Source organism: Schistocerca gregaria, chromosome 2 (assembly GCF_023897955.1).
Source record: "Schistocerca gregaria isolate iqSchGreg1 chromosome 2, iqSchGreg1.2, whole genome shotgun sequence".
NCBI classification, from domain to species: domain Eukaryota; kingdom Metazoa; phylum Arthropoda; class Insecta; order Orthoptera; family Acrididae; genus Schistocerca; species Schistocerca gregaria.
In genome coordinates this window covers 565,472,465-565,544,553 of record NC_064921.1, presented here as the reverse complement: position 1 = coordinate 565,544,553, position 72,089 = coordinate 565,472,465, and positions in this window count along the sequence as shown.

The window sequence follows — 72,089 nt, the reverse complement described above, 5'->3', positions numbered from 1 at the left end:
GAGAGAATGTTGTTTTGCTATTGGCTGTTGAGTAAACTGACCAATGGTCAGCCTTTCTCTGCTGGTAGAGAAGGCTTGGAGTATTCTAGAAAAGAGGGGGAGCCTAGTCATAAAACAGTTCGGACGTGTGTAGTAGTAGTTCCAATGGAAACGATAAGTTGCCCGATTTAGCAGTGTTTCATACATCAAAATTGTGGTAAAGTGACGGCATAATCATTCAGATGGGCGTGTAGAAATTTCGGAATTTTTAAGTGATTTTTGTGACGAGAAAAGACATATATTCGGCGTGACGTATTGAACAGGTCAGTGGCTAAAAACTGTGACTGCGTTTGGTACCGACAGACTTAATATTTGGCGAGCATTGTCAATCAAAAACAATCAGTATTTTTGTAGCTATTACGTGTTCAGGAAATGATAAACCATAAACTTGCTAAAGTGAGTGAAAGGGATTGTGAGTGACTGTGTTACGACTAGCACGGGCTTGGCAGTCATACTTGTTCACCTAAGCTACAGAATATATTAACTGAGGACAAAATTTCCAACCTTTCATTTCGTGCGAAAACTTTCTCCCGAAACATAGAGTAGTGGCTTTAATTGCAGCCTGGTTCACGTCGAAGTACAGTAGGTTTCGCTCGGTTTCCCTACTGATGATAGGCTGAGACAATGTTCACAGGTAAGTGCAGGTTCGTCGTAAAGGGACGGTAGGAACCGCGCCGTCGCACACTTTGCGTAAAAGACGCATATCCCTTCATAAGAATTACCAGTCCCAGTTTGCTCACATGTCCAACCATTTGTTATTCGGGTGTTTTGAGCCATCTCATGAAGTATTTAATTTTTTTGGCATAAAGTCAATGTCAGTTAGCAACCTTCATGGTAAGGCTGCTTAATAAACTTTTTATTTGTCCGACCGAATCTATTTTCCCATACCGTCATACATACAGCCCTTTTCCTTCACAAACTGATACTGATTCCTTTGCACGATTATGTCTTTGTACCTCAGTTAGTTGTTTGTGATTAATTTTGCATCATTAACAGCTTTTCTTCTCATCCAGGTGCCATCTGAAACAGTTTTCTCATTTCAGCTTATTCATGAATAAATGATTTCTCTGGCAGACTTTTCTTTGCACCTAGCCGGATGACTCGACCTTAGACACAGATACAAGTTCTTGGTATAGACCCAATGACTGACGTTGCAGCCCTTCAGCCTCCGCCTCCAGGCTGATATGCTCAGTTCTAATCGCAACAGCAAAGCAAACTGTAGGGAAAGTTGAGTCATTAATTTCTTTCAGTCTTCTTACGGAGACTCGTTTGTAATTAAGTGTTCAACATCCTTTCAACTCCAGTAGTTAATGGAAACACAAACCATTCCGTAGTGTTTTCTTTCTTCACACACTAACCCTTTGACAGTTACGGTACGACTTACGCGAAGAAATTTTTTTGTCGAGATATGTGTTCATTGATTCACATTCCAGTTCTCTTGTGCAAGCTTGCAAAGGCATTATCGTATCATTTCAATGATTGTCAAACAACTTCTTCTTTTACAATTTTATGTAATCAGCTGAGTTAATAGTGATTCCTGTTTAATTTCATAGACCAAAATGCCTTGATCAATATTTTGGAGAACAACGATTTTAATTACATCAGGTACAGAGCGCTATTTTTAGATATTCAATTACATTGCCATTATTATCAGGCACCTCCTATCATGGCCACTTACAATTAGGTGGCTCTGTATTCGTTCATTTGAGAACTTGCCACAGTTAGATCAACAAAATTCTCCGGTTTAATGTATTATTTTAAGAAGGATTTGTGTTTTCCATCTCGAAATCATTGAATGAACGACCATAAACTACTTCAAGTTGCTACTGTGTAACTATTTTCTACGTTTATATCGGTAATGTAAGCTTGGTATACAAGATGTTGGGAAATTCCCGTTACAAATTTCTAAGACTTGTAGAGATGAGTGAGTACATAATATTTAGAATAGGAAATCATGGTCGGAAATGTACCATTTCCGTTATATGACGGTTTTAGTTATGATTAACTCATCCACTTCTGCTTGAGGAATTGAATTAGGCATGATGCACTACCTTTAGTAGGTAACAATTCGGAATGAAACACAACGAAATATCCATTCATCAACTAAGCACATTTGCTTGTATTAACATTTAAACATTGTGTGTTTACCTTTTTTTCAAAAGAAAAAAGAACCCAGCATGCTGTACATACAGAACAGTGCCGAGGGATTACAGCAGCGCCTCGATGTGGCGAGCGTAACGTTGTTACAGACATTGTACCTGCAAAGCATCTCCATTCCACATGGTATCACTTCAGTTTCTAGTGCAGAATCCAGAATTCGTCACAGCAAATCTTCCTCTGTCTCTGCAGCAGTCTCGTTGCAAGGTATGAAGTATGCGACTGATGTGGTAATCGTAATCCTGTCTATGCTATTGCACACCTGGACAAGCAAATCAAAGGCTTTTCTTCTTCCCTCAGCACACTGGGATGCATTACCGATGTGTATTGAAACCGTTGTAGAACGGAAAAGGTCCATTTACGAACATGACTTCTTGTTCAGTCTTTCACTTACTCCTTTCCCTCTACAAGTCCTAGAAGTTTTTAACGGGAATTTCCGAACACTCACTACGTCGAATGTGGTCCATATGGAGAACGCCATTGAAATTTTAGACTGCATTTTAATTCTTTTTTGTGTACTTCGTGCTTTTCGTGTTGAGAGGGGGTGGAAGTATTGTGTGTACATGAAATTTGAGCATTTTATTATAGGTCTCACTTTTTATTCCAACAGACGTTAGTGATTCCATTATGGTATGCCAAACATCACAATGGCAGGACTTAAAAATTTAGCAAAAATGACCAAGGCAGAAAGACAGCTTTCAGCTAATTTACAGTCGGTAGACAGCAGATCACACATGGAAATGCAGCAAGAGAATATTCAGTAGGTAGATTTTAGCTAGCTATGGGCACAAAATCGCAATATGATAGGAGCTGGTTAACGATAAGACGTCCGAAGAAAATGCATATGTAGCGGAGAGTTAAGGGCACGGAAACACTGCAGACATAGCTGCCTCTGGCGAGCCCACACTTCTACAAAAGCAAATATTCGATCTGCAGAGCTTTTTAATTGAGCAGTTTAAGGAAAGAGAAGAAATATTAACGAAAATCTTAGAGAAAAATGACCCAAGATTCCAGAAAAGCCACGAGAAAAGATCCGCAGTTTAGAAAAATTGACAAACATTTCGAGGCAATAGAAAATTTATTGAAAAAAAGTGAGGAAACATTTAAGGAAAACGAGAGAAAAGGGGTCCATAGTCTGAAAATTGGAAGATTGATTCAATAACAATGAAAATCTGAAGGAAAAAAGTGGAAGAATAGGAATCAGCGCTAAATAAGAAACTACATGACCGTCTGCAAAAACACAAGGAGTAGGTTAAGTATTAGACATGAAGAGTAATAGCCATGTTACGAAATCAGGGAAACATTTCATAAAGAGAATAGATGAGCAGGAATGGGACTTCAATACGAAACTAAAGATGTTGACCCAGCTAATACACAGAACACTGATTCACAGAAGAATTTGCTAAGAAAAGTAATAGACCACCATCGATCAGTTGTCAACATGAACAAATGCGCATCCCACAGAACAGTACCAGCCAGCAAATGTGGTCTCGAAGAGATCAGAGATTTGGCGCAATTTAAAGAGACGCAGGCTCACATTCACTGAAGGAACAGGGAAACGACAGACGCATAGGTGAAACAAATGGAGTAGAGTAGAAATTCAAGTAATAATGAAACAGAGAATGTGACGAGCCTAAGATAATAAGAAAGGAGCTGGTAGGAAGAATAAGTCATGGAGCTTACAGACAGGTTGTTGTGGTGGGCAGGAGGGCCAACCGTATGGTTAAAGGAGGCCGATATGCACGCGTTTTAGTTCACGCAGGCTGGCATTATGTCTGGAATATGACAAGGGAATTAGAAGTGAGAAAAACGGACGTAGCTGGTGGAATACTTAACTTTAATCTATTTATGGAGAACGTCGCTCTTTATGGTACATGATTCACTATATTAATAGTACGTATACTGGCGCCTTGCTAGGTCGTAGCAAATAACGTAGCTGAAGGCTATGCTAACTATCGTCTCGGCAAATGAGAGCGTAATTTGTCAGTGAACCATCGCTAGCAAAGTCGGCTGTACAACTGGGGCGAGTGCTAGGAAGTCTCTCTAGACCTGCCGTGTGGTGGCGCTCGGTCTGCAGTCATTGATAGTGTCGACACGCGGGTCCGACGTATACTACCGGACTGCGGCCGATTAAAAGGCTACCACCTAGCAAGTGTGGTGTCTGGCGGTGACACCACATTCCTCCTCCGCAAATCGGCGTATTGTTGTGGTATAAGGCTTCCGCCCGCCGTGGGGAGGACCGCATGTTGACGTATGCGACGAGGTGGGGAGCCTAACAAGAGGCGTGGATGTGCCACCCGCACCCTGCCATTCGGACCGCGGGGAGCGAGGAAACGTCTGAAAACCTGCTCCAGGGTGCACGCCAACATGCGGTGTATGCGCCCTTAGAGAGACAGGAGGGGCCGAAGGGTCGACCTCCATCGGGCCGGGACACCCGACGGGCGAAGACGACATATTGTCCGGAGCGGGCTAGAGTTCCATGTCGGAGGATAGCTGGTCACGGGAAGTGATCGGCGGCGCGTGATCCAGGGAGCCGCTCGGCGGGTGCAGCGACGCGTCCACTGCGGGCGTCGCCGGCGGGAGAACAGGCGGCGGCGGTGGCGGCGACGGCTGCAGCGGCAGCGGCAGCGGCGTGTCGCCATGGGGCAAAATGGAAGGCAGCGTCGGTAACACCTGGGGCTGAGGCAAACCAGTAGATGGGTCCCCGGGGCGCTGACCGGACGGCACCGTCGCTGAAAGCAGACGGCGAGCGGCAGATCCCGTGCGACGACACAGGCGCAGCTGATTGAGATGCCGACGCACCTCACCAGAGGCCCCCAAAACCAGATACATAGCGCGTCCGAGGCAGCGAAGAATGCGCCCTTCGAGCCAACGCCGTGAACCTCGATAGTGGCGATAGTAGACAATGTCGCCGGGAGCAAAAGCAGATGTCTGCCGCTGCACAGGAACCTGATGCGGCGGATGTAGAAAAGACATCAAGATTCGATGACGACGACCGTGAGCAACTCAGTCGGCGAGCGACCATCTCGGGGCTGAGAGTGATACGAGGACAAAAAGAGCAATAACGCGTCCTCCCGAGAATGCGACTCTTTCAACTTCAACATCTGTGACTTGAAAGTCCTGACCAATCGTTCAGCGGCACCGTTTGACTGTGGCGAAAACGGCGCGGACGTCAGATGTTGAATACCATTGGTCTTGCAGAAATTCTACGGACATGAATTGTGGGCCATTGTCGGAAACAATAGTCTGTGGAAGACCTGCAATGCAAAAGATAGCAGAAGACGCTTGGATGGTGGCAGATGATGTCGTGGAAGACATCAGGACAACATAAGGAAAATTACTGAATTAATCTACCACAACCAACTATCGAGCATTCCAAAATGGACCAGCAAAATCGATGTGTAAGCGTTGCCAAGGGGAAGTGGCTTTGGCCATGCAAAGAATTTCCGCGGTGGTGCTGATAGTTGTTCGGCACACACCATGCAAAAAGAGCACATATTCGTAATTGCGGCATCGATTCCGAACCATGTACAGTACTGACGAGCAAGTTGTTTCGTTCTCACTATACCCCAATGTCCTTGGTGGAGAAGCTGTAAGACGGGACTGTAACGAACGTGGTACCACGACCCTGGACTGATCATTATCAGAACGCAACAGCAAAACACCACGTCGTACAAAAAGTCTCTCCTTGTGAGCAAAAAATCGGCGAACCAACGGGTCCCCGATCCGTGACTTTGAAAAGGGCCATTGCGTAGTAACAAAATGCAGAACGGGAGCAAGGACAGGGTCGGCAGCTGTGGCTGTAGCTGCACGACGAAAACCAATCGGAAACGATTCGACCATGTCATCGGTTTCCGCATCAATGAACAAGCAAGCAAGTTCGGAGGAATCGAATGCCCTATCCTGAGCAAGAGGCAAGCGGGACAACGCATCGGCGTTTCCGTGCTTAGCAGTGGACCGATACAAGATATCGTAGCGGCACTGCTGGAGGAAAATAGACCAGCGAATGAATTTCTGCGCTGTACTTGGAGGTACAGGCTTGGTCGGATGAAACAGTGATGTCAAAGGTTTGTGGTCTGTGATTATGGTAAAGGGACGACCATGCAAGGAAACATGAAACTTTGTAACACCAAATACGAGAGCCAATGCTTCTTTCTCGATCTGTGAATAATTTCTTTGAGCAGACGAGAGCAATTTGGACGCAAAGGCAGTAGGGCGATCGTGCGATCAATCTTTGTGCGCAAGCACAGCACCGATCCCGAAATCCGATGCATCCACCATCAACAAGAGTGGCTTCTGGGGATCGAACGGCGTAAGGCAAGTATTGGAAAGCAACGCCGATTTCAACTGGCGAAAGGTGCGTTCGCATTCCGTCGTCCAGACGCACGGAACACCTTTACGGCGTAAGCGATAAAGCGGAGCTGAAATGCTGAAATGGGAGACGCATGCGGCACATATTTATTGTAATACGTAATTTTTCCCAGCACACTCTGTAGCTGCTTCAAATTCTGCGCCGAAGGCAAGTCTTCTATGGCACGAAGGTGCGTGAGACTGGGATGTATGCCTTGGGCATCGAATATATGTCAAAAGTAGGGCAAGTCCCGAGCAAAAAACACACATTTGTCCTTACGCAATCGAAGACCATTTTGTCGCATGACCTGAAATAATGTCCTGAGATTGGCCAAATGGTCTACTTCCGTCTTTCCGGAGATCACAATATTGTCCAGATAATTTGCTGCAGTTGGGACCGACGCCCCAACCGTTTGTAGATATTGCTGAAACAATGCAAGGGCGGGTGCACACCCGAATGGCAGTCGTTTGAATCGATACAAACCAAGATGCGTGTTAACCACCAAAACGCGCTGGGATTCTTCGTCCACCGGTAGTAGCAAGTAAGCGTGTGCTAGGTCCAACTTCGAAAAATATTTACCCGGGCACAGTTTGTCAAAAAGATCTTCCGGGCGGAGTAAAGGAAAAGTTGCCATCACTAGTTGTGGATTCACTGTTGCCTTGAAGTCAACACAGTCTCAATTTGCCGGAAAGTTTTGGCAAAATATCTAAGGGTGATGCCCAGAGAGAAGCCTGCACACGTTCAATTACACCTGGTGATTCCAAATCGTGTAATGTTTTTGCGACCTCATCATGCAATGCGTGGGGAGCATTGCGCGCTCTGAAAAATTTCGGTTGCGCTTTTACTTTCAGTTCCAAATGTGCTTCATAGTTCTTAGCGCAACCGAGGCCCGGTGCAAAAATGTCTGCAAATTCTTCACATAGACGAGAAACACTGTCTGAAGGCACCGTCTGGTCCACTGATAGAACATGATTTACTACAGACAAGTTAAATAACTGAAATAAATCGAAACCAAACAAGTTCACTGCAGAAGAAGAATGAAGGACGTAAAATGACACAAGTTTTGTTTGCCCTTTGTATGTTGCAAGAAGGCTGCACTGTCCTAACACAGGGATGTTTTGACCGGAATAGCTAGATAATTTAACATTTGCGGTACGCAACGGAGGTGTGCCCAGCAGTTTGTAAGTGTCTTGATTGATCAGTGAAACTGCAGCACCCGAATCGAGCTGGAATGGTATCACTTTGCCGTTAATGTCCAAGTCTACAAAAAGTTTATTGTCCTGCTGACGGCAAGAGCGACTGTCTCGTGCAACGTGAACTGACACTGGTACAGAATCACGTGCGACTTGACGGGAATTCCGGCGATGTCGATGCACACTATTTTTGGGACGAACACAGTCACTGTTAGAGAGAGTGGCACTGGGCGGAGTGGAATAAACTACATGAATTTCCATGGGCGAAGTTTCGCGAGCCTGAGCGTCCTTCCGTCGATTCCGATTCCGGCTCGAAGCACAAAGCCTGGAACAGTTTTGAGCTTCCGATCTGAGCTTTCTCTGGCAAACACTCTGAACAGGTGCTTTTTATTACAATAAAAGCAAATAGCTTGTCGTGACGGGCAATTCTCACGCGAATGTTAAGTAGCACACCGCGAGCATGATTTGATCACTGTATTTGCGTGCCGGCGCGGTACACGTGGCTTTGAGCCTGGCGGCAGCGGCGCAGCCGGGCGCGAGGGCTGCTTACTGCTCCGTGCAGCTCGCCCGGCGGGCCGGTTAACCTGACACACTGCTGGCGAAGTTTCTAATGATTCCTGAGCAAAGTCAAGCGTGTCCTGCTGATCCAATATGTCCATCACTTGTTGAAGGGAGGGATTGAATAGTTTCAAAACCTGTTCCCTTATACGAACATCAGAAACGTTCTGTGCAATTGCATCACGCACCATTGTATCTGAATCAGGGAGTCCACATTGACACTCAAAAGCACAATCCCTAGTAAGGCCTTGCAAGGTTGCAACCCACTCCCGATTAGTCTGACCTGCCGTACGTTTTGTACGAAAGAAGGTATACCTTTTCGCAACCACATTGACTGATTCTTTGAAATATGCATCACAAGCGGACAAAATTTCTTCGTAGGACAGAGTTGCTACGTCGCTTCGGGGAAATAATTTGACTATCACACGGTACGTGGTAACCCCGACGGAGGACAACAAAAAAGGCTGCCGCTCGTTACCTTGAATTCTGTAGGCGGCGAAATGGAATCCAAATTGGCGTGACCACTCCGTCCATCTTTCCAGTGCAGCATCAAAAGGTCTAAAAGTGGGTGCAACAGCGTGTTGGGGCTGCGTCAGCGGTGGAGCGGCTGCTGCCGCATCGTTTTGCATCGTACGTTGACCCTGGACGAGCTGTCCAAGGGCATCCAGTAATACCTGCGTCTGCTGATTCTGTAAGCGATAAAATTCGGACAGTACATCTGAAGATTGTGGCGAAGCCATTAGACAAGTAAATGAGGGCAATTTAGAAAAGAAAGCGGTATTGCCTCGTCGCCAATGTTGTGGTTGGCAGGAGAGCCAACCCTATGGTTAAAGGAGGCCGATGTGCACGCGTTTTAGCTCACGCACGCTGGCGTGAGGTCTGGAACATGACAAGGGAATTAGAAGTGAGAAAAACGGACGTAGCTGGTGGAATACTTAACTTTAATCCGTTTATGGAGAACATCGCTCTTTATGGTACATGATTCACAATATCAATAGAACGTATACTGGCGCCTTGCTAGGTCGTAGCAAATAACGTAGCTGAAGGTTATGCCAACTATCGTCTCGGCAAATGAGAGCGTAGAAGTCAGTGAACCATCGCTAGCAAAGTCGGCTGTACAACTGGGGCGATTGCTAGGAAGTCTCTGTAGACCTGCCGTGTGGCGGCTCTCGGTCTGCAATCATTGATAGTGTCGACACGCGGGTCCGACGTATACTACCGGACCGCGGCCGATTTAAAGGCTACCACCTAGCAAGTGTGGTGTCTGGCGGGGACACCACACAGGTTATGCCATATTAGCGAAGTACCGCCACATTCAGATCCACTGGTAATCACCAGTAGAACCAACGTAACCCTATCGTGCAGGAGAGGTGAATAAGAAATCAGGAAAAGGTTTATCTTTGCGAAAGTACTCATTATTTATGGATGCATCAAACCATCTACATCCGAACACTTGAAATGAGTAGTTCTGAGAGTGATAACCGAGATCATATTCAGATGTTCCGAAAATTAATCTTCCTAAATGAATATTGGTCGAAAGTTATACAATATAGAGTTAAGCGGGTGATATTGATGATAGAAAAGTACGGAGATTTAGGGTGTCAGGTCCTTCTACAGTATTTTTATTTGATAGTAAACAGGAACCAATTTCTAGACATGTCTTATGACTCAGCAGAACTCATTACGAATTTGTTTGACATAGCTTCCACGTCAAATCCGGATGGTAAGTAGGTAACACCAGTAGAAACATGAATCATGTACATGGATTCCAGGAGTTACTGAGACAAGTATATTGCAGTAGACGTAACAAATTGATGGAACCTATGCACTTTATTCAGACTCGTTTCCGAACAGAAAATCAGCAATAAAATAACAAAACTCAAGAGCAAGATACCCGCCATGAAGACATGGATCGGACAGAACAAATGCAAACAGTTGATGTGTAAATCAGTAACAGTTATACGACAGAAGATATCACTGGAGTCGTGACAAAGTAACTGTAGATGTGGCGATAGCCAAGATTGAAGAGTTGAAATTGTAGAAGCTCATGTATCAGAGTCAAGACGCAACCAGAGAAATGAAGAATGAGGGAAGGCACAAAGAATTTGATTAGCAATGGATGTTCCGGCGGCACGGTTACTTACGGTCAGTTTGCCAGCAGGTAGGACGAAGCACGTTCATTTCTGTTCGTAAGTGTGAATATGGCATAAGACGACGTTTAGTTCATAATCGATTAGAATAGCCAAGTGTCGGTGTTGGATAAGGAACTCTGTTAATTATGTGACAGCCAGAAGGAGTGGCTATTATTTAAGATTCAGGGCACGAAGATACGAGTTGCAGTGACAGGCAACTATGCAGAGTCTGCGAAGCAAGTAAGAGCAGATTTTGAGTGTCAGTCACATATATTTAGTGCAAACATTTAACTGTAAGGAATTTGATGGTGAAAACCATATAGATTCGATTTATTAAAACATTACAGCGTTGTAATACATTTCGCACTTGTGAATTTTAATGATGAGAAGATTAAATCAAAATCCGTGGAGATGGAATTGCTCTACAGAACAAGGAGAAACGAGTGGAGGAAGCAGTAGGCGAAGTTGGCCACGAACCAACAATAGATTGTGGAGAGGTTGAAACAAGTTATTTGACGGAAGATATGACCCCAGCTTCAGTCACAGAAAGTAACTATCTGTCTAAATACATGATTCCAGCTTCGATCGCGAAAGCTTTGTAGAAGACAAATGATTCAGAATCTATGGAGGACCATGAGGAAGGGGAAGAAGTGTGACAAATGGATCGGAAGATTAGGAGACTGAGTCATGGGATGCTGCATAATTGTAAAGGATTATCCAGTTTTTAACTTGAGAGAGTTTTTTGCCGCTCTGTTATACTAGCTGAGCTTTATTTTCTTTATTTGTTTTTGCCAGATTTGAAGGAGTATGAGCAAGAAGCCATGAAGCTCGATAATTTGACAAAAGACGCGAGGGAACGCTGGAATATAAAGATTTAGCAGATGTGGAGGAATGCTGAACTGTGGGGATTTAGCAGACGTGATGCAATGTTACTATGTGAGCATTTATCAGATGTGAAGGAACACTGCAAAATGAGGATCTAACAGACGTGTCGGAATGCTGCGATATGAGGTTTTGATGATTGAAACAATGTGCCGATTTACGTGAGTAATTGCTAATTGATGAGAGTATGCAAGGCAATTTTTGTGTATATTCATGTTGACAGGGAAGATAGCTGAACTTTTGGGAAAAACAGTGACAAAAGCGAAAGCAGAGGAGGTAGTTAAAAGATTAAACTAAACACGACCTATGTTGACAGGACCGAGCAAGTTAATTTTGGATCTGCAGTAAATTTGAGATAGACCAAAAATCATTGCCAAAGTGCATAAAGGTAACAATTTAGAGAAACCACATTATAACTAATAAAAGGAATTCATAAGATAGGAGTTAATGGTAATATTGGGGAAGTAATTTATTGTAAAAAAGGGTAGTGAACAGAGAGATCAGACTATAAGGAACACTGCGAGATGATCAAGTAATTCGAGCGCCCACAGCATATTTGGATAGCATGTAAGGTATAGGAAGTAAGCAGGTAACCGGGAGTCATCCAGTAGGTATCAGCAGACCCTTCTGGGTCAGCTAGTATTGCATGCGAGCAACAAAAAATCACATATAAACTTAATTACTAACATAAACCTCACGTGAGCTCCCAGCCAAAGGAATACTGGAAAAACTTTTGTAATGCAAATAGAAAAATGAGTTAGTAAAATGCTTATAAGAGTAGGATAATCAAAAATTAACTCGTATGAAGTAAATTAGGTATAAAGAGGAATCTTTCAAAGCATTAAAATTAACAAGAGTAGAAGAATTGATGTAAATTAGGTGACTAAAGACAAATGTTTGAAGCAATGGGAATACAGTAAAGGATTAACAGTACTGAATTATAATAATAATTGAATAAATTATTGATTAGATGCATTCGAATTATTGTTAGATGAGAAAGAAATCGTAAAGGCTGATATTGAAGGAAGTGTAGATCGAGCAAAATGTGTCTGTATTTTGCGAATTTCGTATTAATTATGTATATATTTAACGGTTTGACTTCACACCAGTGAAATGTTGGAGGGAGGCACTAGAAAAATGAAGAAAATAGATGAACAAGAATTATGGAATAAGTAAACTAAGCTTCTGCAGCTAAGCATTTGCGACAGTACGTTGAGCACTTTCCTGCTGCCGCTGAATGAGCCTGTCACGTCAGCGAATGTCCTAACGGACTACTTTGCCCCGAGGGAGAGTGTTCATTATCCATTCGTGGATTCGATGCAAATTCCGAATAATTTAGGTTTATGTTCACAAGTGGAACTGGAAGATCTGAAAGCAGTCAGAACAATGAATTCTAAATTTTTCGGAGCCCCCTTGGATACATTTTGGTTGTCAATAAGTGGTGAATACTCAGATATACTCGAGAAGACAATTACTGTGGTATTATCATTTTCAACTACATGTGTGTGTGAACTTGGATTTTCGACCCAGATTGGAACTATAACTTCAGGGAGAAATAGAGAGAGATTAAGATCCATAGATGAAGAAATGAAGCTTGCTTTATCAACGATGCCGCCACGAATCAGCCGTCTTAAGCAAGCTTAAGTACCACAATGAAGGTATGAGTAGGATTACTCACTTTAAAATTTCTGTTAGTAATGTCTATTTTCTACAGTGAATTTAAGTTAGTGTTGTTGTTGTTGTGGTCTGCAGTCCCGAGACTGGTTTGATGCAACTCCCCATGCTACTCTATCCTGTGCAAGCTTCTTCATCTCCCAGTACCTACTGCAATCTACATCCTTCTGAATCTGCTTAGTGTATTCATCTCTTGGTCTCTCTCTACAATTTTTACCCTCCACGGTACCCCCCCCCCCCCCCAATAATAAATTGATGATCCCTTGATACCTCCGAGCATGTCCTACCAATCGTTCCCTTCTTGTAGTCAAGTGGCCCACAAACTCCACTTCTCCCCAATTCTATGTAATACCTCCTCATTAATTATGTGATCTACCCATCTAATTTTCAGCATTCTTCTGTAGCACCACATTTCGAAAGCTTCTATTCTCTTCTTCTCCAAACTATTTATAGTCCATGTTTCACTTTCATATATGGCTATACTCCATACAAATACTTTCAGAAACGACTTCCTGGAACTTAAATCTATACTCGATAATAACAAATTTCTCTTCATCAGAAACGCTTTCCTTGCCATTGCCAGTCTACATTTTAGTTCCTCTCTACTTCGACCATCATCAGTTACTTTGCTCCCCAAATAGCAAAACTCCTTTACTACACTAAGTGTCTCATTTCCTAATCTAATTCCCTGTGTATTACCCGACTTAATTCGACTACATTCAATTATCCTCGTTTTGATTTTGTTCACGTTCATCTTATATCCTCTTGTCCATTCCGTTCAACTACTCTTCCACGTCCATTGCTGTGTCTGATAGAATTACAGTGTCATCGCACGAACCTCAAAGTTTTTATTTCTTCTCCATGGAATTTAATACCTACTTCGAATTTTTCTTTTGTTTCCTTTACTGCTTGCTCAGTATACAGATTGAATAACATAGGGGAGAGGCTACAGCCCTGACTCACTCCCTTCCCAACCACTACTTCAATTTCATCTCCCTCGACTCTTACAACTGCCATCTGGTTTCTCTAGAAATTGTAAATAGTCTTTCGCTCCCTGTGTTTTATCCCTGCCACGTTCAGAAATTGAAAATAAGTTAGTAAGTTAATAAACGCATGAATTTATTCCTGTTTTATAATGCTATTGTTAGCAACAATAATAACTGATTACGTAACAACGTAATGATGTTATGATCTGCATTATTTTGAAGGAAATATTAATATTAGCAACAGTAGTAAGTGATTGCATAACAACGTAATGATGTTATGATCTGCTTTATTTCGAAGTTACAAACATTTTGGTGCGCTGTGTTCAGTCTCTCTGTCTCTAATGGCTTTCAATCAAAATTTTCTGTGAATGTGGCCTCTCTGTACTGATCACTTTGTTTCTTCTCTGTCTCACCAACATCTTTAACGCTGATTATCTAGAAAAATAAAGGGGTACATTAGGTCTAAGCCAGTACCAGTTACTCAGAAACGCTGAGAGGTCGCGTAGTTGCATATGAGCCCCATTCTCTCTAGCCACAAGAAGCGTCCTGTGTCAGACGCATTCCTACCAGCGGCGGTTGGCGCCAGGGACCGAGTGCCGCCTGCTGCGACATAACAGAGGGAGCGCCGCCACACCCCAGCACTGCGCACCACGACACAACACAGCAGCGCGCAGCACAACAGGGCACACTGGCGCGCGTGACCCCGCCGTGCAGCCCATTTGCGCAGCAGACGTAATAAGGGGCGACTGCGGCGCCGCGGCACACAGCACCGACTGGACAGCAACTGCCGCCGTAATTCGCGGCCGCAGCTGCGCGCCGTGCTGTGCGGCGGGCAAGCATCTTGCGCCTGCCGGCAGAGGCGGCTCTTTATACAACCACGCGGCAGCATGCAGCAGCTCCGGTATCTGTGTGTCGTATACACTGGGTACTTACGATTACACGTGATGTCGGGCGAATCTGCCTGCTACCGTTTCACAAAGCACTCTGTAGAGAATCTATGCCGCCAGGGACCAAGGAAAGAAGGCAGAAAGTTAACCTCGATGCATAGTGCTCCGAGATTAGATTAGATGATTAGATTAATTATTCATTCCATAGACCCATGAAAGAGGGAATTCTCCTGGGTGTGGGACATGTCAGATAAACACATTACAAAAATGTAATTAAAAATAAGTTTTATTGATTTTAATGGTCCTCAGTCAATAAACAGAAAAATTATGTACACGAATTAAATTTAAACTCCTAATATTTACAGATTTAATAATTACATCTCCTTTCATTAAATACATCATTCAGAGATTTGTTAGTTTCTTGGCTATTACAACCAAGAATTGTCAAAAAATTATGTAAATTATTCATTTCAGTGATCCTCAGTTAAGAACAGTCACATTATGTACAAGATTTAAAATTAAGCTTCCACTATTTACAGACTTAAGACTTACATCTGCCTTCCATACATCCATCATTCACACAGTAGGTAGTAACTTGGCTGTTACAACCAAGTACTGTCAGAAATTAAAGTATAATACATTTGCATTAAAATGGTCTACTGCGCTTGTTGAGAAACTCATAGATGGAATAGGAGGAGTTGGCCACCAAAAATTCTTTTCAACTGTGTTTAAATTGTGCCTCTTCTGAAACTAAACTCTTAATGGTTGCTGGTAACTTATTCAAAATATGCGTTGCTGAATACTGGACTCCTTTCTGGCCAAGAGTAAGTGATTTTCAATCTTTATGTATATTGTTCTTATTTCTAGTATTGATGCTGTGTACTAAGCAGTTAGATGGAAAAAGAGATGTATTATTTACAACGAACTTCATTAAGGAATAAATACACTGAGAAGCTGTGGTTAATACGGCCAATTCTTAGAACAGGTTTCGACATGATGTTCTTGGATTTACACTACTCATTACTCCCACTATAAGCTTCTGTACTCCAAAAATTTTGTCCCTGTTTATACCAAATGACATAATGTAGTGAAAATAAGCAAAATATGCCAGTTTTTTATATTTATAACTCCTATGTCTGACATCATTCGCATTGCAAACACAGACTTGTTTAGGCACTTTAGCAGTTCGTTAGTATGTTGCTTCCAAATGAATTTATTATCAAGTTGTAATCGCAAGAATCTTATACTCTCAACTTCTCCTATTTCCATGTCATCATATTTTATATGTCATCATATTTTATAGACACACCAGAAGGAAATCTATTGGAAGTTGTGAACTGCATATAGTGGGTCTTTTCAAAGTTTAATGACAGTGAATTGGCTATGAACCACTTATTAATGGCAGTAAAAATTTGATAAGCTGCCATTTCTAAATTTATGTTTGATTTACTATTTATTGCAGTGTTTGTATCATCTTCAAATAAGACAAACTTGGCATCTGGTAATGTAACATTACAGGTCATTAATATACACAGGAAACAGTAGTGGGCCAAGTATGGACCCTTGGGGAATGCCACATGTAATTTCTTCTCAGTCACATATTGTCTGATTGCCTACTGCTGAAGTGTTACATAATGACACCCTTTGCTTTCCATTAGTAAGATATGACTGAAACCACTTTGCAGCACTAACAGTGACGCCATATTATTTTAATTTAGTTAAAATAATTCTGTGATTCACACAGTGAAACGCCTTTGACAGGTCACAGAATATGCCAGTTGCCTCTAATTTGTTGTCCAATGAATTAAGTACATGCGCCCAAACTGTTTTCTGTAAAATGAGTCCAAATGAGAGAGATTTAATGATTGCAAAGAGAAAGTCATGGATAACAGACAATGACAAATCTATAACTGTTTGATTTGGAAGGAAAAATAGAATTTTCTCCGAAGCTAAATTTATAAAAGTTTTTGACCTCAATGTCCAATATTCTAAATATTCTGAAGTGGCGGGTGGCTCAAAACCGGTTAACGCGGATGGAATAGATGGTAAAGTATCGTTTAAAGCAGTGTTTAAAAACGTTTTGCAGCTCATTATACGGAGGATATGTCTCAAATCTTATATTTATTTGAAAAAAGTTACACGTGATACAGAGAAAACGCAGCACTTGGAGGTCGGCGTGCGATTCCCTATCCAGATTCAAGATAAAAGTTTATCTAGAAAAATGATTTCGAATGGATTTAGAAAACACATGTATGGAAACGAGATAGTTCTCGTCGTTTACAATTCATTATTTTGTCAAGTGACAAAAGCTTATAATGCGACAGTGAGATGTATTAAACCGCGTGCATGTATCTATTAACTACGCAGTGCACAACCGTAACTGGTCCTGTCAAGTTCATGCAGCGGAGCTTCCCAAAGGGGTACACAAACGATGAATATGTCAATATGCTTTTGGAGCTGAGTGCTTTTGGATCCTTACCTATTGCAGGACAAGTTGAATGGTTCGTTGTGTCGTACGTTTCTTCGCAATACTTTGGCTGATGAATTGGAAAATATTCCACTTGCTATTCGGCGTTAGCTATATTTCACCGCCACACTTTGGAATGAATGTGCCTAACTGTTGAAATCAAGCGCTTCCAGGGATATGGATTGCTCGAGAAGGTTAATGTTCTGCCTTCAACGTTCCACACACCTTAATCCACTAGATTTTTATTTGTGGGGACACTTAAGGGAACAAACTGATAGCACTTCAACCATGGACGTACATGACGTGACAGTTCCTCTTCATACCGCTTCGACAATGGTGGATGCAGGTGTATTGCGTTGGGTCGAGGAAAGTACGACTCAGAGAGTAGCGACGTGTTCGCAAGTACATGGATGTCGCTTTGAACGTACCCTCCTTGTGAAGGTAATCCTGGACTCAAACATACAGAATCGCATTATTGTGCACAGCATATGTGCAATCTAGAGTGGTCCGGCTGTTGTGTTTTTGTACCTCACTACATACAGACGATGGTATTGTATACACTTTTATTTCTAAATGGCTTTGTTTGTGTCATGGATGGATTGAAGTGGTCGTTTATGTCTGTAAGTAGTTCATGTTATCTTTAAATGAAAGTAGCAGTTACAGAATGAAATACACAAGATACTTCATTGTTCAGGGGTAAATTGGATACAATTTGATGCTTTAAGTGAAAAAATACTTTCGACACAAACGCGACTTGAACACTGCCGAGTCTGCACACTAATTTCCCACGGCATTGCCTGTGCTCATTGAGCTAATGAGAGAGCCCCGGCATAATTATGAGTCGATGCTATCTGTTTTTTTGCCTAGTTGCAAGCAGTTAGTGTTTCCAGATTAGAGTTTTTTAAACTGCATTTCTGTTAAACCTATTGGAGGGACTAGGTTTTGCTAAATACACTTTCTGTTCGATTGGGAAAAGAAATCAGATGCCAACCATATTTCAGAACTGTTAGAAGCTAGTGATAATATTATTGTTTACTTACTACCGGATTCGATCTTCTGATGATCTTCAGCTATTACGCATAGCAATGAAGATAATACATGAGAAACATGTTCTCTTTAGCCATCAGTGCGCCGCTGTGTGGTGAACAGGGTCACGAAAACTGACGTAACGCAATGTTACATACCCACACAAAATTATTCAAAGTAATCTACCTTGCAACATTCTTACTCTGGTGTCATAAAAACTAAAATATATTCTGCGTCACTGAAATAAAATTATCGATTAGAAAGTAATAGCACTAACAAAGTTTTTCTGTAGTGTTCATCGCAATAAAAATTAAATTACGGTTTTATGACTACGAGTTTCGGTCGGTTGACAAGCATCTTTAGAACGTGCTCAATGAAGAAACAGAACCTATGTAGTTTGCCACAACGCTTTCGTAAATCAGAATCACGCTTACCAAGGAATGTGTAACTAAGTACATTGTCGTCAGCAGTATCGTTATTGAATGTAAAACGTCAATTATAAACAGATGTGGCCGAGATTGCAGTTAAGTATAGATTCCTCAGTATGTGTTATCTTTATTTACGCTTATTAAGGTTGGTGAACAGTGTACTTAGGTACTGTTTCTTCACCAAGCATGATCCAGGCTACACTCAGTGACGATGTTGTTGCTGCCAACACTAGCTACAGAAGTTGATTGTTTAGTAAGCCTGATCTGGAGATGGTTGTTTACCAACCTAGACTGGTAATCAGCAAAATGTAAACTATTTTTTGTTGCATTCAATACTATTAAAAGATTTTAACCAATAATACAGATCACTATACCTCCTTCACCTGACAACGTCATATTCTAGAAAGAATTGTCAGTATTTATGCATGTAAGCCCACTTACATGTATGAACACTGACAATTCTTTCTATAACAAGACGTTATCACGTGAAAGAGGTATAGTTATCTGTATTATACGCAACACGATATATTTGTACTATGGTCGCTACCATAAATAGTGAACACATTACATGGGCAATAGTAAACTATTGTTTACTACATTGTATAGTCAACTGTAAACTGTGTTATTAAATCTGAATAATTTCTATATAATACATTGTACTATGGATGGTAAGTAGCAATGTACAAATGCTACGAACGCAGGTATTTCGTTTATATATTGAGACTCTGTCATTCATTATAAATTTAAATCTTTTCATGAATAATCACGAATCTGGTTTCGTCCCGGTGTTTACTCCAAAATATGCAGTGAGACCCGCGATCACATGATCTGACTCCATTACAAGTACTTCGAAGATGGCAGATACCTTCGCAATCGGAACGTACGCGTTTGATCCGAAGTACAGTAATTCAGTATATTTTAGATTTGAATACTAATTGCTAACCATAATTTATGGACATTCATAGTATATCGAGCCGTGCCTTATGCAGCTGATTAGTCCACGACAAATGTACTTCTCATTTGTGCCCTACAGTGAGTGAAAAAGTTATTAATCAATGAGCTGGTGTTATGGAGAAAATGATGTTTGGTGATGCAGCCTTAACTGTGGTGCTGGAAGTCGTACGGAAGACAAATGACACACAGCAAGAACGCTGTCTAATGAAATACTATTGCTTCTGAGGAGAATGCATTATCTAAGGGGCAGTCAATTAAAAAGGATTTAGTGGGGAAAAAGTAAGTGAACTGTCAATTATTTCAAAAGTAACTGGTAGTACTTTCATCCCTTTATGAGACAAGACGGACATTGCCTTCATGGAAAAGAATTCGCGGTTGCTCACGGAACCATGAATGTAGCCATGTGTGCACCTCTTCGTCCGATGCCAATCACGGTCACGAATATCTTCCTTCAGGATTCCAAAAACATGTGAATTGCATGCGGAAAGATCGACACTGTGAAGAGGATGTTTAAGAGATTCACGACGAAACTTCCATAGCGTAGTCAAAGCACACTTGGCAACATGTTAGCTCGTTTGCTACAGTAATTATCTTACATCTATCTTCTATCTTCATCTAACTGCTCGTTATAATTGAATGGAGCACGCTTTCATGAAGCAATTTTAAGTGCACACATGGATAAGTGGGGGATATATCGTCGGAATCATTAGACAAAATCAAGTATAAAAATATCAGATTTAACGAATGCCAAAAGTATTGCAAATGTACAATAATGATCTGTTGTTATTGCTGTGGCCTTCAGTCCTGAGACTGGTTTGATGCAGCTCTCCATGATACCCTATCCTGTGGAAGTTTCTTCATCTCCCAGGACCTACTGCAACCTATATCCTTCTGAATCTGCTTAGTGTATTCATCTCTTGGTCTCCCTCTACGATTATTACTCTGCACGCTCGCTCCAATGCTAAATTTGTGATCCCTTGACTCCACAGAACATGTCCTACCAACCGGTCCCTTCTTCTCGTCAAGTTGTCTCACAAACTCCTCTTTTCCCGAATTCTATGCAATTCCTCCTCATTAGTTATGTGATCTACCCATCTAATCTTCAGTATTCTTCTGTAGCACCACATTTCGGAAGCTTCTATTTTCTTCCTGTCCAAACTATTTATTGTCCATGTTTCACTTCCATACATGGCTACACTCCATACAAATACTTCCAGAAACGACTTCCTGACACTTAAATCTATAATAATAATAAAGATCTATTGTTGTTGTTGTTGTTGTTGTTGTCTTCAGTCCTGAGACTGGATTGATGCAGCTCTCCATGCTACTCTATCCTGTGCAAGCTGCTTCATCTCCCAGTACCTACTGCAACCTACATCCTTCTGAATCTGCTTAGTGTATTCGTCTCTTGGTCTCCCTCTACGATTTTTACCCTCCACGCTGCCCTCTAATGCTAAATTTGTGATCCCTTGATACCTCAAAACATGTCCTACCAACCGATCCCTTCTTCTAGTCAAGTTGTGCCACAAACTTCTCTTCTCCCCAATCCTATTCAATACCTCCTCATTAGTTATGTGATCTACCCACCTAATCTTCAACATTCTTCTGTAGCACCACATTTCGAAAGCTTCTATTCTCTTCTTGTCCAAACTATTTATTGTCCATGTTTCACTTCCATACATGGCTACACTCCAAACAAATACTTTCATAAACGACTTCCTGATACATAAATCTATATTCGATGTTAACAAATTTCTCTTCTTGAGAAACGCTATCCTTGCCATTGCCAGTCTACATTATTTATCCTCTCTACTTCGACCATCATCAGTTATTTTACTTCCTAAAAAGCAAAACTCCTTTACTACTTTAAGTGTCTCATTTCCTAATCTAATTCCCTCAGCATCACCCGATTTAATTTGACTACATTCCATTATCCTCGTTTTGCTTTTGTTGATGTTCTTCTCATATCCGCTTTTCAAGACACTGTCCATTCCGTTCAACTGCTCTTCCAAGTCCTTTGCCGTCTCTGAAAGAATTACAATGTCATCGGCGAACCTCAAAATTTTTATTTCTTCTCCATGAATTTTAATACCTACTCCAAATTTTTCTTTTGTTTCCTTTACTGCTTGCTCAATATACAGATTGAATAACATCGGGGAGAGGCTACAACCCTGTCTCACTCCTTTCCCAACCACTGCTTCCCTTTCATGCCCCTCGACTCTTATGACTGCCATGTGGTTTCTGTACAAATTGTAAATAGCCTTTCGCTCCCTGTATTTTACCCCTGCCACCTTCAGAATTTGAAAGAGAGTATCCCAGTTAACATTGTCAAAAGCTTTCTCTAAGTCTGCCAATGTTAGAAACGTAGGTTTGCCTTTTCTTAATCTTTCTTCTAAGATAAGTCGTAAGGTCAATATTGCCTCACGTGTTCCAACATTTCGACGGAATCCAAACTGATCCTCCCCGAGGTCAGCATCTACCAGTTTTTCCATTCGTCTATAAAGAATTCACGTTAGTATTTTGCAGCTGTGACTTATTAAATTGATAGTTCGGTAATTTTCACATCTGTCAGCACCTGCTTTCTTTGGGATTGGAATTATTATATTCTTCTTGAAGTCTGACGGTATTTCACCTGTCTCATACAACTTGCTCACTAGCTGGTAGAGTTTTGTCATGACTGGCTCTCCCAAGGCCGTCAGTAGTTCTAATGGAAAATTGTCTACTCCGGAGGCCTTGTTTCGACTCAGGTCTTTCAGTGCTCTGTCAAACTCTTCACGCAGTATCTTACCTCCCATTTCGTCTTCATCTACATCCTCTTCCATATTCATAATATTGTCCTCAAGTACATCGCCCTTGTATAAACCTTCTATATACTCCTTCCACCTTTCTGCCTTCCCTTCTTTGCTTAGAACTGGATTGCCATCTGAGCTCTTGATATTCATACACGTGGTTCTCTTCTCTGCAAAGGTCTCTTTAATTTTCCTGTAGGCAGTATCTATCTTACCCCTAGTGAGATAAGCTTCTACATCCTTACATTTCTCCTCTAGCCATCCCTGCTTAGCCATTTTGCACTTCCTGTCGATCTCATTTTTGAGATGTTTGTATTCCTTTTTGCCTGCTTCATTTACTGCATTTTTATATTTTCTCCTTTCATCAATTAAATTCAATATTTCCTCTGTTACCCAAGGATTTCTAGCAACCCTCGTCTTTTTACCTACTTTATCCTCTGCTGCCTTCACTACTTCATCCCTCAGAGCTACCCATTCTTCTTCAACTGTGTTTCTTTCCCCATTGCTGCCAATTGTTCCCTTATGCTCTCCTTGAAACTCTGTACAACCTCTGGTTCTTTCAGCTTATCCAGATCCCATGTCCTTAAATTCCCACCTTTTTGCAGTTTCTTCAGTTTTAACCTACAGGTCATAACCAATAGATTGTCGTCAGAGTCCACATCTGCCCCTGGAAATGTCCTACAATTTAAAACCTGATTCCTAAATCTCTGTCTTACCATTATACAGGGTGATTCAAAAATGCATGTAAATATTTTAAGGGTGTATTTGTGAGGTAAATATAAGACAAAAATGTTCTATACAATTTTTGCTATACTTGGCTTATTACAGAGTTATGAACAAAACATGATAATACATTCAATACAACGTAAAGTATTTACTTCCCAGAGTTCACAGTTTAATTACAGTGCATTTTGGACTAAAAACGCAAACTGGTAAATAAACGTGACGTAACAAACTGAAACAATTCCTCGCGAATACTGTATTACTTTAGTTCCTGTTGATTGAACTAAATCAATGCAAAATAAGTAAGGAAAATACGTGAAGAATTTACAGACTGTACTGTACTGTATTTGCACAAATCTTAATGCAATGCATGTTCAAAATGCTGTCCCTGAACTTGCAGACAGACCCGTGCTCGTCGCCGCAATGATCTCTGCACATTACACAGTCCGTTCAACTCTCCACGAATAATTTCACAACCACCTTCAATTCTTTGTTGTAGCACTTCTCTGTTCGGTACTGCAGAAGAATGCACCAATGTCTTTAGTCGTCCCGATAAATAAAAGTCTAAAGGGTTCAGGTCAGGTGATCTGGCTGGCCAAGCAATTGGTCCTCCGCGACCTATCCATCGATGTGGATACGCATCATTGAGGTACGCCCTTACGTTGCGGCTGTAATGGGCAGGAGCACCATCGTGCATAAACCACAAGGTGGCTCGTGTTGCAAGAGGGACATCCTGTAACAATCCAGGCAATTCCCCCTCCAAAAATTCGCGGTAAGCGTGCCCAGTCAGCCTTGGAGGTAGAACATGAGGTCCGAGTAAGTCATTCCCCACAATACCACACCAAATGTTTATGGAGAATTGATGTTGATATCCACGCACAATTCTCGCGCCAGGATTCTCGACAGCCCACTAGTGCATATTATGCAAATTGATTACACCCGCACGAGTAAACATGGCCTCATCTGTGAATAATATCCGCCGAATGAACATTGGATCATTCAAATGACGCTCTTGTAACCACTGGCAGAATTGCTGACGGCGAGGATAGTCTGCAGGTGTCAATTCGTGCACTTTGTGCAGGTGAAATGGATGCAACTGTTGTCTCCGAAGCAGCCGCCATACAGTAGATTGTGGAAGTCGTACAGCTGCACTAATTTGTCTCGTACTGATGGCTGGATCTTGGTCTACCAGGTCCAAAACATGTTCCTCGACGTTCACTGCATGCTCAAGTGGTCGACCTGAATGTGGCCAGGGACGAATGCCATACTCCCGCATACGTCTGTCCACAGATACAAACGTCTGATGACTTGGTAACCGCCGTCTTGGAAACAGCTCACTGTACCTTCGTCTTGCTGCTAGTGCGTTTCCATCTGCTGCACCATACACAAGGTGCATATCAGCATACTCACTGTTTGAGTACATCATGTGCACGAAACCTGTAGCCTTCCGACGATGAATGAACGACAGGAAGTACGTTTCCGTTACCAACAACATCAGCGCCATCTTCTGTACAGTAGGAGTAAACAGCAATTGCAAACACAAACAAACACTATTCATGCAGTTTCGAATCAACTGTTGGGAGATACGTATGTGCATTACGTACCAGAATATGGCATCCTGCTGCTTGCACTAACGTCGTTTTGATACGGACATGACTTTCGTATTTTAACGATAACTCTGGAATTAAACGTTTATGGAAAAACATTTATAGAACATTTTTGTCTTATATTTACCTCACAAATACACCCTTAAAATATTTACATGCATTTCTGAATCACCCTGTATAATCTATCTGATACCTTTTAGTATCTATATAAAATAAATCTATATATCTATATAAAATAAATAATAAATAAATATATAAATAATAATAATAATAAATATATAAATAATAATAATGATCTATAAAAGTGAATGCAGCACGAGTTGCCGTTCATGAGCAATTGCAAATTCAGGCTACCTTCCACTCGGAAAGTAAATGCACTCAGCGACTGTATGTGACTTATAAATTACAGAGTGCACCGATTAGTCGTCCTTTTTAGATTTTATTATGCAAATACAGATTTCGGCTTATAGCTATCCATTTTCAATGCGCTATTTTTTTATTCTCAATGCATGTAAGTCCCTGTTGTTCGTGCGGCACTCACAGTTCTTTAAATACTACGCCTGTATTTGCAGAATAAAATCCAAAAAGGACGACTGATTGCTGCACTCTATAATTTAAAATTAAAAAGTATCAGTTATAACATTCTGAACATCCCAGAAGTACATCATTACACAAAAAAGTCAAAAAAATTGCATTATATAGTTACACATCGTGGTTTTACAACTGGGAGAAAATGATTGTCACTTCACTTTAGGCCACAGATTTTTGAGCTAGAATCAGATATTGGTTACCACAAGCTTGGTGAAATTATATGACTCACAGCAATTCAATTGAAATATTGGACACGAGAAATGACATAGGATTTGCATATCTTGAAGCACATGGACGCTTCAGCAACGTAAACAAATTAGCGAATGCACTTAGCAAACTGCCACCTCACCAAATCTTTCGTAGTAGCAGGGTGGATGCACCCATCTTGAACACGCGAGACAAGCGTCTGAGGACAGCGACTGTGGCAGCGAACGGAGCAGGACCCAGAATCAGAATGCCGACCGTAGAGAGCCGGTTTCTCCTTAATCCATGTCGTAGGAATCCGACTTAAGTGGCTTGTGTCCTGATTGGCTGTCACTGGTCAGAGCCCTGCGAGCGATCAAAGTATCTCTCTCGAAACCTTGCACAGATACACTACACTAGCAGACGCAGTTCTATTGATTCTGGCAACGAGTGACTTATTAGTGGCGCTGGGTGACAGGTGATAGGAAGCACCGGTCACAGAAAACTGGCCGTGGCTCATTGTATGAAGAGATAATTTTGTCACATTATACTTTGTATCTCAATTTCAGTGACCCAAGGCTGTTCTTATTTGTTGCAACGGTACTTTACCACATCGACTGTTTTGAATTGTTTTATTACTTTGGACATAAAGTCCTTATTTGGATCTACGATCATGTTTGCCTCTATAATATCTGATACACAGAACTAACGTTAGAATATATGGAACATACTTATTTAAAATAACAATGTTTAGAGTAATATTGTAGTGACGCGTAATACGAACTACATACCTAACGGATACATTGAAAATAGTCAAAATGTGTATCTTGCATAACATTAGAGGCCGAATTGGCTCTCGCCGTGCGGCTGGTTTCCGAGTAAACGTATTCGATCACTAGGTTGCTATACTATCTAATATGACCTTCCACATGATCTTAACGTGAAACATTTATTCTCCTCCCTTAACATTATAATTGCGGCTTAGCAAATTACATAATGATACACACAAATGTTTTGCGGTAAACGTTACTGTGCATCAAAAAACGTGTAATGTGCAGCGTCAAATGGCGCTATATTTTCAATACAATTTTTAAAAAAATATCCAGATTGCAGTTGACACATGTACGGAACAAACTATGACTGCAATTATGTTATTTTAATATTAATATAGGTCATATCTAATATGTGTTACACACAAACACACACAGTCACTCACTTTATTTTAAGGACAGGGGAGGAAAGAAACTCATCATATTTCATGCAATATAGCGAATAATACATAGAAACAGTAATGACTGTAACGACGGTTGTAACAGTAATGACAGTAAACAGTATTGACAGTAAGTATAAGCAGTCCCAAACTGCTGTAGGTATAGTCCACAGTCAAATGTTCTTCTATGAAATATATCTCAAGTAACTATATGCTAAAAATCTTAACTGAAATTTAAAACTATATACGCTAGACGTAAAAATATATGCAGTGTCTCTTCATCCGCCGAAATATTCAACGAGAACAAAAAAGTCTACGGTTATGTAGTAGAGTGCACCATGAGAGGGGCGTAATTACACTCCTGGAAATGGAAAAAAGAACACATTGACACCGGTGTGTCAGACCCACCATACTTGCTCCGGACACTACGAGAGGGCTGTACAAGCAATGATCACACGCACGGCACAGCGGACACACCAGGAACCGCGGTGTTGGCCGTCGAATGGCGCTAGCTGGGCAGCATTTGTGCACCACCGCCGTCAGTGTCAGCCAGTTTGCCGTGGCATACGGAGCTCCATCGCAGTCTTTAACACTGGTAGCATGCCGCGACAGCGTGGACGTGAACCGTATGTGCAGCTGACGGACTTTGAGCGAGGGCGTATAGTGGGCATGCGGGAGGCCGGGTGGACGTACCGCCGAATTGCTCAACACGTGGGGCGTAAGGTCTCCACAGTACATCGATGTTGTCGCCAGTGGTCGGCGGAAGTTGCACGTGCCCGTCGACCTGGGACCGGACCGCAGCGGCGCACGGATGGACGCTAAGACCGTAGGATCCTACGCAGTGCCGTAGGGGACCGCACTGCCACTTCGCAGCAAATTAGGGACACTGTTGCTCCTGGGGTATCGGCGAGGACCATTCGCAACCGTCTCCATGAAGCTGGGCTACGGTCCCGCACGTCGTTAGGCCGTCTTCCGCTCACGCCCCAACATCGTGCAGCGCGCCTCCAGTGGTGTCGCGACAGGCGTGAATGGAGGGACGAATGGAGACGTGTCGTCTTCAGCGATAAGAGTCGCTTCTGCCTTGGTGCCAATGATGGTGGTATGCGTGTTTGGCGCCGTGCAGGTGAGCGCCACAATCAGGACTGCATACGACCGAGGCACACATGGCCAACACCCGGCATCATCGTGTGGGGAGCGATCTCCTACACTGGCCGAACACCTCTGGTGATCTTCGAGGGGACACTGAATAGTGCACGGTACATCCAAACCGTTATCGAAGCCATCGTTCTACCATTCCTATACCGGCAAGGGAACTTGCTGTTCCAACAGGACAATGCACGTCCGCATGTATCCCGTGCCACCCAACGTGCTCTAGAAGGTGCAAGTCAACTACCCCGGCCAGCAAGATCTCCGGATCTGTCCCCAATTGAGCATTTTTGGGACTGGATGAAACGTCGTATCACGCGGTCTGCACGTCCAGCACGAACGCTGGTCCAACTGAGGCGCCAGGTGGAAATGGCATGGCAAGCCGTTCCACAGGAGTACATCCAGCATGTCTACGATCGTCTCCATGGGAGAATAGCAGCCTGCATTGCTGCGAAAGGTGGATATACACTGTACTAGTGCCGACATTGTGCATGCTCTGTTGCCTGTGTCTATGTGGCTGTGGTTCTGTCAGTGTGATCATGTGATGTATCTGACCCCAGGAATGTGTCAATAAAGTTTCCCCTTCCTGGGACAATGAATTCACGGTGTTCTTGTTTCAGTTTCCAGGAGTGTATATGAATGGCAGCCCACAACAAATCCTGAGTTACATACACATCCAGTATTACACTTACATGCAAATAAAACACATGTTTTGACGCACTATGGCATATATCATAAAGTAATAATGTGTTTTATAGTGCAACAACTTTCTCTTCAATTATAATATTTATGAACCCGAATAAACGGTTCACATCAAAATTATATGGAAGATCATATTTCGCTACATTCACCTCGTGCCTATACGTTTACTTTGTAATGCATAGCGCGATGAGAGCCAGTTTGGCCTCTGACGGTCAGTAAGTTGTTCAACTTTGACTAGATTATGTGTATGCATCAAGTGTGAAATTCATATTATGTGACAATTACTCTAAATATCATACGCTATTATAAGATCTATTTCCGTTCTTTGCACCATAAATCTGATCAGAATGTAAAAGCATAATTCGTTTTAACTAGAAATTAAAATAATTAAGAGAACAAGAGAAGAATACGTTATTGTATATTTTTATGAGAGAATTTGTTTTCCGTTAAAAGAAGTACTTGTAGGCCTTGTGAAATGACTGCTACTCTGTCTTTTTCGGATTTTCTTTCTTCAATTTTTCAACGAGGGCGTGCTATAAAGTAATACCTCTGAATTTTTTATGTAAAAACTCTTAAAGACTAAACAAAACGAACGTCATTAACATCCTATATCTTCATTCTTCATGACTACATATTTGCAGCCCTCTGCCGCTAGTACGCTCTTAACTGCAGCGTCTAACATGGCGGTGTGTAACGTAATTGCGTCGGTGCGAGAGAAACAGTGCTCCGTGACTGAGTTTCGAATTCGAACAGTTCACCACGCATGGAACATGCTCTCCTTAACAATGAAAATGCCAGACCACATACGTGTGCTGCAACATCTGTAACAATCCGAAGCCTTTGGTTAGCGGTCATCGCCCATCCTCCAACATTCCGACTTGGCCCCGTTTGATTTTCATCTCTTTAGAAAACTTAAACAATTTTGACAACTTCACTTTCATATAGATGAAGAGGATGATATAGATGAAGCAGAGGTGCTTTTTCGGCTCCGTCAACAAAGTCAAACCTTCTGCATTGACGTTATCAACAAAATGGCACTAGTTCGGAGAAATGTGTTCGTCGCCAGGGTAATTATGTCGAGAAATAAATACGTACACGTGAAGAATATAGACGTAGAACGTCAATAAAATTTATTTTATTTAAAAAGCTTTACGAAATTTGAAATAAATAATTCGGGGACCTCACTTTACAGCAGACTTCCTAGATATATTAATACAGCGCTGATGGCATCCATGTTGAGCGTCAATAAGATCCAGTACATTAATACGATCTAAGACAAACAAAACGACATACCCTGTGGAATTGACCGAATGAGACAGACCTCAGCAGATGTGATGTACGTTTACAGACGAACCAATGATTACAATTTCTGAAAAATTGGATGATTTACTCAAAGTAAGAGCTTCACAAACTGAGAAAGTCACTAAGGCTTTTGTCTACCTCTGGCCCTTACGCAGTTACTCGGCTTGGCATTGACTGATAGAGTTGTTGCCGGCTGCTACGATCGAGCGGTTCTAAGCGCTTCAGTCCAGAACCACGCTGCTGCTACGGTCACAGGTTCGAATCCTGCCTCGGGCATGGATACATGTGATGTCCTTAGGTTAGTTAGGTTTAAGTAATTGTAAGTCTAGCGTACTGATGACCTCAGATGTTAAGTCCCACAGTGCTTAGAGTCATTTGAACCATTTGATAGACTTGTCGGATGCCCTTATGAACGACATCACAGCAAATGAGTCGAACTGGCGAGTAACAGCGTCGCAATTCCGAGCTGGTTGGAGGGCCTTGTTTATACGAGGGTTGGAACTTAAATAGTGGCAACATTCGATACAAAAGGGTTACATGTTTGCTCCTGTTTCGGTGCTTCAAAGAAGTCACCAGAGTTGTGTAGTATCCGTTGCCAGCGATGTTGAAGGCGTAGGATACCGTTAGCAGAGCATGTTCTGTTGATGGTACGAATGGAGCGGTCTACTGCCTATCGAATCTTTGGAACAGTTCTGAAACGAATGCCACGAAGTGGCTCCTCCATCTTCGGAATCAAATCAAAGTCACAAGTCTGGGGAGTACAGTGGATGGTACAGTACTTACCAGTCCCATCGATCCAACGGAGCAGCAACAGCTTGCGCTGTACGCGCCCGCGCATTGTAGTGCAAAATTATGGGTGGGTTGCGCAGAAAGTGTCGCCGCTTCTTTCGCAAAGCTGGCCGCAGGTTATGCTCCCAATACTGTGATTGACGGTCTGCCGTCGAGGAACGTAATGCGTTAGGATAACACCATCAAAGCCCTACACGACATAACTTTCACCATCCTGGGGCTCTGATGCACTTTCGACTTTCGCGGCGACTCATAGTGACGCCAATCGTTGAATTGGCTTTCCAGTTTTGGCTCGTACGATATGGCCCATGCCTCATACAGTATTAGAAAGGCTCTCTTTCTCACTCATAGCGCTCCAAGTGCGTCTGAGCAGCGTCGTAAAGCATCCATTTCTGCATTTCCGTCAAGTCATGCGGAACCCATCGTGATGCAATTTTTCGCATTCCAGGCGTTCCTTCAGGATGCGAAGCAGAATCTTATGCGCTAATCCGGTTTCGGGGGCGAACTCACGAATCGTATGACGTCGATCACTGTTCTCTAACGCGGCAATAGCATGCACTTCTTCTCCAGAGACACTGGGACGACCTGCTCGATGCATGCCTGCCACAGTTTTGCAGACCTTCGTTGTAGGCTTTTACCCAACATGCCAGTGTTCTGTACGGCAATGCCGATTCCCCGCACGCTTCTTGAGACCTTGATGACACTGTCGTTCTGTACGACCTCTGACACGTTCAATCGTAATCCAACTCCGTTGTTCCTGTTTCGAAAACATAGTGACACCGTTAGGTTAGACTGCTCGCTCACAAGTGACTGTGTTTCCCTCGGTTCTGTGCACGCCGCTGACATGGGATGGGCGAGTCCATTTGCTTGGAGGTGACGTAGGTATGTCAACAACGCGTGCTATTAGCGATAATAGTAAATTCCATTGCACAGCAGTGTTACCACTATTTAATTTCCAACCTACGTATTTCTCCAAACTTTCTCAGTTTCGGAGAGATCTGGCAGCTTTGCTGGTGAACGTTAGATTTGGCAAGCACGAAGAAAAGCAGTAGAACCTCTCACAGTGTGCGGGTGGCCGTTATCTAGCTTCCATGTATGTTTTACCACGAAGGGAGACATAATGACGTGGAGAGTATCGTAGAAGTACTGCTTTGGTGTACGTGTGATGCCGATGACGTCAAAGGGATCCTGATATGAAAATAAAAGGATCCCAGACCATCACTCTTGGCTGTTGGGACATATTTCGGGCGACAGTCAGGTTGTCATACAGTATGGGGCGCCTCCAGCCACATCTAGGACCTGAAATCCCATCTGACTGGAATAGAAGTGTCTTCATAGATGAGTCCCGCTTCAAACAGAGCCCCAATGACTAGCAAAGGCGTCTGGAGACGCTCCGGACAGCGGTGGGTTACCAAACAGTCTGTAGCCCGCCATATGGCCCCACATCTAGGAGTGATGGTCTGGAGTGCCATTTCTTTTCTTAGCAGAACCCTTTTGGTTGTCATCCAGGGCACCCCTACAGAACAGCGGTACGTCGACGATATTCTACGCCCCTTTGTGGCAAGCCATCCTGGGCTCACATTTCATCGATGACGCCCGGTGGCTAAGGTGACCATTCGTCCCGCTTTTTTCGGGACAGCCCTGATTTTTGTATGTCTGTCCCGAATTTGTGAAAGGTAATTCGGGACACCTGTTGGTCCCGAAATTAAGAATCATTACCCAATTTGTCCCGAATTAGACATTCATTTCACCTGTATCGGCATATTTTATTATTATTTTTTAGTTACTGTGGGAAATTGTTTGACAAGAGGGTACGGCAAATTGTCGAAACCGTTATCAAACTGTTTCTACTGTTGGGCGCAGCTCGAACAGCTAATGGGCAGTCAGAGACCACGGCCACTGGGAAAAAGTCGCACTCGAACGCATCTGCGCGGTCGGAACGGTTCCAACCGTGACTAGAACAGAATAAGGAAGAAATATGCATATTTTCTGATAGCCATGGAAAAGGCAGAGGAGGTCTTATGGCAAACATGCAGATGAAACACAAAGTAAATCGAACAGACGAACAGTAATATACGCTTTCGTTGACTTCGGCGTCGCCAATGCAGTGTATGCTGGTCTCTAGAATACTACCATTTGTCATCTGTGTGCGCCATATAATATCAGACTGAATTTTGTGTTACCTCGTGTTATGGTATATTACGTTTGATAAGTTTAGTTGTTTTTCCTCGTCAATAACAATAACAATACTTTTTCGCAAGAATGAGTTCAAAGGAGCGGTAGTGCTCCTTCGATGAACGCCTTCCGGCGGGTAGCATGCCTTCGTACTTGCTTAACCCTGTCTAGGCCATAAAGCTCGCCGAATCTCTCCACAACAGAAAAACTTCGGAGTGTTATGGGCAGGGCCTTGCTCCGGATATTGGCAATGTAATCTCCCAACTGGACAGAATTTGGCATGTCCTCAAGAGGATATCCACAACTGTTATCAATAATGCCGGACAGAATAAATGATTGCACGACAGCCGGAGGTGGACTACGCGTCACTGACTTGCTGAATCTGTGAAGCTCTTTCTCTTTAATAAATGATCAAATTAGTCTGAAATTGTAATCATTTGTTCGTCTGTATATGTAAATGACAGTCACTGATTGCCGCCCCAATCGGATAATTCCTTCGTGGTGTGTCATGACCTCTGGTTCAGAAAGTATAACAACTGTTCAAGACCACCATCGCCAAAGAGGCCACAGTTAGACGTCAGACAGAAATAACGAGAGGAAGAGACAGAGAGAGAAAGAGAGAAATAGAGAGAAAGAGGAGAAGAAGAAGAACAAATGAGGAGAAAATGTGCAACGGCCAGCCATCTGCCGAGATCGCACCGTTACTTTCCTGGGGCACACGGCTAGCTGAGGGAGCACTACGATATTTTTCAGAAAGCAGATGATGACGCAGAATTGGGCCAGTCAGCGCCCACCAGCCTGCTGCAGTGCGCGGACTGTGGTGGTGGGCAGGTCTGCCACGTGAGATGTGTGCCGTGCCGTGCCGTACCGTGCTGCGCTGCGGCGCCCAAGTGGGCGCAAATTGCGGTGCACTAACTAGGCAGCAGGCGGAGGGTAGGCCCCACTTGTCGCTTCACAGCTCACAAGAGGCGCACGGTGCCTCTCTGTTTCCTAGGGAAGGCTCGGGACACCGTACTAACGTATTCGGTACAACGTACATTACAGTCACTCGATCATAAGCACCAACTTCGCATACGAGTATATGCGACTGGCTCAATGAATTTTTGCTAATAGGTACATTATGTAAATATTGCAGTTCAAAAGGCGTAGATGCCAATAGTTCGGAAAGCAATAAACCGAGGTTTTAGCCTGTCAGTCACGTTATGAAATCTGTAATTTGAACAAGCACTAAGAGAAGCCAATCAAAAGTTCTGAAATGGAATTAGGATTCAAGAGAAAAAATCGAAAAATCTTGAGTTCGCTGACAGATGGTTTTTAAATTCTGGCAGAGACGACAAAGAACTTCGAACATTAGGATGTTGTTGTTCTTGTGGTCTTCAGTCCTAAGACCTATTTAATGCAGTTCTCCATTCTAATTTATCCTGTGGAAGCCTCTTCATCACCGAGTAACTACTGCAACTTACATCCTTCTGAATCTGCTTAATGTACTCGTAGTGTCATGAAAATATGTTACATAAAGAATACCAATAAATAAAGTGAAGGAACAAGAGATGCCGGGGGAATTAAATATGTATATAGGGTGAAGAAAAATTCACGCATTTGGACTTCGCAGCGCGATTCCTCACATACTATCAATACGAAGTCTCTCTTACAAAATTTCGTTCTGCACGTATTTCCGGCAGTAAATGGACGTTAAATATTGCCAACCTGTCAACAATGTAAGCAAGTGTGAGGTAGATATCTCTGTCAGGTCATAACGATAGCGCTGTCCTGTTTGTGCAGTAAATAATATCTTGGGTTAACATGCAAGAGGTCGAAGGTTCGGTTCTGGATCGTGGCATGTTTGTTTTTATTTGTGAAAATTTGTCGGCGTGGTACGCTATCTGGCGTCTTAATTGTCATACATCGATTACAGTGGGTCTTCTACAGACATTTGCGGTTGAATACTGCGAACACAGAAATGGAAATACAGTCGTTTCCATTGGTCATCTTTGAAAGAAACCTTTTGTACGTCGTGGATACGAATTGTTTTGCACCACTGCATTTACTAGATTCCAACTTGTTTTGTGTTTACCCTCTCTCACTGTTCCCATCGATTAATACCAACTACTATTCTTGCCACTTTCGGGCCCATTTAGTTAGGGCCTTACGTCACTAGCAGGACTAGCTACTGGTTTTGCAAAAAATTTCGCTGCGGTCATTGGGGGACGATACACAGATAACAACAGGTTTGGAACCTAGTAGGTGGAGTGGTGCATAACAATTCGCGCGCACGACGTACAAAAGGCTTCTTTAAAAGCTGACCAATGAAAACAATTGTGCTTCCATTTCTGTGTTCTGTTACGTTGTATAAATATCATGTGAATTTTTCTTTTTTTAGAGCATGATTCTTTCTCTCAGGGATATTATCTTTTCTTATCACTTTTACTTACGTGCTAAGTAAATATGAAACGGGTTCTTGAAGGGCCGTTGTTGTTCATGTACCAACATAAGATTTTGAACGTGATGACTAAAATATAGTTACCGTTAACTGAACGGAATGTAATTTTGTTAATTTCTATTTATTGATTGCAAAGCAAGGATCGAGAGAATTTCGATTGTTGCCGTGGAGCTGCAAAGATAAAATTTACTGAACTCATGGAATTTGTATAATTTTAAAATTGAACTTAAAAGAAAATTAATTATCTCTAGCAATTTAGAAAGGTTCTCACAACGAAATCTCTCGCATTTACAGTTACTGTTAACACTGAAAAATAAAATAACACTTCGGCGCGTCGGCGCGTAATGGCCGACCAGAGGCTGCATCGGAAGATGAGCTTCCAGCAGCCCAAATTACTGAAAAAAAATGCTTATTGAAATAATTAGCCGCTGTGACCATTTCAGGTGACAACTATTACAAAGAAATTCAGTTTGTGATAACAATAATTAGTTTATTTTAGAAGAATACCGAATAACTTATATAAAATAGGTGTAGCCGCTCAATGGCTGCCTTCCGTATCGCGAAACAAAACAGTGTGAGTACCATAAAGTACATCCTTCCCCCTCGGCCGTGCAATCGCGTCTCTTTACTCCCCATTTTATTTTCATAGACATGTTTTAAATAAATATACTACTTTTAAATTATCGCTGCATATCAGTTGTTTCAAGAACATTGAGTGTATATTTTATACTAATTACGTTCATAAAATATTTAAGGGTTTACAAATAATTTTTAGTTCACTCTAACACTTCACAATATTGTTCACTGTTTACAACCGATAAAAATGTCAATATTTATGTGACGTACCGTCACAGTTCGTAGTACGTAAATGCTAATGTTTTGTAGAAGACCCACTGTAATCGCTGTATGACGATTAAGAAGCCAGATAGCGCACAAAGCAGACTACTTTGTGCAAGTAAAAACAAATATGCGGCCATCCAGAATAGGACCCTTGGCCTCTTGCATCCTAACCCAAAACGCTATGTACTCCACCAACTGGACAGCACGATCGTAACAGCCTGACTGGAACAGTTACCGTACACGTGATTACAATGTCTCCAGACTGCCACTCTTTAACGTCCATTTACTACCCGAAATATATACACGACGAAATTTTGTGACAGCCATTTTTGTTTTGCTAGGACGTGAGAAATCGTGCTGCAAACTCGGTGTGCGCGAATTTTTCTTCACGCTTTACATGACATACAAAGTAAACAAGTTTTACTCTGTGGGCTCACGACGCCAGACTCAAAGACCATCTAAAACGCAGAATGAAAACAGTAAGATGATTTTTTCTGAAAAAAAGCTGTCCTCGAAAATAAGTTTAAATGTCAGCAAATATTTAGCGTGGGTGTTTGTCAAGATTTTAGCCTTATACGCAAGTGAGGAGGCGGAGGTAAGTATTGAACGTCCCTGGACAACGAGGTCATTGGAGAAGGAGCACAAGCTCGGAATAGGGAAGGGTGGGAAGGGAATCGGCCGTGCAATTTCAAAGTAACTACCCCAGCATTTGGCTGAAGCGATTTTAGGGAAATCACGGAAAACTTAAATCAGGAAGGCCGGACACAGATTTGAACCGTCGTCCCCGAATGCGAGTCCTTCGGAATAACCAAAGGGCCAGCCCACTCGTTTTGTGCGCAAGTGTATATTTAATGGCATACTATTCAGAAAGAAAGATAAGACAACAGAGGTATGGTAGATGTGCTGACTAGACGAAGAGTATAAAATTAATGAATCGGTATATTTTAGTAACATGGCTAGGAGAGTAAATGAGCGGATAAAGACCTGCGACTTATGCTAAAAGCTAAAGTGACCAACCAAAAGAGTAGGGATCCCATACAACCTATATTGCCCAATTATGTGTTAGAATTAGTTGCTTTTGATGTCTTTGGTCTATTGCCAAGAATAACAGAAATTTTTCTGTTACATTTTAGTAGCAGTGGATGTATTCTCTAAACTTATCAGATTGCACCTTTGAGAAAATCCACTAGAAAAGCAGTAAGTGATAAGATAATCAAGGCCTATTGTATACAAGTAGGCAAACCTAAAGTCATTTTAACGGATAACGGATCTCAGTTTATCTCCAAGAAATGGAAAAGTAGCGTGCACGATCAGGGAGTAGAGTTAAAATACAGAGCAGACCATGCGGCAAGTAATCCAGCCGGACGTTGTGTGAGAGAAATAGACAGGCTGTACCGAACATTCTGTGCTGATAAACACAGTATTTGAGGAAAATCTGTTGTCTGACTTGAAATATGTGTTTAAAAGTGTAGATCATGAGAGTACTGGATTTACTCCCACTGAAATTATAAAGGGAATGAGAGAGCCAAATATTGTTGAGGAGAATATTTTATCTCCAACAAGGATGGACATCAATGTGGATGAAAAGAAGAAGTTGGTCAGAGAGCATTTAGGAAAGCAAATGGTTAAACGTAAGACCAGGCTTGACGGACAGGGTAGATTGACCAAAATACAAATAGGCGACCTGGTTTTGGTGAAATCATATGAAAAGTCTAAAGAAACTGTTTCTGAGATTTCCAAATTTTCCGCATCTTAAATGGACCCCAATGCATATTAATTGAGCATATTATCTGCTATTTCCCAAATCGAGAAAGAAGTAAGGAGTAACGAATATTGTGGACCTTAAATTGTTTAAGAAAACAGAAAAAGAGTGCTACTTGTATAATTTGAGGTTGGTTGTTCATCGGATTGCTATGTAAACAAATATTTGTTTAGTTCGTAACTTTCTTTAATCCTTAGCAAAACAAAAGCGTAACTTCCCGTCGTCCAGAGAGGAGATGATGCGGAATTCAATGTATAGACTTCCTTTACGCCTTAGCTATCCAGAAGCACTAGTTCAGTGTAAGGATGATAGAAAATTTATGTTGTGAACTAATATTGTGTCAAATTGGTTATTGATGTAAATTGGCATGTGACCTTTAGTGTAGCAATTACCGTATACAAATTTTAGATGAAATATTTGTTTTAGTTAATACTGAAGAGTTTAACATCATAACGCTGCACAGACAATTAATCAACCACATGGAGTAACAATTATACACTGGTCTCTAGAATTCCATCTCGTTTTGTTGGAAACCTGTGATGAAATGAAGGGGCATGTGTAATGACACAAGTATACGTCACACAGTGTAGGAAATGTTCCATTTCATTTTGCTGAAGTTATTACGTTATTCTCTACCTTAACTTTAAAAAATACGATCAGTAGGAGGGCATTTGTAAAAACCTGTATAAGCCCAAGCAGTGAGATGATGGAGCACAGAGGGCGCACTTGCTATCTAGCAGCAACAGGGTAAACTGAGGCAGCTTCCCGCTCTAAAGTGCTGCCACCAGCCTGCGAAGTACGCAGCCAATAATCTGCAGCTCTGTTTTAAATGTATATAAAACAACAAATAATGTTTTCTTGTATTAATCTCTATATATTTTTAAGTACATCTTAGTTCTAAAAGTGTTATGAACCTTTGTAATTAAATCTGTAATGAATCATGGTATTTGGCTTAAGTTAAAATCGAAAGGGATATCCCCACGGAAGGGTAAGACAGGAGAAACGTTTCGACAGGAAGATCCTGAACAATTCTCTGTGATTTGGAAGGGTTGTAAAGTAGGGTGTGGTGCGATGCCTACATATGGATTGTGTGATGCTTAAAATGAGCAGAATTATTATTAAACGGCCTCGGGTCGACGGACAGTTATGCTACACATAATTCTACAGTATTAATCAGCTATTTGTAAACCTAGCAGAAGTGGCAATGTAATTTCGAGGCCTAGTGCGAAGTCGTTGTTTGCTGTGAAGGAGGCAAGTATTACGTTGCAGCATTACCCACTGTACTGGCCAAATATTACAATGGGATTTACAACTTCGAAGCCACTGTGTAAGAACTGCAAACTATCCATCGGTAGAAAAAATCTCGTCAGAAGCTGCAGTACGCTGCTCAACACCACAAAAGGACTGAAGTATTTCATTGCTACAAAAACGATTACTACTGTGGTGTTCAAAACATACGATTTTACTGATTCATGGCGTGTGACAAGCTAAATTTATCTTTCAAAAAAAAAGTGCATGAAAGTGTTTTAGTTACGTTGCATTGAAGTAGTACCAGCTGAAAAATTCTTCACGTTGAAAGTTACCAGAAAACACCAGTTCATTTTCATTCAGTAGTCAATTCTGTGTAAAGATAATGTTAAAGAAAGATTTTTATTAGTTAAAAAAATTACAAATAACACAATCACAGGATCTATGGATCTTCAGTCCTTAGCAGAATATTTCACTCAACATTTCAGTGTTATTTTACATAAACGTGTCTCAAGTTTAAAATAGATTTATGCTGCACTGATGAATTTCTCTTTTGCTGTGGTAACCAAAGTAATACACGCGTAGGGTCCATATTGTCCATATGCAGCGTATGTCACAATTTCAAAGTGGTTATGACTAATATAGTGTTCTCTCCTTGCCGGCCGCGGTGGTCTCGCGGTTCTAGGCGCGCAGTCCGGAACCGTGTGACCGCTACGGTCGCAGGTTCGAATCCTGCCTCGGGCATGGATGTGTGTGTTGTCCTTAGGTTAGTTAGGTTTAAGTAGTTCTATGTTCTAGGGGACTGATGACCACAGCAGTTGAGTCCCATAGTGCTCAGAGCCATTTGAACCATTTTGTTCTCTCCTTGCCCTTGTTTGCTTGGTAAATTACTATATCGGTTCCAATTATTCAAAATTAAAGATTGTGTTGTAAGAGCTTAGCTCTGCAGTGATTATAGCGATTAGAGAAATCACCAATGAGGTGACTCGCCTATTATAATTACGAATCCAATCACCCACCACTGTCATTTTTAGGCGAAAGCTGATCCATATAAGGATAGTACTGGTCGGGGCATCGCACGCTGAACAGTTCTTTTTATCTTTGAGAAGATGATCACCGATCCTTAAGTTTTATCTTTGGCATGGATAATTTCTACTTTGCACGTGTAACTCCAGACAAGCTCCTTCTTCTGCGGTATGTTTTTCCTCTCAGACGTCAGTCTCGTTAGTCGGCAAAACTCAACGGAGGAGCAACACTTCTGAAGATGTCCAGCGCAGTTCTGGACGAAACGTTAGAAACAGAAGAATTTCATGGATCACGACCTTATACCACGAAAGACTTACCAGGAGCACTGCTATCCGATCGTGAAAGTCTTCATTCTGTCGTTTGTAGTAACTGTTACTCATCGAAACTATTTAATGGACTGGGGAACTGACACTGCTCGTCTGTCTAATACACATGCTGCGTATTCCATTGCATATATGCTTTTCGCCGGGGATGGGTTTTATTTTAACTTTAATTACCGGAACAGCATGTCCTATCCTAGCGCACCTTCAGTGATGTTTTCCCTTTTCTATTGGAACCTCCTTATTGGGTTTGAGAGCTGCCCATTTTTAGAAAAGGTGTTCCTACAGCGCGACATCCCTCTTTGCCCAGCTTCACTTGCTGCGAGGGCTGAAGCTGGGAGAGCTCGCGCCTCTATTTCACTTGTCAAGGACTCGCTGCTATTGTCTGTACCCCTGTCCTGGTTCCCGTTCCACGAAGCCGAGGAGCTATCTGCCAGCGACTGAAAGCAATTGCTTCCTTTAAGGTACACGCGACGTGTCGGTATTTATATTGAATTCAGTACATTTTCTTCTGAGGAGAAGGATGCCGTGGTGGATACGAGATGAGGGAGGGTTGTGTGACTACTGGGTGAACGTTGTCCTGTAGGTATGTTTCCTTATGCATACGCCCTTCAAGTGTGTTGAGGGAGCGGCTATTTAGACCACATGTACAATTATTATGTTTTAGTTAGGACTCCAAATCTCCTTTGGATTATTAGAAACTGAACACTTGCTCAATTATGGAATGACGAGCATAAATTAATCAACTGTTCTCTACGCCTTCAGTGACTTCCTTCTTTAAAAGATGCAAGGCATGTAGTCCGCCAATGGCCCGATGAGGCGTTAACCCGCAATATGTAGAGAGTATCGTTCTTGGTGGAGGAAGTTTTGTGATGTCTTGGAAGTGTTTTTTGGTATCAAGGCTTCGGCACTCTCATCAGGTTAGCGTGAGAGACCCCAGGTTGTTTGTTTCAGTGTTGACGGTGAACAAGTGGTGCTCTTTCTTCTGCACTTTCATTATGAGTATGCTGTGGAAACCTCTATATCGCAAAGAGACGAGGTCGGTATTCATAGATTTCTACACATACTATCCTTGTTTGAAGAATACTCAAGCACCAAATCTCACACAGTGAATCACCCGACCTTAATAACCTGGAAAAGTCTGTAACTATTTTGGACAACGGTTTTAACATATTAACATCTTCAGAATAGGGTTGTTGTACTGATGCAGTCATCACTGAGGGGCTTCAGCTGAACATGGGCCGTCGTCCTTTATAACTGAGGCTATTATGAGGGCTAAAGCCGGTGTTGCATGGCATTACAGTTGAAATTTTCTTTACAAATCGTTAGTGCAGGTAAGTTTCTATTTAATGATGCATTACCAGTTACTTTACTTGTATTATCTGAGTGGTTTGTTAGGAATCTATGTCAGTTGCAAACAATGAACCGAAACGGAAGTTAATCTGATTGCATGATTTCCAAGAAAGTGTTCTGAGTCACCTAGTACAGCAAACCAGATTCTACATAAGTTCTCGCGAAAAATCGTAACACACTGCTACATATGTTTTTACTTTCATGACATGAAATTTGGCAAAACCTTAACTGATTTCGCGTCGTACAAAAGAAGTCCCTTTAAATCTGAGATGTAATTTTCTTCTTTTTCTCTTTTGGTTTACGTGTGGCAATGAACAATACTCGGGAACTGCACTCTGGAAACAGCTGTTGCTATTGAAAGCTGCTAAAAAGGCGCGTCTAATTTACGACAGATGAACTCCTTGTGCAATGACTCCACGTAATGTTCTGCGTTTTAAACTGAAATTCTGAAAATTTACGTAGTGAATGATGATGTATTAATCCTTTTAGACACATCCAAATTAAACACATTACCAGTTTGTAGTTACCATACACTTCTTTATTACAAACACTAGTATTTTATGAAATCAATAGCAACAACGATTATAATGAAAGGCACTTGCCCTAGAGAAACAGCAGCAGGACTCAGATTAGAACATTAATGCATTTAAGTGCGATGGACACAGATTTTCAAAATTTGCTCAACCAATTTTCACAAATTAGAGCAATGTTCATAAAACAACCATTAGTCAGATTTAACTGACATAACTGAATGCTACATGACTGGCTTTCATATAACTCATATCCAATCCTAAAACTGCTACCAACCACTAAGGCGTCTTCCAAGGACTGATCTGAAGCAACTGTAACAAATTAAAGGTATTGGCAGATTAATACACTCGACAAAGCTTCTCTTTAGTATTACTCACAGGTACGAGGTTCACATACATTTCATGGCCAGAATATAATAGTAGCTTATTAAATAGTCGTAAAATGGAGCCGTTTCAATTTTACGTTGAAAATTAATGATTGACGCGAGCAGACCGAAAGGTTCTACCAGTTACAGGAGATTCACGGACCAGAAGGTAAAGTGGAACTATACTCAACTTTGCGCTGCAATTAAGATTCTAGTAAACCACAACGCTCCACCGGAAAGATGGAATTGCAGGACACTAACAACGTAACCATAGACACCGATCCTGGTCCTTAAGTTTCCCTCTTCGACCGTGATACCCCGATCGGAGTTTTCAAGCGTCGACCACTACCAATTGTCTGAAACATAAACACCCCAGCGGCAGACAACATTCTGGCGCATCAGATACACAGAAAATATCTGCCCAACTGGGCATAAATAAACCTTTGATCATACACGGCACAAATGTACCCAAGTAGAACTAACCTAAATGACCACTTGCCCAGTAACGGCTCTTAAAATTTGATTTGCCAAATCTCTAGAACAAACAAATAGAATAATAACATAAAAAAGAGAAATAGGGAAAATTATTTCGGCCCGCTCTTGAACGTCAGGTACAGGCTTACATATTTCTTGGCATGACCTCTAGCTATGCGTTAAGGACGGCACCATGTCTATTTGTTCTGCGTAGCTAGGGTTACCTTAAATACCAACAACATAACAGGCGGCCGACCAAATACAGTAACAAGTAACTGAAACAATCAAAATAGTTTTCAGTGCTGTGGTGTATTCAGTTAACATGAACAAAACCCAACAAGCAACAATTCGACGACTCCAGTTCATTCACTTCGAGTAACACGTAACACACGCGAAGGAAACCTGTCTTCAAAACTCAAGGAAATCCCAATCACCGTCCGCAGCGGATCTGCATTCAAACGGCTAAACACGCTGCAGCAGCTGCCCACGCTCCTTCGTCGTACCGACTCGGCCACTCGCGAGCGCTACACGTCACTGTCGCTCACACAGCTGATACCCGAACGCAAGCCGCTGCAGAGTTTTTTTTTTCTTTATTGTTATTTTATACCTATACATAGGTAGGCCAGCAGCGGCGTAACGAAGCCGCTCTTCGGCCACAGACAAGAACATAGTACAAGCAGTAAGAGATACAAAGAGACATGGAGGTTAAAAAACAGTAGACAAACAGAGTAAAATAACAGAAGCCGTTCACTGTGGAGCAGTCAAGTTAAAAGCGAGTCACACAGCACATAACGGAGAGATACAAAGTAGCACACGTGAACGATGGAGCACGGAACAAGAGACACAGATGCACTAACAGGACGACAAAACACATAAGCACTGCGGCGACAATCTCCGGCGGTTGGTGATACACTTGTCACACGAGTAAGGCCGGGGACCTGCCAGCGTGAAGGGGCGAGGGTAGGAGGGAATGGGGGAGGGGTTGATGCCAATGGGGAGAGGATGGGAGAGGGAGGGGTGGTGTGTGGAAGCCGAGGGAGAGGGGGAGGGGAGGGAAGGAGGGAGGGAGAGAAGGGAGAGAGGGTGCCCACAGGATAAGGAGAGGAGAGGGAAGGCAAGGCTCAAAGTTGGTAGGAGGGGTAGATGGAGGGGAGGAGGGCATCATCCGGGAGGGGGAGTTGGCGGAAGCCACCTTGGGAGAGGGTGTGGAGAGTGTGAAGATGGAGAGCAGGTGGGATACAGGAGTACAGGCGCGCCAGCGGGTTGGGGTGGGAGAGGATGGGAGAGACAAGCGGGTGGGGAGGATCAAGCTTGGGGGAGGTGTAGAGGATCCGTATCCGTTCGAGGAAAAGGAGGAGATGTGGGAAGGGGATGAAGCCATAGAGGATCTGCGTGGGGGAAGGGAGGCGGATGCGATAGGCGAGGCGGAGTGCATGGCGTTCAAGAATTTGAAGGGATTGGTAAAAGGTAGGAGGGGCGGAGATCCAGGCGGGATGGGCATAACAAAGGATAGGACGGATGAGGGATTTATAGGTGTGGAGGACGGTGGACAGGTCCAGACCCCATGTGCGGCCAGAGAGGAGCTTGAGGAGGCGGAGTCGGAAGGGTGCCTTGGCTTGGATTGTCCGGAGATGAGGGGTCCAGGAGAGGCGACGATCAAGGGTGACGCCAAGGTACTTGAGGGTGGGGGTGAGGTTAATAGGACGGCCATAAATGGTAAGATAGAAATCAAGGAGACGAAAGGAAGGGGTGGTTTTGTCTACGATGATTGCCTGGGTCTTGGAAGGATTGATCTTGAGCAACCACTGGTTACACCAAGAGGTGAACCGGTCAAGATGGGATTGGAGAAGGTGCTGGGAGCGTTGCAGGGTGGGGGCGAGGGCTAGGAAGGCGGTGTCATCGGCGTACTGGAGAAGGTGTAGGGGGGGTGCAGGCGGATCGCTGCAGAGCGCGCGCACCGCAGTTAAATAGCCATCCGCCAAAGATGCGAAGAAGACAAGCAGGCATCGAAAATCGACTCACAATGATCGGGATGACAATCGATCGAGACTGATGCCAGCAGCGCACCAGCTCAAATGACAAAGAATGGGAAATGAATGATGAACATGGTAAATTACATTAATGCAGATTACTTCCAAATATTTATTGAGAAATTTAGAAAAGTGACTTTACAAAAGTATTCTTCGTTATAATCATGAATTACAAAAAAAGCGAAACTCTAAAAATACTTCAAAGTTGTATGTTCAACAGTGTCATCTCCAAAGAATTATTACAAAATATACCTTGAAGCGCCAAAGAAACTCATATAGGCATGGGTATTCAAATACAGAAGTACGTAACCGGGCAAAGTACAGCGCTGCGGTAGACGGTGCCTATAGACAACAAGTGTCTGGCGCAGTTGCTAGACCGGTTACTGGAGCTACAATGGCGTGTTATCAACATTTAAGTGATGTACATCAGCGCACCTGATGATGGCAACGTGGTCGATTGCCGAACAGGCTGTTCACACGATATTTATTTCGTCATAAATACGCTTGGAGAAACTGAAGAATCATAACATTTAAGTGAGTTCGAGCCTTGTGTTACAGTCGGAGCACGACCGATGGAGCACAGCATCTCCGAGGCAGTAATGAAGTGGTGATTTTCTCGTACGACCAATCCAAGAACGTATCGTGAATATCAAGAATCGGGTAAAACATCAAACCTCCGACTTCGCTGCGGCCGGAAAAAGGTCCTGCAATTACGGGACCAACGACGACTAAAAAGAATCGTTCAGCGTGACAGAAGTGCAATGCTTCCGCAAATTGCTACAGATTTCAATGCTGGGCCATCAACAAGTGTCAGCGTGTGAACCATTCAACGAAACGTTTATCCATATCGGCTTTCGGCGCCGAAGGTCCACTCGTGTACCTTTGATGACTGCTTGGCACAGCTTAACGCTTCGCCTGGACCTGTCAACACCGACATTGGACTGTTGATGACTGGAAACATGTTGACTGGTCGGATGAGTCTCGTTTCAAATTCTATCGAGCGGATGGACGTGTTCGGGGACTATTCAAACTGGTCGAGGACGTGTAATGGTGTAAGGCGGGAGCATTTGGAGTGATATGGGACAACTAAAACGTCTAGATACGATTCTGACAGGTGGCACATACGTAAGCGCCCTTTCTGATCATCTACATCCATTCATGTCCGTTAAGCATTCCGACGGACTTGGCCAATTTCAGCTGGACAATGCGATACCCGAATTTCTTCAGAGTGGCTCCAGGAACTCTCTACTGAATTTAAAAACTTCCGCTGGCCAGCAATCTCCACACATATGAGCATTATTGAGCATATCTGGGATGCCTTGCAATGTGCTGTTTAGAAGAGATCTCCATCCGGTCATACTCATACCGATTTATGGACAACCCTGTAGGATTCATGGTGTCAGTTCCTTCCAGAACTACTCCAAACGTTAGTAGAGTCCATGGCAGGTCGTGTTGCGGTGCTTCTGCGTGCTCGGTAGGGCCCTACACGATATTAGGCTGCTGTACCAGTTTCTTTGGCTCTTCAGTGTAAATGTTCACCGTAGATTACGAAAGGTTGCATTAACTGAGTTATCATTTCATGAATAGTTGCTAATATTACCTAATTAAGAAGATAGGGAATATTCTGATTTGGATACCAAATGGTATGCCCGTGTGCAGGCAGTAGCTCGCGCTCAGTTAAACCAAAGAAAAATAATTATTAGCTCATAATGAAGTCTTCATCAGATCAGTCAAAAAATTGTACATCTCGCAATAAAGTTATTAAAAACCACATTATAAAATCAATTTCCGCAATCATTGTACATTTCCGTCACGCTTACCACACCGCTCTTATGGTCGTGATTCACTACACAACTACCCTCTGCGGAGTAGTTGCCTCTGCGACCAGAATTCCGTTCGGAGCGACCGAAGCAAATCAGCTCCTGCAGACGCGTAGTGTAGCAGGTGACATTGGGCGCTGTCTGGGAAACAAAGTAAGCGGGACTGCTGCGTGTGTACCCAAGGTATAACGGAAGCTGACAGTGAACAAATATCAGCACCCCTGGCTTCTCCGGCCAGGATTTTGCAGAGTGAGGTTCGCTAACGAGGCTGTGAAAATATATCGCTGTTGCGATGAGATGAAACAATTGTTTGGATAAAATCACAGAATGATATAGAAATTACGTCAAATTACAAATGATCTTGAAATATAAATAATGAATAAAGATGCAACAATGGAAGCACATTCTTCAAAAATTGTAACATATTGTAGATAGTGTGTGGTACATTATATTTTGTTTCCACACGAATTACCAATGATTAGAAGTATATATACAAATACACATGGTACAACTAAGTTAAGTGGGATGACATTGTTTGAAGTGCACGGAGGACACAATCAGAACATCGTATATTTTCTTGGAATGTTCTGCTCACAACAAGGAAGTTCGTAGCACATCACTAAAGGATGTTGACACTATCATCGTAGTAACTTTCGCCGAAGATTCAGTGCGAGATTGCGTACCAGACGTGCGTCACTGACATCGACAAAGATGTTGGTATAAACATGGTCCATACATGAGTAGGCTACGAGAAGGCTCAGAGGATGTAAAAGAAAAAATCAGACCCGGTTTGTATCCACGAGAAAACTCAGAGCTCCAAATGACTCTCACTTATCCAGGAAACAGTGGTACCAAGTGGAGTAGAAAGTCTAAGATCCATTCTGTCAAGCACCTCGTAACAATTGGTAGACATATTATTTAATCTTGCTGAGAGCAGACTCAGAGGTTGAGACAGCAGTTTCTATATCCCCGCCCACTGCTCAAAGCTCAAATATTTATCAATTACACAGCATGACGTACACAAACAATGACAAAAAGGCGATCTGCCAGTGCACTAAATGTATGTGCGCAACTGTTAAAGTTGTCCTAGCACTTTTGCTACAAACTTAACAGCCTCTTTCTTAAAAATGTGTTACTTGCTTAGAGTGTCCTTCACAGCTATGTCGAAGTGCTAGTGTCCAAATGTCAAACCCCAAGTGATTGAAAGTCGGCTAAAAACAATACTGCAATACGTCGGCAAGATGTTCACATTAAACCAAACAAAATGTTAAGATACGAAGTGTACATTATCTGGGCAAATTATGCACAACAGTGCGACAAATTACAGAAGAAGAAATGACGTAAGAAATAAAATTCATAAACTAATGTGAAACTTTAGAGTGACAATAAGTTATGACGAAATTGTTTGATAACACAAAATGAAATGAAATGAGGGTATGGCATCGTTGGCCAGGAGGCCACATTTGGGGCATTTCGGCCGCAAAGTGCAAGTTTTATTTCACTCGACGCCACAATGGGCAACTCGCACACTGGTGAGGAGGGTAAAGTGATGATGAGGACAACACAAAACCCAGTCCACGAGCGGAGAAAATCTCCAAACCGCCAGGGAATCAAACCCGGGCCCGCTGCATAGGTGGCAAACAAGATACCACTCCGGTAAGCAGGCAGACTTCTTATAGACAAATATGTGTATGTAAGGTGTCAGGCAAATCCAACACCTTCCATGAAAACCCTGACATTATAAGCAAATACAGTAGTATGTCACAGAGCTCCGAATAAATCGTGACATTAAATTAACCAAAGTAATACGAGTAACGAGTGACCAAAAGGAATACGACAAACTACCACAAGAATGCCTAAATGCATGTCGTACCTTCCCACCGTGAGGGCGACGCAGTTCCGAGGGGAGAAATGAGAACAGAAGCCGAGAGCAGAACCGTGTTAAGCTAGAAGGCCCTACGATAAGGGACGGACTGGACACCCACGTCGGCAGCCTACCTCTAAGACTACCATCCTCACGTTTTAGGGTGAGACTTTTTCGCGTCTCTGTTACGTCAAGGACAACCCCCCAGCCCATGTTAAAAGATAGAGCCCTCCAGAAAAACAGTATAGATCTTACGATAACACAAAAAGGGCCCTTACCACCCGCAAGTTTTAGCGTGAGAGTTTTTCGCGTCTCAGGTACGTCAAGAACCACCCCCAGCCCATGTTAAAAGATAGAGCCCTCCAGAAGAACAGTATAGATCTTACGAAAACGCTAAAAGGACCACACCAGCTGCAGGTTTTAGCGTGAGACTTTTTAGCGTCTCTGTTACGTTGTAAACTTTAAAAACATTGCCCCACCACGAAAAGTATAACGTTTCTCATTGGATAGACAGAATTTTTGTAGGCGGAGTTTAAGGTTAACATTGAGACACTGATTAGTCAGATGAAAACACAGCCAGATAGTTTTTTTAAATCAACTACGGTAAATTGTAGTAAGGAGAAGTTAGGAGGGAGTTACTTCCGAAAGGGCGAGGTGAGCGGAGCTGTGCTGCCCGCCGCCACCCTGACGCTGCCTAAACACCGACAAGGTAATGAACGCACGCGATGCCGCATTTTTGAGCGCATAAAGCTTCATTTAGAACTGCAGAAGTCTCATTTGTTACACCCCCTTTTTGCGTAATACTAGTGTCGATCGTTAATTAAAATTCATGGTGTTCACATTTGCCACTTGAAGAACAGATCTGAACGCGATGATTTTTCTTTTATATAGTTATTGAGAAGCCACATCAGCCACTGTAATTTACGACAAGTTAGATAAGTAATTAAAGATAATTGAGGGTTACTGTAGACCATTTTGATAGTTTTCTCTTTTGTGATACTTAAATTAAACCTAGATTATAGATGTGATACGGCATAGGTCATCCTTCGATCGATTGTAGAACTTGGAAACCCATTCAGGGAATATTAGTTCACATTTTTGTTGAACGCAAGTTCGTTTTTACCATCCTTTATTAAAACATTTCTTTTTATCAATAGTGCAACTTCTAAATGATGTTTTGTGAGTAGAATAAAATTTTCAATGGTAAATTTAACTGCTTTCTCGACGTTATTTTACCAGCTAACTAAAAATAGGAAAGGCTTGAACCCTTTCTACTATATTTAGTTAGTATTAAGATTCTTTTACAGGGAGTGCAGTGGAGCTGACGCTGAGATCATTTAGTATTTGGTTATATCATCGCTAGTCTCAGTGAACTCTTCTGAATTTTACATGTCATGTGTGGTCTGGCGTCTCCTTACGAGCAACAGGTCCCAGGTTCAAACTACACTCCAGGAAATGGAAAAAAGAACACATTGACACCGGTGTGTCAGACCCACCATACTTGCTCCGGACACTGCGAGAGGGCTGTACAAGCAATGATCACACGCACGGCACAGCGGACACACCCGGAACCGCGGTGTTGGCCGTAGAATGGCGCTAGCTGCGCAGCATTTGCGCACCGCCGCCGTCAGTGTCAGCCAGTTTGCCGTGGCATACGGAACTCCATCACAGTCTTTAACACTGGTAGCATGCCGCGACAGCGTGGACGCGAACCGTATGTGCAGTTGACGGACATTGAGCGAGGGCGTATAGTGGGCATGCGGGAGGCCGGGTGGACGTACCGCCGAATTGCTCAACACGTGGGGCGTGAGGTCTCCACAGTACATCGATGTTGTCGCCAGTGGTCGGCGGAAGGTGCACGTGCCCGTCGACCTGGGACCGGACCGCAGCGACGCACAGATGTACGCCAAGACCGTAGGATCCTACGCAGTGCCGTAGGGGACCGCACCGCCACTTCCCAGCAAATTAGGGACACTGTTGCTCCTGGGGTATCGGCGAGGACCATTCGCAACCGTCTCCATGGAGCTGGGCTACGGTCCCGCACACCGTTAGGCCGTCTTCCGCTCACGCCCCAACATCGTGCAGTCCGCCTCCAGTGGTGTCGCGACAGGCGTGAATGGAGGGACGAATGGAGACGTGTCGTCTTCAGCGATGAGAGTCGCTTCTGCCTTGGTGCCAATGATGGTCGTATGCGTGTTTGGCGCCGTGCAGGTGAGCGCCACAATCAGGACTGCATAAGACCGAGGCACACAGGCCAACACCCAGCATCATGGTGTGGGGAGCGATCTCCTACACTGGCCGTACACCTCTGGTGATCGTCGAGGGGACACTGAATAGTGCACGGTACATCCAAACCATCATCGAACCCATCGTTCTACCATTCCTAGACCGGCAAGGGAACTTGCTGTTCCAACAGGACAATGCACGTCCGCATGTATCCCGTGCCACCCAATGTGCTCTAGAAGGTGTAAGTCAACTACCCTGGCCAGCAAGATCTCCGGATCAGTCCCCCATTGAGCATGTTTGGGACTGGATGAAGCGTCGTTTCACGCGGTCTGCACGTCCAGCACGAACGCTGGTCCAACTGAGGCGCCAGGTGGAAATGGCATGGCAAGCCGTTCCACAGGAGTACATCCAGCACGTCTACGATCGTCTGAATGGGAGAATAGCAGCCTGCATTGCTGCGAAAGGTGGATATACACTGTACTAGTGCCGAAATTGTGCATGCTCTGTTGCCTGTGTCTATGTGCCTGTGGTTCTGTCAGTGTGATCATGTGATGTATCTGACCCCAGGAATGTGTCAATAAAGTTTCCCCTTCCTGGGACAATGAATTCACGGTGTTCTTATTTCAGTTTCCAGGAGTGTAGTCAATTCTCTAAAAATCACGCTCAGTGTTGTTGCGCAAAAGTGGTAGGGAGACACGACATAGAACAAACAGACACCACCATGAATGTTTAGATGTACAGAAAAGTTGGTACAATACATAGTAAAATATCGTTTTTTCATTCATATACAAAATTTTCTATGTTGGTTAGATACATTTTGATCCATAAAATAAGGCTCAATTTGATTCGTGTGTGTCCAAAAGAGTGCTGTGAGAAGCTAACTACATCAACAATTACTGCAGTCCAAACACTACTTTCTACAGAATTCTCGAGCTCAGGTTAATACTAAATGATACAAGATCAGCCCTGAGAATGAAAGGCTTTGTACACAAATGACATATTATTCCCAATGTAAGAAAGCAGTAGTCATTAACGTCAGTTATTTGTCAAAATAAAATACTTAACCTATGCATGTGCCCACTAGCAATGTTAGACTGAAATTTACGTCTTTATTCTACCCAGTATAAAAAAGAAATTTACAAGTTCAAACATTCTTTAAAGTTACACCCAGAGTAAAATATAGGTGCACCAGAATGTCTACATACTTAATTCACTACCTAACAGTAATTACACAATAAGAGAGAAAAGTCTAAAAGATATAAATACTTTTGGATAGTACAGCAATATTTTTCTTTTGTTGCAGTTAAAATGGAGTTATACGTTATAGTTCCCTTTGTATTATCCTCCTAAACGAAAAATATTAATTTAATTTCTGTTGCATTACCTCATATTATTCGTCTTACGTTCGTGTTGCTGTAAATGCCAAGGAGAAAAAGGGTGTAAGAACAAACACAAATATAATCACAAGGAAACTTATCATTCAGATGAATCATACAATTTTCCTACAATCGATGTGTATGTGTCTGCTATAAGGCTTTCTGCCACATAAAAGATTCTTACTATTGAAGTACAACAGCAAAGTACATTATTTCTTAATTCATTTACTGAAAATCACACATACACTACAGTCGAGGGAACAGGAAGGCTATGAATGGGAGCGTCATTGTGCAACTAAAGAAAACTCTCTTATACCTATAAAGATTATTGCTTTATTGTAATGCAATTTACTACTACAAATCAATCATCATAAGATCACTATAATATATCAACTTCAACGTATAAGTTCATAATCCTATACAAACATTTTCCTGGCAAAATCTTTAATCATGGAAACCACGTCTTCATCATCATTGTTGTTATCCATAGCATACATAATTCAACATCATCATTTCTATTTTGTAAAATAAAGCCTTATGACTCTCAGCTAGTATTGTCGATCCCGTCCTACTATTCTTCATCGAATAGAAAACTACCTCCTTCAGTGATCCATCTGCAATTCTAAACACAGCAAACAGTTAAAATGGTTCTAGAAGGTGCACGGTTAACGAAATAAGGCCATTCTCTGCAACAGTAAAAGTATATATTTAAGTATCAATACCTAATGTGAAAAAATTGTACAAAACCTAACATTCTCTCATAGTCATAGGCGTAAGAAAAGGAAAATTCTAATGAAGCTCTACCTAAGCCTAACAAATAAGTGCGAAGAAACTAAGGATCGCAAAAACCCAAATAAAAATATTGAATAACAAACAAAGCCAGAGAACATGTAGTTCCTCCATAATAACAAACATGAGTGGCATAAGTAGTAAATGTGACAAAACATGTATAAAGACTTCTGTCTTCCTTAGTAAACTGTCCTAGTCAGACATGCCAGGCGCGCGGGATAGCCGCTGGGTCAGGGACGCTTTGTCACGGTCAGAGTGGCTCCCGCCGTCGGAGGTTCGAGTCCTCCCTCGGGCATGGGTGTGTGTGTTGCCCCTAGTGTAAGTTAGTTTAAGTTAGATTAAGTAGTGCGTAAGCTTAGGGACCGATGACCTCAGCAGTTTGCTCTCATAAGATCTTAACACATTTTTTTTTCTGACTTGCCTGTAAAATCCTGTCTGAATCGATAAAGACCTTAACGTTGGAAATGTGGTGCCAGCCTTTAGTTATCTTAGTTTCCAACATTTCTACGTGAGCAGCAATGGGATGGGTGATCCGTTAAATGCGAGAAGATCCGCCCAGCAAGATAAAGAACTATTGACACTTAACCTTGTGAGATGGATGATGGAAATGAGCTAAAACATTTTTATCTATCTGAAATTCTTTACTGTTTATTTTTCACCCTGGAGTTCGTTTCTTCTTCCCTGCTACTTATTTTGTTTTCGACGGCACTGTCAACGATTTCATGACGTAGCAAACATCGTTGCTGTGGTTCAAATGGTCCAAATGGCTCTGAGCACTATGGGACTTAACACCTGAAGTCATCAGTTCCCTAGAAAGAACAACTTAATCTTAACTAACCTAAGGACATCACACATACATGCCCGAGGCAGGATTCGAACCTGCGATGGTAGCGGTCACGCGGTTCCAGACTGTAGCGCCTAGAACCGCTCTGTCACAACGGTCGGCTGTTGCTGTGGAAAATGATTAATTTGTCTAATGTACCTGATGGCAGCTTGTTTTCCAACACTAAATGAGGAGAAAGCAGTATGGTGTCGTTTGGTAAAGAATTTATGATTTCCTGTAACATGTGTATATATTTATCCTGTTCAATATGTTTCCTGTTACAGTACACTCTACACAATTTATTTAATTCCTTCATTATACTTTCTGCGGAGTTTGATTGTGTATGGTACCGGGCTATAAAAAGAATTTTTTCTGTTTTTCAAAGTCCAAATAGAAATCGTAGATCGAAACTGTTGCCCACTGTCAGGAATTACTATATCTGCATGACACATTTCCCATTCAAAAAATTTTAACCAAGGGTGCAGAGCCGCGTGGGATTAGCCGAGCGGTCTGAGGTGCTGCAGCCATGGACTGTGCGGCTGGTCCTGGCAGAGGTTCGAGTCCTCCCTCGGGCATGGGTGTGTGTGTTTGTCCTTAAGATAATTTAGGTTAAGTAGTGTGTAAGCTAGGGACTGATGACCTTATCAGTTAAGTCCCATAATTTTTCACACACTGTAGAACATTTAAAAGGCTGCAGATACGGTGTCGGCTGTTGCTTTTCACATAGGTGCGAAAGAAACCAATCTAGAAGTTAACTCTAATGCAACAAAAAGGTAAGAAAATCCTGGATTTCCCATTGGAACCGGTACGTGCAGATCCACTATTGCTAAATGACGTAATTTCAGTGAAATGATAGGATTTAGCTTTCTGACAAAGTTTGCAAGTAGCAAGAACACGATGAATATGTTTTTTCATATTATAGAAATAAAAAGTTTGATTCAGTATGTGAAAACAGTTTCTTCCACCATAACGAGATGATTATACCACACAGATTTGTTTATTATGTTTTCTGGAATGCATACAAGACAAGTAGAACTGACTGAATTCTATCATTTGAAAAGCAAGTTGTTCCTAACAAAATAGTAGTTTCTCACAGTCGAATTTTCCCTTCGCCATAGGGTCACACATACGATACAGGGCCAATTACATACAGAGGAATAACTATATGCACGGATATCGGCAGCAGCCACACCATCCAAATCATTCCAATTACAGACCATACAATAAGGAACACAGAGGTCGAGACAGGAACAGAAACAGAGGGCAGAGCAACTAGAACAGATCAAATTACTGGGGTAAATAACGTTTTTCTTTAACCAGTTCTGACTTGAGATTTCATCCGATAACATCCTGCTTTTCCTCTCGTAAAACTTCGAGAGGATATAAGCCAAACGGCTGCAGCGTCACGTTAGTGAAGAAGGCCTGCTTCCTGACGAACAGTTTGGTTTTGGACGCGGTCACTCGACGCAACACCAACTTCTGCGATTGGTGGAGTAGGCGATGGGGCCCCGGCACTTCGCGAATACCTTTGAGTGGAATTCCTTGACGTTTCGAAGGCCTTCGACAGCGCGTGGCACGTTCACCTGCTGTACAAGCTGCTGGTATTGAAGGTACCCGTGTCGCAGGCCCGATTTCTTCAGTCCTATCTGAGTGAGTGTACATTCCATGTGCGAGCTGATGGTTATGTGTTAACAGCACGCAACGTCCGAGCTGCTGTACCGCAGGGGTCCGTGCTTGGCCCCCTGCTGTACCCTCCTTACACCGCCGACGTCCCGAAGAGTACATCTTGCGCTCTACGCCGATGACTACGCGCCCTACACGCCCAATATGAGCGCAAAGTTGATGCACAGCCACCTGCAACGAGATCAGAACTCAAGCCACCACATGGCGACTCAAGTTCAATGCTGGGAAGAGCCAACGTATGGTGTTTACACGTAGGCGTATTCCCGATGCGCCGCCGCAACTGCGGATTATGGGGGCCCCATTAGGTGGTCGCACACTGGAAAATATCGCTATGTCACCTCGGACCGGCGCCTGACCTGGGGACCACACATCCCGGAGATGAAAGGCCGAGCTCTCGGAAGGATGCGCTTGCTGTATCCTCCACTCGTCCCCACGACTACTCTGTCCACACACTGCGGCATCTCGCTTTACTTAGCACTCATGAGGCCGGTGGTTGAGTACGAAGCCGTGGTATGGGAAAATGCGGCAGACACCCATCCGCAGACACTGCAGAGAGTGCAGAATAAAGCCCTGCGGCTGGAGCTTCGTCTGCCAAGAGACTTTGGCACGAGGCAGCTTCACGACGTCCCGGGAATCCCGACGCTGCGCTCGCGACGGGAATCTACGCCTCGGTGAGGACATCAAGAAAGGCTGTGATCAGTGGACAGGGCAAACCAACTTCAATGACGCCCGGCCACCAGTTGGGAGACCTGCTCCCGGAATGATAAGCTGGCAGCAAGAGAAGAAGAATGCGACCCAGTGACAGCCAAGAAGACGAACCTAACAGAGAAGACAACGAATACACTACGATTCACCGAACAGAAACAGCAGGCTCTGCCTAACCCGCAAAGGCCGTGAATGGACTGCACGTGTGTCAGGAAGCAAACAAGCAAGTGGATGTTTGTCTTCTTCTTTTCTACGTCGCTGAGAGTGAATGAGATGAAATTTCAAAAGATACCTGTTGTATGTATGGTTCTACGTCGCTGAGAGTGAATGAGATGAAATTTTAAAAAGATACCTGTTGTATGTATGGAAAGCTAAACTTTGTCTGACAAAATTACTCTGTTCTGTACGCACGGAAAGCTAAAGTTGTTTTGGCAAAATTCTTCTGCTCTATCATGTTGTGTTACACCAACCTATCGTTACAAAGCGTCAGCAACTATGTTCTGTGTGCCAGGAATGTGTACAATAGTAAACAGAAAGTCTTGCAGATATAGCACCTAACGAGCCAAACGTCTGTGGGAAAGTTTTGCGGTCATTAAAATTTGCAGCGCATGGTCATCAGTATATACATTACTATGTTTTCCAAATAAGAAAAAACTAAATTTTGTAAACGACCAAACAACAGCAAACGCTTCATGCTCGGGGCCTGAATAATTACGCTCTGAAGGTGATAAAACACGGCTAGCAAATGCAATACTCTTTCTTATTACAACATTGTTCTCTTCAGTTTCCTGAAATAACTGTACACCAAGTACAGTCTTACAAGAATTTCTGGCAATGCAGGATTCACAAGAAAGGTCAGTATGGCGAAGTAACGGCTCATTAATTAATTCATGTTTTAAACTAGATAATTGTATTTGAGCTTGTTTATCCCAATTCCGAGCTGTCTTCTTACCTGTTAATTGCATAACCGTGCAGTGAGTGAAGTGACGAAAAAATAATTATCAGACCAAGAAAGCTTCTAACTGAACGTTTTGTTGAAGGAATTCGACTGTCACGAGCTGCACGCAAAATCTCTGATTCTGGTATAATTCCTGTGCCCGATATTTCCTAAAAATTTAACGTGAGGTTCTCCAAATTCAGAGTTGACAAGGCTAACAGTAATGCAACAATTTGAAAATGTTTCTAATAATAATTGCTCAGTGGAATTATGGTCATACCAAGTTGTCTTTGCAACGAGAGTATCATTGACGTAGGGTGTGATTCTGTCTTTGAAATAGTTTAGAAGAATGGTATTCAGACCTCTAAGGAATTCAACTGAATAAGTATTTAAAACAAAGATAGTTTGCAAAATTGGTAACAAATTCCAAAACATAAGAATGCTGTGTACATAAGACAGGTTTTGTGTAACTTAATGTGCCAAAAACCCTATTTGGGGTCAAGTGTGGATAATTTGGTGATACCATGAAATTTTTCTAATAATATTTCCAGTGTTTGATGGTTGTAATTGCTGTAACAATAATTATATTTCATTGTCGGGAATCCAACGCTAGGCTGACCGAAACATTTTTTTTTTTTCTCAACAAGATGAAGCAGGTTGTTATAAGAGCTGACTGCAGGTTCGATGATACCTTGTTATAGCGTTATCTCACACTCGTGTTGGGCTCTCTCTTTATACACTAGTGGAACATTATATGGTGGAAACGTAAATCCACGATGTGTTTTTACCTGAAATTCAAAACACAGTTCATCGCATTGTACCTGGAATGTTATTAGAAACGTGAGAGTGAGACTGTAATATGTGGTGTAGTTGTTGCTTTTCACTATTTGTTGCGGCTTCAGCTTTCTCGACATTGTTCTGAATTACGCGCAAAATATTTATGTCCGATTAGTCGTATTCGTTGATGCGGAATACTTCCACGTTAGTACTGGGTGGCATTGAAAAACGGGATCATTTCCACAGTCCAATAAAACTAGAAGCGACGAATAACAGAAATTGCATTCATTGTGATTGAAACCTTACAATTTTGCCATTTACGAAACATTGATAGCATCTATCATTTTTTTTAATAAACCACGTCTTTGGATGTCGTCCTCCTGTATGAATACATTCGTGAAACCTGCTGTTGAGATTCCTCACTTACCGCTGCAACATCTCAGTTGGGATGCTGCAAATTACGCCCCAAATTCTCTCAGGGTTCTTGGTCGAGTCGTGCAGACTTTGTTCCTGAGGTAGCCCTACAAGAAAAAATCACAAACGTATAAATGTGGCTATCTAGGGGGCAGGGATCGTTGCCGAATCGTGAGATCACACGGTTGCCGAACAATTCTCGCACATATACCCTTGATTGCCGTGCAGTGTGTGATGTCACTCCGTCCTGTCGAAACCAGGCTTGTTGAACGGTTAGAAAGTTGTTTAATGCAGGTGTGACGAAAGTTCGTAACATCGACACGTAACGGTCAGCATTAACAGTTATTGTGTTTCCCTGTTCATTTGCGAGAAAATACGGTCCGATAATCCCATGTGAAGAAGCACCACACCATACTGTCACTTTACTAGCGTGTGAAGGGTCCTCATGAACGTCATTAGGATTTCTGTTTGCCAATTAACGGTAGTCCTGTTTATTCACATATACTGTAGGATGAAAATGTGCCTCACCTGACATCCACAACTACACTCCTGGAAATGGAAAAAAGAACACATTGACACCGGTGTCTCAGACCCACCATACTTGCTCCGGATACTGCGAGAGGGCTTTACAAGCAATGATCACACGCTCGGCACAGCGGACACACCAGGAACCGCGGTGTTGGCCGTCGAATGGCGCTAGCTGCGCAGCATTTGTGCACCGCCGCCGTCAGTGTCAGCCAGTTTGCCGTGGCATACGGAGCTCCATAGCAGTCTTTAACACTGGTAGCATGCCGCGATAGCGTGGACGTGAACCGTATGTGCAGTTGGCGGACATTGAGCGAGGGCGTATAGTGGGCATGCGGGAGGCCGGGTGGACGTACCGCCGAATTGCTCAACACGTGGGGCGTGAGGTCTCCACAGTACATCGATGTTGTCGCCAGTGGTCGGCGGAAGGTGGACGTGCCCGTCGACCTGGGACCGGACCGCAGCGACGCACGGATGCACGCCAAGACCGTAGGATCCTACGCAGTGCCGTAGGGGACCGCACCGCCACTTCCCAGCAAATTAGGGACACTGTTGCTCCTGGGGTATCGGCGAGGACCATTCGCAACCGTCTCCACGAAGCTGGGCTACGGTCCCGCACACCGTTAGGCCGTCTTCCGCTCACGCCCCAACATCGTGCAGTCCACCTCCAGTGGTGTCGCGACAGGCGTGAATGGAGGGACGAATGGAGACGTGTCGTCTTCAGCGATGAGAGTCGCTTCTGCCTTGGTGCCAATGATGGTCGTATGCGTGTTTGGCGCCGTGCAGGTGAGCGCCACAATCAGGACTGCATACGACCGAGGCACACAGGGCCAACACCCGGAATCAAGGTGTGGGGAGCGATCTCCTACACTGTCCGTACACCTGTGGTGATCGTCGAGTGGACACTGAATAGTGCACGGTACATCCAAACCATCATCGAACCCATCGTTCTACCATTCCTAGACCGGCAAGGGAACTTGCTGTTCCAACTGGACAATGCACGTTCGCATGTATCCCGTGCCACCCAACGTGTTCTAGAAGGTGTGAGTCAACTACCCTGGCCATGCAAGGTCTCCGGATCTGTCCCCCATTGAGCACGTTTGGGACTGGATGAAGCGTCGTGTCACGCGGTCTGCATGTCCAGCACGAACGCTGGTCCAACTGAGGCGCCAGGTGGAAATGGCATGGCAAGCCATTCCACAGGACTACATCCAGCATCTCTACGATCGTCTCCATGGGAGAATAGCAGCCTGCATTGCTGCAAAAGGTGGATATACACTGTACTAGTGCCGACATTGTGCATGCTCTGTTGCCTGTGTCTATGTGCCTGTGGTTCTGTCAGTGTGATCATGTGATGTATCTGACCCCAGGAATGTGTCAATAAAGTTTCCCCTTCCTGGGACAATGAATTCACGGTGTTCTTATTTCAATTTCCAGGAGTGTAGTTTGAGAAATTGATCGTCATTGTTTACTTTTGTTATCATTCGTTGACAGAATTCCAATCGTAACCTGTAATTGCTGCCCTTCAATTGCTTCACCATATGTAGTTTGCACGGATGAAATATTAAATAAAGATGAAGAATTCTGCGAACACTGTCAGGGGACATTCCAACCACTGCTGCTTGCTTACGAATTAAGGCTGTGAGCTCCGTAAGACAGACTCGCTACAACATCAACGTTCGCTGGAGGAAGCACACTTCCTGGTTGTCCTGTTGGTTTCTTCTCGAAGGAAGATCCTTTCTCTTCAAAGTTATTAATCTAAAATCATATCGCGTGTTTCGAAGGAAAGGCATCATGACGTCCTAAATTATAAAAACTTCGGAACTCCCTCTACGGGGCTACCAAACTATCACTGTTTTTATAAAACAATGTTATGGCTAACGCACACTGTTATCCGTTTCAATGATCTGCGATTACTGAAATAGCCGACTGTTTACTCGTTAACGGTCATGAACCCGCCGTGCTGCCACCTGCCCACGGATCCCACTATTCATTTCAAACATTCCCCCTGTATAAAGATATGAGTACTCAATACTTCTGCGCGGACAGTGGCGGATTTACATATAGGCCCACTAGGCACGGGCATTTTTTGCTGGGTACTCTTTTTAACCTTTTACATTTTAAATCAACTGTGCTTACAAACAACAAAAAATTTTAATATTGTTAAACAACTTGCTAGTTTAAATAAGACTTATGAACGAAATTCGACAATAAAATCTTGGAAATACACTTAGTTTACTTGGTGACGGAATAGAAATTTAACATTGGGTTTCTGTCTCGTATCATCTACATGACTGATCAATATATTTGAAGTAAGCTGTTAGGACGGCAATATAGAATACAATGTTTCAAAAGTTATTATTCCGAGAATGTTGTCGGCTTCTACTAAACCCTACCATATTTCCCCCCGTGAAAATACCAGGACCTCCGAAAAGCTGTGATAAACTAATCAGCAGTTTCTAAAATACTGTGACATGTAGGGGCCTCAGTATGTAAAACCCGATTCTACTTAAATTTCTTGTCGAAATTACAGGTAAATATCAAGTCAACCTTCCATTACTGTAATTAATGTGAAAGTGCTGTGCTCTTCAATATCTGAGCTTTGATTTAATGTCACCTGTTCAACAAAACATGTTGATACATGGAATGTTTTACATTTTTAAACACATGTTTATACGAAAAGAACATAAGCAGAATATCTAATAATATGTGAAGACACTTCACATAGTTCAAAAATTTTATTTATTTGTTCAATTAGTTACTTTCTTTGGCGAAAAATGGAGAAAAAACCACATTTCATTTGTCCCACTTATTATGTTGCAGCCTGCACGATATCAAAGTTCCCACTCTGTGCATACGAATAGTAAGTGGCATTGCAAATTTTACATTAAACCTCTTCACTGAGCTTTTTTTATTCGAGTTTATTTTAATTTTATGTTGGAACAAAAGGTGCATTTGCGTGTAGACATAAGAGCAGTGTTCATACAAATATCAACACACCACATCAACTACCAACAAGACTACTTAAACTTTGTAGACTGTTTTCTCTGCCCACAAAACCGCTAAAATGTTATAAGAATAAGTGGAATAAGAGTCGATCCAGCACACCTCACTGCAAGAACCTGCAAAACTTATTTGTCTTTTAAATTAGAAAGACAGTATCAAGAATACTCAGAATATATTTGGGTCCTAGCTAAAATTCCGGCTATGAGGGGAAACTGTCCCGCTTCCTTTACGAGACGATTCCAGCCAGCAGGTGTCCTTCTACTGCTCAGTGACGACAAAGAAATAGGCGGCAATGAAATTAAATTATTCCGCATTGTCGTTCTTTAACTACACAGTTACGTGGAGTAACCTGAGTTGCTCAGTTCATCACTCCGTGTTTATAGCAAAAAGCTTTGTGATCATGTGCGGTGTAGTACGATTGGAGATGGACACAGTCTTTCTTTCATTCCATTCATAATTTTTTTCTTTTGTTTGGACTGTTGGTTGACAATTTTATAAGTGCCTTAACATGAATAACCGTGAAAAAAACAAACGTGCAAAATTAAGTGGGGCGGCACTTCGGAAATTGTCGAAAGAAAGGCGAGAACTGGAAGCCAATGTTCTAAAAACGCTTGGCAAAGTAGATAAATTTTTCTCAAAAAAAGTTCCTGGTTCGACTCCGATTTCAAGTACTACGGATGATGTTTCTGGCATTGCAGCTGTTGTGAAGGAAGTAAATACAGATGGAACAAAATTTAAAATGAAGAAAAGCAAATTGTTCCTGATTTCTAGATTCACGTCGAGGTGTCGAGTTAGACGTTACAAAAAGAAATAACCTTGTTCGTGATTATCCTGCAGGGTGGTGTGTCAGTGAATCAACAATCGACATTCTCTTTCAACATGGCATTAATCAAAAATTCTAACAGTTATTTTTCTAATTCAGGATGGTCAAAAGGTGATAAAACCAGGAATTTGAACAAAGATGTATTTTACTGTAAACTTTTAAATGGTTAATCAACTCTGCATGATTTTCTGGTATACTTTTGTAGTATCGGTGCTGTTTTTTGTGGACCATGTAAATTGTTCGGAGCTGAAGCTGCGATTGCTACTAATGGTATTGCAGGTTGGAAAAATATTTCTAACATTTAATCTGATCATGAGAATTCAATAGGATCAAACATTCTGAGTTATCACTCTTAACGAGAAAAACGCCGCTTGGAACAATAGATAATCATATCGAGTCATATGTTGAGACAGAAAAATGTACTGGTGCAGTGTGTTGAAAAGAGTGTTTGCAGTAATGAAGAAGCTAGAAAGTCCTGGACTTCCCCTAAATGGATACGTTGAAAGATTCCAGTCATTACATAATTGTCAATTTATGATGTCTCTTGAAATTATAGCCGAGTTTGATCCTTTTCTCGCAGAGCATATTGATCGATATAGAAATCCAGGGTAGGTACATAAAAGTTATCTTTCTTCAACGATCTGTGATGAAATAATAGAGCTTCTTTCTGGATGAATAAAAAGAATCATCATAAGTGAAATAAAACAGGCCAAATATTTCTCTATAATAGTAGATTCTACTGCGAACACTTCACATACAGATTAATTATCTTTCATATTAAGATATGTGAACGAGAATGGTGAAACTGTTGAACGGTTCCTTCTGTTTTTATCACACCCGTGACACAAGTTCGAAAACTTAGCTCAGGCCGTACTAAAAGTCCCGTCTACAAACTCCATCCATAATACTGACTGTAGAGGCCACTCATATGACAACCCAATCAATATGCCAGGAACCTACACTGGTTCACAGGCACGCATTAAAGAACGAAATCTGAAACCGCATTATGGGTCTTGTGCAGCATATTCTCAGTGTAGTGAAAAACATTTATAATTTTATCTCTGCTTCTTCACAACGCTGGGATAAACGTTTTTCTTTCATGAAACCAGGAAGTTGGTTGGCAAGAGAGAAATTGTGTGTGTAATTCTGTATGAGAACTCGGAGGGCGTTTCAATGCCCTCACACACATTGCCAATAATTTCAAAAAATCACTTTTGCGAAATGAGGCTTTAGCTTCACTGAATCAACTGAGCAGACTAGAAACAGCATTCATGATGACCGTTTGGAAGAACATACTCCAGAGATTTAATGGTGCAAACCTGAAATTTCAAAGTGTAATTATTGATACTAAAATAGTGCATGAATTATACGAATCATTTGTAGGATTTATTGCATCTCTTTGTGACGTGTTCGATTATTATGAAAATAAATCCATGTAAATTGTAACTGATATAGGCTGTGAATGCACCAATAAAAGATCACGAAAACGGAAACTTCGTGATGACGGAGAAGCAAACTCTGAAGAAGTTTTTCTAACTGGATAGGAACAGATTAGATTTGCAACATTTCTCCCAGTACTCGAAAACGTATACGCCGAATTAGTGCGGAGGAAGGAAAGCTATAGAACACTGTTGGACCCCTGCAGAGTTTTCAGTAATCTTAAGAACAGTTCACCTGACGATATTGCCGAACGAGCTGCAAAACTCCAAGCGACATATCACGCACATTTAGAGCCCTCCTCTCAAAGTGAATCTGTACATTTCGCGGAACTATTGAAATCCTCTGAGATTAGTGATATACCAGTCGAAATGAGTAATTTTTTTAACGAAAAGAGAGGTTACGGTCAGTGTTTCCGAATGTTGACATTGCTATTAGAATATTTCTACGTATGGAACATACAAATTATTAATCAGAACGCTAGTTTTTGGCTCTTAAGAGACTACTTCTACGTTAGCCTTGCCCATTGTTCAGATCGAAAGCGACCACCTAACTGATAACCGTTTGAACTACACTCCTGGAAATAGAAAAAAGAACACATTGACACCGGTGTGTCAGACCCACCATACTTGCTACGGACACTGCGAGAGGGCTGTACAAGCAATGATCACACGCACGGCACAGCGGACACACCAGGAACCGCGGTGTTGGCCGTCGAATGGCGCTAGCTGCGCAGCATTTGTGCACCGCCGCCGTCAGTTTGCCGTGGCATACGGAGCTCCATCGCAGTCTTTAACAGTGGTAGCACGCCGCGACAGCGTGGACGTGAACCGTATGTGCAGTTCACGGACTTTGAGCGAGGGCGTATAGTGGGCATGCGGGAGGCCGGGTGGACGTACCGCCGAATTGCTCAACACCTGGGGCGTGAGGTCTCCACAGTACATCGATGTTGTCGCCAGTGGTCGGCGGAAGGTGGACGTGCCCGTCGACGTGGGACCGGACCGCAGCGACGCACGGATGCACGCCAATACCGTAGGATCCTACGCAGTGCCGTAGGGGACCGCACCGCCACTTCCCAGCAAATTAGGGACACTGTTGCTCCTGGGGTATCGGCGAGGACCATTCGCAACCGTCTCCATGAAGCTGGGCTACGGTCCCGCACACCGTTAGGCCGTCTTCCGCTCACGCCCCAACATCGTGCAGCCCGCCTCCAGTGGTGTCGCGACAGGCGTGAATGGAGGGACGAATGGAGACGTGTCGTCTTCAGCGATGAGAGTCGCTTCTGTCTTGGTGCCAATGATGGTCGTATGCGTGTTTGGCGCCGTGCAGGTGAGCGCCACAATCAGGATTGCATAAGACCGAGGCACACAGGCCAACACCCAGCATCATGGTGTGGGGAGCGATCTCCTACACTGGCCATACACCTGTGGTGATCGTCGAGGGGACACTGAATAGTGCACGGTACATCCAAACCGTCATTGAACCCATTGTTCTACCATTCCTAGACCGGCAAAGGAACTTGCTGTTCCAACAGGACAATGCACGTCCGCATGTATCCCGTGCCACCCAACGTGCTCTAGAAGGTGTAAGTCAACTACCCTGGCCAGCAAGATCTCCGGATCTGTCCCCCATTGATCATGTTTGGGACTGGATGAAACGTCGTCTCACACGGTCTGCACGTCCAGCACGAACGCTGGTCCAACTGAGGCTCCAGGTGGAAATGGCATGGCAAGCCGTTCCACAGGACTACATCTAGCATCTCTACGATCGTCTCCATGGGACAATAGCAGCCTGCATTGCTGCGAAAGGTGGATATACACTGTACTAGTGCCGAAATTGTGCATGCTCTGTTGCCTGTGTGTATGTGCCTGTGGTTCTGTCAGTGTGATCATGTGATGTATCTGACCCCAGGAATGTGTCAATAAAGTTTCTCCTTCCTGGGACAATGAATTCACGGTGTTCTTATTTCAATTTCCAGGAGTGTATGAAGATACGATCAACAAGTTTTCTGCATCAAAACCAGATGCAAACTTAGCAGGCTGGTTATTTTCTTTATTTATTCATATTAGTTTTAAATATTATTGATTAAAAAGTTATTTTAATTGTAACTTAGAACACATTCGTTGGATTTAGAAACTACGTGTTTCCTGTTTATTTTTCAATTGCCGATGGCAGAACGCGGAACTAAACTTCGTTTACGTGCAGATGTGACAGAAGGTGCCCAACCAATGCTAAAATTTACCTGAATAAGCCAGGTCGCTCGACGCTGTACCGTGAAGTCATACTGATACTGTAGTATATTACAACGATGCGTATTCTTGGCGCCTGCTGAATTGTATTGTTATCACGGAAGTATACGTTAGCGGAGAGTACGCTCAGTTTAAAAAGTGTTAAAAATGAACTTAGTTGAGTTCTGTCGATAAATACGTAAACGCTTTTGCTAATACCTTTAGAAAGAGCTATGGTGAGAGCAGTAGCTACAGTACAAAACTGTTCAGCTCTTACATGGACTAAAGGTATTGTGTACACGTATTACGCAGCATCTGACTACACAGACCTTAATGCTTTACACGTTAACTATTACATTATAAAACAAATTTGATGTTACTACACTAGTCTGCAAAATTATGTAAGAGCAAATCCAGTTCTGTGTTTGTTCGTCTGTATTTAGTTGTTAGTTCGTGCACCGAAATCCCTATTTCTCTTTCATTTATTACGATTTCCTATAGATTCACATATTACGCCGAACGAATGTTTTTTTAATATGCTACACATTCAAGTTATTAGATCGTAAAACGACAGTTTCATTTCAATTTTGAACGCATCTGTATAATTGTTGTTTTTGTGGTCTGGTTTCATGCAGCTCTCCATTCTACTCTATCTTCTGCAAGCTTCTTCATCTCCCAGTACCTACTGCAGCCTACATCCTTCTGAATCTGCTTAGTGTAGTCATCTCTTGGTCTCCCTCTACGATTTTTACCCTCCACGCTGCCCTCCAATATTAAATTGGTGATCCCTTGATGCCTCAGAACATGTCCTACCAACCGATCCCTTCTTCTGGTCAAGTTGTGCCACAAACTTCTCTTCTCCCCAATCCTGTTCAATACTTCCTCATTAGTTAAGTGATCTACCCATCTAATCTTCAGCATTATTTTGTAGCACCACATTTCGAAAGCTTCTATTCTCTTCTTGTCCAAACTATTTATCATCCATGTTTCACTTCCATACATGGCTACACTCCATACAAATACTTTCAGAAATGACTTCCTCACACTTAAATCTATACTCGATGTTAACAAATTTCTCTTCTTCAGAAATGCTTTCCTTGCCATTTCCAGTCTACATTTTATATCCTCTCTACTTCGACCATCATCAGTTATTTTGCTCCCCAAATAGCAAAACTCCTTTACTACTTTAAGTGTCTCATTTTATAATCTAAATCCCTCAGCATCACCCGACTTAATTCGACTACATTCCATTATCCTCGCTTAGCTTTTGTTGATGTTCATCTTATGTCCTCCTTTCAAGACACTAGCAATTCCGTTCAACTGCTCTTCCAAGTCCTTTGCTGTCTCTGACAGAATTACGATGTCATCGGCGAACCTCAACATTTTGATTTCTTCTCCATGGATTTTAATACCTACTCCCAATTTTTCTTTTGTTTCCTTCACTGCTTGCTCAATATACAGATTGAATAACATCGGGGAGAGTATACAACCCTGTCTCACTCCCTTCCCAACCACTGCCCCCCTTTCATTTCCCTCGACTCTTATAACTGCCATCTGGTTTCTGTACAAATTGTAAATAGCCTTTCGCTCCCTGTATTTTACCCCTGCCACCTTCAGAATTTGAAAGAGACTATTCCAGTCAACATTGTCAAAAGCTTTCTCTAAGTCTGCCAATGCTAGAAACGTAGGCTTGCCCTTCCTTAATCTAGCTTCTAAGATAAGTTGTAGGGTCAGTATTGCCTCACGTGTTCCAACATTTCTACGGAATCCAAACTGATCGTCCCCGAGGTCGGCTTCTGATAGTTTTTCCATTCGTCTGTAAAGAATTCGCGTTAGTATTTTGCAGCTGTGACTTATTAAACTGATAGTTCGGTAATTTTCACATCTGTCAACACCTGCTTTCTTTGGGATTGGAATTATTATATTCTTCTTGAAGACTGAGGGTATTTCGCCAGTCTCATACATCTTACTCACCAGATGGTAGAGTTTTGTCAGGACTGGCTCTCCCAAGGCCGTCAGTAGTTCCAATGGAATGTTGTCTATTCTGGGGGCCTTGTTCGACTCAGGTCTTTCAGTTCTCTGTCAAACTCTTCACGCAGTATCGTATCACCCATTTCATCTTCATCTACATTCTCTTCCACTTCTATAATAATGTCCTCAAGTACATCGGCCTTGTATAGACCCTCTATATACTCCTTCCACCTTTCTGCTTTCCCTTCTTTGCTTATAACTAGGTTTCCATCTGAGCTCTTGATGTTCATACAAGTGGTTCTCTTATCTCCAAAGGTCTCTTTAATTTTCCTGTAGGCAGGATCTAACTTACCCCTAGTGAGATAAGCCATTACATCCTCACATTTGTCCTCTAGCCATCCCTGCTTAGCCATTTTGCACTTCCTGTCGATCTCATTTTTGAGACGTCTGTATTTCTTTTTGCCTGCTTCATTTACTGCATTTTTATATTTTCTCCTTTCATCAATTAAATTCAATATATCTTCTGTTACCCAAGGATTTCTACTAGGTCTTTTTACCTACTTGATCCTCTGCTGCCTTCACTATTTCATCCCTCAAAGCTACCCATTCTTCATCCACCGTATTTCTTTCCCCCTTTCCTGTCAATTGCTCCCTTATGCTCTCCCTGAAATTCTGTACAACCTCTGGTTCTTTTAGTTTATCCAGGTCCCATCTCCTTAAATTCCCACCTTTTTGCAGTTTCTTTAGTTTCAATCTACAGGTCATTCATTACCAATAGATTGTTTTCAGAGTTCACATCTGCCCCTGGAAATGTCTTACAATTTAAAACCTGGTTCCTAAATATCTGTCTTACCATTATATAATCTATCTGAAACCTGTCTGTATCTCCAGAATTCTTCCAGGTAAACAGCCTTATTTTATGATTCTTGAACCAAGTGTTAGCTATGATTAAGTTGTGATCTGTGCAAAATTCTAACAGGCGGCTTCCTCTTTCATTTTATTGCCCCAGTCCATATTCACCTACTGCGTTTCCTGCTCTCCCTTTTCCTACTACCGAATTCCAGTCACCCATGACTATTATGTTTTCGACACCTTTCACTATCTGAATAATCACGAGACAGAGAAAATCCCTGACCGCGCCGGGAATCGAACCCGAGAACCCAGGCGTGTGAAGCGAGAACGCTACCGCACGACTACGAGATGCGGGCTAGAATTTAGTTCTGTTTGCATAATCTCCTCTCTATCAAGTCTGCCTGGATGATCTGTGTTCAATCGTTCTTATGCACAACTGTGATATTTTCTGTCAAAGTCATGTATGGTATCTTCCTTTGTTAGACTTTTGTGTATAACAGCGAGCTGAGGAAATACTCTGTTGACTTCACGTTTCTGCTCACCATTTATAGCCATTTCTTCTTCTTTGAATTGTTCAAGTGATTAATACTCATCCGTAGCTGTAAAATGAATCGGAACTGCGTCGTTAGTGTGAATGTCGGAATTTAAATTAATTTGCGAAATTCTCTACGAAATATCATCCTGTTCCTTTAAAATATGGTACAGTTCTGTAGTATTCAACTTATATGTTTTGTTAGTGTTTGTAGTGATGCTGTCATTTGTTCTGATAGTTGTATCTGTTGTGCCTGGGATCTTGAATGTTCCTGTAATTTTAAACTAGTGCACTGGGTACTAAAGTGGCGATTTTTGGCATAAACTGTTCCTTTCCTTGATGTATTTGTTGGTGAGGTCCTTGAATCTGTCGTTTGTTAATTTGTCTCTCTAGGTGATGTGTTCATCGAAACGTCTCTGGGTAGTACAAATCTCCGCAATTCGCGTTGCTAAATTCGTCAGCTCTGTCTTAATGTCTCCTGACATTTCCTGAATTGCGCCAGAAATGTGCTCCTGTTCCTTGATAAATTCGTCGAACTGACTAGTGAAATGTGTTTTTAATACTGCTCTTTGTCTTAAAATTTGTTGTAACGTTTGAATAAGGTCACTGTTCTTTAATATGTGGCATTAGTGGACTGTGGATTTGATTGATTGTCTGTGTTCTTCGTAGTGCAGTTTATCACGGCGAAATTTAGCATGATATAATTGGATTTGGTATATGTTGAAGTGGAATCCTCGTTTATCACTATTGAATCGCGAGAACTGTCTGGGAACGAAATGTTCAGTTTCTAAAATATGGTGCATTCACTTGTCTGTAACGAGTCGTACCTAGATTCCCCCTACCCCCCAAATTGTAACAATCTGTTTCAAACTTCTCTACTTCTGTGACATGAAATTTGATAAAACCTTAATTGATTTCGCGTCGTATGAAAGAAAGTCCATTGAAACCCGAAACGTATTTTTTTTTCCTCTCTTGGCTTACCTGCGGCAATTAGTAACGATCGGGAACTGATCTCCGGAAACTACTGCTGATGCTCTATTGAACGCTTTGAAAGAGGAGCATCTCATTTACTGAAGGTTAACTCGGTGTCCAATGAAACCACGTAATTTGTCCGCATTTTAAGTTGCAATTGTGAAACTTTACCTAGTGAATGGCAAAGAGTGGGAAATGGATAATGACGTGGTATATTACGTTACTGCTGAGCCCTTTAAAAGGCATATTGGTGAAATTAGAAAAGTCACTTTACAAAAGCATTCTTCATGGTAATCAAGAATTGCAAAGAAATGACAAATTCTAAAAATAGTTTAAAGTAGTTTGTTCAACAGTGACATGATCGAAGAATTATTACAATATATCTATGTTCATTGTAGATTACGAAAAGCTGAATTAATTTAGTTAACCTTATCTGAAGAGTTCCTAATTTATTCAATTAAGAAAAGACAGAAAGTACTGTGTTCAATACTAAACTGTTATGATGGTGTGCAGGCAGTAGTTCGCGCGCAATTAAAGCATAGAAAAGTAATTATTACCTTGTCATGAAGTCTTCATCATATCTATCAAAAAATCTTTCTCTCTCGTAATAAAGATATAATATACCATATTATAACATTAATTTCCTCAATAACGGTAAATTTTCGTCATTCTTGCCGTACCACTCACTCTCTCGGGCGTGGCTCACTTTACGATTCCCCTATGAGGGGAAACCGGTTCTGCGACCAGATTCCGTACGGAGCGACCGACACAGAGATCTTATTCTAGACGCACATTGTCGCAGATGACGTTGCGCGCAGTAATAATAATATTTTCGTTACTCTTTTTCTTTAGACGAGGGCCTCGAAGGATGACGTGCCACGTTTAGTTCCTTACACTCCGTTTTGTTCTCTTCCTTTCCCCCTTTATGTGTTTCTCTTTCATTTCCTGTGTCCACTTGGAAAATGATCTCGTTACCTTCTTGCCCTGAAA